Source organism: Coregonus clupeaformis, chromosome 13 (genome assembly GCF_020615455.1).
Source record: "Coregonus clupeaformis isolate EN_2021a chromosome 13, ASM2061545v1, whole genome shotgun sequence".
Classification (NCBI taxonomy): domain Eukaryota; kingdom Metazoa; phylum Chordata; class Actinopteri; order Salmoniformes; family Salmonidae; genus Coregonus; species Coregonus clupeaformis.
The window spans coordinates 5,649,074-5,717,777 of NC_059204.1; the positions used below are offsets into that span (position 1 = coordinate 5,649,074).

The 68,704-nt window shown below is 44.3% G+C and overlaps 1 protein-coding gene across 1 annotated transcript; it reads left to right on the top strand.

The window, feature by feature from the left end:
- The first annotated feature begins 30,998 nt into the window (after positions 1–30,998).
- slc8a2a (solute carrier family 8 member 2a) lies at positions 30,999–54,112 on the top strand. The gene is made up of 13 exons (XM_041893749.2): positions 30,999–31,087; positions 31,917–32,341; positions 32,638–32,775; positions 33,210–33,437; positions 33,610–33,891; positions 34,200–34,655; positions 35,427–35,791; positions 39,198–39,301; positions 47,964–47,981; positions 48,227–48,339; positions 49,739–49,841; positions 51,574–51,840; positions 52,130–54,112. The coding sequence occupies exons 2-13, from the start codon at positions 31,979–31,981 to the stop codon at positions 52,504–52,506; spliced, it is 2,814 nt and encodes a 937-aa protein (XP_041749683.1). The 5' UTR covers positions 30,999–31,087; positions 31,917–31,978; the 3' UTR covers positions 52,507–54,112.
- Positions 54,113–68,704: the final 14,592 nt, after the last annotated feature.

Genomic DNA, 68,704 nt, shown 5'->3' on the forward strand with positions numbered 1-68,704 from the left:
GGATGTAACGTCCCTCCAGGACACAGCCTCTCGTGACATCACACATCCCCCTCCTCGGGACCGACGTCCTCGTCTGGGTAAAGGCAGCGAAGAAGGCATCACGCCGGGAGAGGGCGTCCGCATTGCCGTGGTGCTTGCCAGACTGCTCTCTCTTCAACTCCTCCAACTCTAGGACCAGGGACTCAGCCTCCTGTTGTCTCTCCTTGAGTTTCTTACTGAACGCATCAGCCTTGGTTTTAGCAGAGTTTAGCTTCTGTTGAGCAGCTTTCAGTTCCTTCTCTCTCTCTGCCTCCGCATTCTTCATCTTGTTCTCCAACACCTTGTACTTCTCCTCTGCCTTCTTCTGGACCTCCTTACTACTGCGCAGGGTCTCCTCACACTCCTCGATGGTCCTGCGCAGCCTCTCCAGCTCCTCCTGTTGCTTAGGGAAGGAGCTCTGTTGGAGTTTAGCCTGGAGGATATCTAACTCTTCTGTCTTCATGTCTAACTGTTGCTTTAACAAACGATACCTCTCAGCGGTCCCCTTCAGACCAGACAGTTCTTTGTCCAGATTCTGTAGCTCCGTCTCTGTGTCGGTCTGGGCACCTGCCATCCCTATCAGAGCCCGGGCGGGAGTGAGTAACTCGGAGGATTGCACCGGAGCCTTCCCAGGATGAGTCTTGCCTCTCCGTTTCCGAGGTACTCGGGTTATCCTCTCCTGAGACTCTCTCCAGAGTGGGTAAAAGGCTGGGCAGTCTCGTCCAATTAGGACAGGGACGGGGAGGGAATCAACCACCCCCGCCGTCGTGTGTATGGTTCCCCGTGTGCTGGTCATTGTAAGTTCAGTAATGGGGTATTCTCTGGTGTCCCCATGGACACAGGAAACTGGGAGGACTTTCCCCGGGGTCAGACACGTTGGGCCCACCAAATCCTTACGCACCAGGGTGGCCCGGCTACCAGAATCCAGTAAGGCCTCCACATCATGGTGATTCACAGTTACCGGGCAGGTGGGGGGTCGATCTGGGCCGCCATCTACGACTCCCAAGAGCGAGGCAAAACGGTGTGTGGGTGCTGAGCTGGAGGACTCCGCAGTGGGCATAGGTTCATCGGCTGGTTTCCCACACTGCCAGGAGATATGTCCCATCTCCCCACACCGGTAACACTGTCGAGTTTCCCCCTCCTGGTGTACTCGTCTTGGACCCGCCTGGTTTCTGGCTCCCCTGGAGCCGGGATAAGTCCTGACGTGGCTGGGTTCGAGACCTTGGGGTCCTTTGGACGGGTTCTTCCCATTTGTGGTGGGGCCGCACTCCTGGGGTCTTTTCGGGAAGCATTCAGCATCTCCGCTGTGGCCTGGTACTTTTCCACAGCTTCCACGGTCAGATCAGCCGTGGTCAAGGCCTGTTGACTGATGAACCGTTTTGCCTCATAAGGCAGGGCGCGTAGGTAACGATCCACCACAACGGCCTCCACCACCGCCGCTGCTGGATTCCTCTGCGGATCCAGCCATTTCCTTGCGATTCGGACAAGTTCATGCATCTGCGCCCGAGGAGGTTGGTCTGGTTGGAAGGTCCAGCTGTGAAAGCGCTGGGCCATACCAAACTTTGTGAGTCCATATCTGCTGAGGATCTCAGACTTCAGGGCATCATAGTCAGTAACCTGGTCAGGGCCCAGGTCCCGGACAGCATTCAGCGATTCCCCGGTTAGAAAGGGGGCTAACAGACCAACCCACTGTTGCTTGGGCCAGGCTTCCCTAGTGGCCGTGGCCTCAAATGCATGCAGGTATGCCTCAATGTCATCGGTAGCTCCCATCTTAGATATAAAGTCACTTGCCTTTATTGGGCGGGTATTTTGGACCACCCTCTGTCTCTGCAACTGCAATTCCTCTGCCTTCAGAAGGTTGGCTTTCTTTTGCTCCTCCAAGAGAGCCACGTTTGCTTGCATCTGGGCTTGCTGGCCAGCAACAAGGGCTTTCAATATGTCCTCCATTTCAGTCGGCGGGGAGCCTACGGCCAACTTGGAAAACTGGGTGATCAAACCTTCGGTATCCTCCTCTGACATGCACTATTAACGCTTGAGCGTGCCCGTGTTCTCCACCATCTGTGACGTCACGAGAGGCTACACAGCTTTCAGCGGGATTGCTCAAGTAGTGCCAGGAGACAAGGTTCAAACAAAACAAGGATTTTATTATAGGTCTTGGGAAATTAACGAAAATATAACAAAATTCTGTTCTCTTGTGGCTCTTTAAGGGTTAACAGTTCAGGGATGTCTCTTCCACATCCAAAATCATAATTCTCACTCGCTCAGATAACTTTTCCCCAGCCTTACTGTAGTCCACGTTGCAGCTAGTGGCCAACCCAGCAAAAAGTCCTTCCAAATGTCTCTCACGTATTTCCACAGGTGCATATATCCAAAGGTGAGTATTTCCCAAAGGTAAGTATCTCCAACTCCTTATATTCCTCATGGAAGTGGATGTGCAGCACTCTTGTTCTCCAGAGAGCCCAGGTTGGAGACTGTGTCTCTTCCCTTCCCCAACCTTCAGCTCATCAGCTCCTCATTTGTTTCAGCTGCGTGGGAAGATTGGCCATAGAGGGTTGGAGTTCCCGACCATACCAGCAGATGGAGCCATAGCTGTCTGGGTTTGCAGCCACCTCAGGGGGATGTAACGTCCCTCCAGGACACAGCCTCTCGTGACATCACAATATATATATATAATTATTATTTTTTTGCTCCTGAACTACTTCTACTCTCAACCTCTCCAATCATTTTCATGATGTCCATCCGGTTTGCTTCTATATGCCATATCTTTCTAACTGTGCTCTTTCCCAAAAGCTCCCAACATACAACCTATATACTTATTATGGACACAGTATGCTTACATTATTAACTATCTTTGTTGTTATTTGTTATTAGTCCCATCCTTCAACTCTATTCAATACCTCCCATCTATCTCTTAACACCATCCATATAGGATTTCTATTTGCCATATATATTTCAACCGTGCTGTGATGTTTTACAAAAGTTCTGAACCTTTCTATTCTCATTGCTTCTAGAGATTGTGAATTAAAAATAAACATTTTTGCTAAAAGTATTATTATATTATTGATCGATTGACTATGACTTTTCAGATCACCCAGTAATGCCATCTGCAAGGTTAGCTCCAGGTAAATATTGCAATCCTTTAGCCATTCCTGGACCTGTGTCCAAAAACAAGCTACAAATGGACAGAACCAAAACAAATGATCTAATGATTCTGTCTCTTCACAGCAAAATCTGCAGAGCTGGGAAGATTGTATCCCCCATATAAATAACATTCAATTGGTTGCAAGAATTGTATATAATATTTTAAATTGAAAGATTCTAGTTTTTGAATCCGGTGTCGTTTTGCGTGTCAGTTCATAAACACTATGTCATGGGATCGGTACGTCAAAGATCTCTACCCAACTATTTTGCAGTCTATATGGGACGGCTGTCAATCCTTTGGTCCTTAAGTGAAACTGATATACTTTTTTATTTATCACAGTTTTCCTTAACCAATTATGTTCTTTAATGCAAGGCCGACAGACAAGTTCCTTACTTTCTCCCCCTTCCACTTTCCTCTTCCACTTTTGTGGTAAGGCTGCAATTATTTGGTTGTAATTTTGGGTAGAGCAGACATTTCCATATGTTTTTGTTAGCTGCATGTGTGACATAACTCCACCATTCCTACCGATGATATCATTTACGAAGATTATAACTTTTTTAAACGTTCTATCAAAAAAATAAAGGTTTTTTGTCAATTAGTATATTTGAATTTAACCACAATATTTGTTGCATTATTTGTTCTGTCGTTTCTGGAGGATTAAATTGAAATTGCAACCAACTTTCTATGGCTTGTTTTAGAAATAGTGATATTTGGGAGATGATTTCCTTTTCAAATAACTGCAAATGAGTTGTTGTAATCTGAATAAAGGGAAAAAGGCCTTTCTTGAACATTGGTTGAGACAATCTTACTAATTTGCTTGAGAACCAGTTCGGATTTAAGTATGACTGAAGCTTTTAGTGATAGGTGTAATGCTTTAATATTTAATAATTTCTGTCCTCCGAATTCATATTCATTATATAAATATGCCCTTTTAATTTTGTCTGGCTTGCCGTTCCAAATAAAATGGAATATTTTTTTGTCATATAATTTAAAAAACTGTTCGCTAGGCGTAGGCAAGACCATAAGCAAATAGGTAAACTGGGATAATACTAAAGAGTTAATCAGGGTGATTTTTTCACAAATTGACAGGTATTTTCCTTTCCATGGTAGTAAGATCTTATCTATTTTTGCTAACTTTCTATTAACATTTATTGAAGTGAGATCATGTATTTCCTTTGGGATATGTATTCCGAGTATATCCACATCACCATCAGACCGTACAATGACACCTTTGTTTTTAAGCCCTGGATTTCTAATCCTCTGATATTATTATTGGATCTGATTTTAATAGCTAACATCTTGATGGCCACAATAAATAGATATGCCGATAGTGGACAACCTTGTTTCACTCCTCTTGACAGTTTAAAACTTTCTGAGAAATAGCCATTATTTACTATTTTACATCTAGGGTTACTATACATGATTTTGACCCATTTTATAAGAGATTCTCCAAAATTGAAATGGTCCAGGCATTTATATATAAACCCCAGTCGAACTTTATCAAATGCCTTTTCGAAGTCTGCTATGAATAGCAGGCCTGGTTTCCCATATTTTCCATAGTGTTCTATTGTTTCCAATACTTGCCTTATATTATCTCCAATGTATCTTCCATGTAAAAAACCTGTCTGATTAGAATGAATAATATCCGACAATACCTTTTTAATTATATGCGCTATACATTTTGCTAGGATTTTTGCATCACAACACTGAAGTGTAAGGGGCCTCCAATTTTGTAAATGGACTGGATCTTTATATTTTCCACTTGTATCCTGTTTCAGTAATAATGAGATCAGACCTTCTTCTTGAGTGTCAGATAATCTACCATTTACATAGGAGTGGTTAAAACATGCTAATAACGGTCCGCTTAGTATATCAAAAAAGGTTTGGTATACCTCGACTGGTATGCCATCCAACCCTGGAGTTTTCCCAGACTTAAAGTCTTTAATTGCATCCAGAAGTTCCTCCTCTGTAATTTCACCTTCACATGAGTCTTTCTGTTTGGCTGTTAATTTGACAATATCAATAGAAAAAAAATCTCTACAATTAGCTTCAGTTAGAGGAGATGGAGGCGACTGAAAAGAAAACGTATGCTTAAAGTACTTTGTTTCTTCCTTCAAAATATAATTTGGTGAATTATGGGTGACTCCATCAATTGTAACCAGTTTCATTAAGTTATTTTTGGTAGCATTCCTATGTTGAAGTTTAAAAAAAGAATTTTGTGCATTTTCCCCCATATTCCATCCAGTTTGCTTTATTTTTTATAATATATTACACTTGATCTTCCTTGAATAAGTTTCTCCATTTCTTTTTGTTTTTCCTCTAATTTATTCTGAGCCTCTGTTACAGTTTTTATTGCCATCTATCTGTTCTGTTAGACTTTCTATTTCCTTTGTTAGTATAAACTCTTTTGACCTAAATTGCTTTTGTTTTCGAGATGAGTACTGAATTGCATGGCCTCTAAAGGCACATTTAAAGGTGTCCCATACAATAAGGGGATTCGCTGTACCTATGTTATGTTGGGAAAAAGTCAGTTATAAATTCCTTTGTTCTAATTATAAATAAATTATCATCCAATAGGCTTTGATAAAATTTCCAATAACCTCGCCCACGTGGAAATTCAGTAAGAGTAATGTATATGCCTATTATATGATGGTCCGACCGCATTCTGTCCCCTATCAACACTTTTTTAACTTTTGGTGCCAACGAGAATGAGATAAGAAAGAAGTCAAGAAGTCAAGACGACTAGCTTGATTCAGTCTCCGCCATGTATATCTCACTAGATCAGTATATTTAAGCCTCCATATATCTACTAGTTCTAATGTATCCATGACATTCACAATTTCCTTAAGAGCATGTGGGTGATTGTTTGTGGTGTGATTTCCTTTACGGTCCATTGAGCTATTTAAAACAGTATTATAATCCCCCACCATAATAATATTGTCTTGAATTGCTTGCAGGGTTGATAATTTATTATATTGTCAAAGAATTGTGGATCATCATTATTTGGACCGTAAAGGTTAATGAGACATATCTGTTTATGGTCCAATAACATATTAAAAATAATCCATCTACCTTGCGTATCTATTTGGACAATTTGCACATTCGGATCGAAATTACTATTAATTAATATCATCACCCCTTTTGAATTTCTTTGCCCATGGGAAAAGTATATCCCCCCCCCCACATTCTTTTTTCCACGCTACTTCATCTCGAATTGTTGAATGAGTTTCCTGTATAGAATAGATATTATATTCCTTCTCTTTGAGCCATGTAAATATTGTTCTTCTTTTGTTATTATCAGCTAAGCCATTACAATTATAACTGGCTATACTTATTTCACCATACACCATAATGAGATACAAGTTTCAAGTCTATTTATCATTATATATGTTTATAAATTTACCAATAAAAAATACCGTAATGATTGAGTGTCCATATAGCTGTACCGTGATATTTGCATTGCTACGGAGTAACCCTTCAATTGTTCTCCACTAATTCCCCCGCTAAAGCCCCTCCCCATCCCAAGTTGAGCCGTCATCCCAGTGATCAGCATCCCACCCACGTCCCTCCGGATCCCTAAGGCCCCGAGAGGCCAGGACCCATCCATCGAAAACAGCACACAGTGCCACCCACAAAACAGAAGCAGATTAACCGCAAAAAGCATTTCCAATGCTTTCACCTCTATATATATATATCTATATAACTATTTTAAAAAATGTATGCATATCCTATTTTCCATCATTATCAATTAATATGCGTAATAATGTCGGCAGTTCATGCGTAGGATTCTAACATATAACCCGGATTGCCATTGTATTACATTTAATTCATTGACAAGCAATTATTATCCAAGCAAATAATTGCCGTGGTCCATCCCATACCCCCCCTTCCCCCCAACATCCCCCCACAACAGATGCCAGACAAGCACACACGCACATACTCACATACTCCAACACACTCAACCCCCCTCCTCCACAATCCACCATAAAATCAGATACTCAACGGCTGTTATATCCCAGAGACCAACTCGAGAAATAACCTGATTTACGAGTGCACATACAGTTGATTGAGAAACCATGCAGATTGAGCAGAAATTGATAACAATGTGAAATTTGATTAATCGACTTAATCTATGTCAAGTCCTAGGTGATGGAGATTAGATTCACCCTCTTCACCTGAGACACAAACACTCTGATCCCCTGTTGTAACCATTTTCCCAAGCATCTCCGTGCGGTCAGACCTTTGATTATTTTTTGCCACCTGGGCCACAATGATAAACCCCCTCTCTGATTGTCCGAGTGTGACCCCCTCCCCATGGGTTACTGCAGCCAGTGTTGCCAGCACTGCCACTACCTGGGTGGGCGTACCCCACCGGAATCCCCACCGGCTAGGTAAAAGGTCGTCAAGGTTCTCATTAGCAGCTTTGAGAATTTCCTTGAATATTATGCTCTCCCATCAGGGGGCTCTGGCTTTGTAGGACCAACCCTGCCAGGCAGGCTCAGAATCTTGAGGGGGCGGTGCTGCTCAAGTAGGTCTCTGACCGCATTTATTTCTCTGTTTAGGCTGCATACTCACAGCAGGTACATAAAAGAGTTGGGAACTTCCTTTTGGTGTATGGGTCGCTCAGGTGGGTGTCCAGGTTATAGGGTTAGGGATCTTTCCATCATGATAGGACAATGAAAAATTAGATTAGATGTATACTATATTTAAAAATGTATATCCCTCATCTACACAAAATTGAAAGCTCTCTCTCTCACTACCCCTGCTCATAGACCCCCGTCGGCTCTGGGATATGCAACCATTTCCCCTCTCACTCACTTAATGCCGCACCTTTTCAAACACAAAAATGCACACCACATGGTTGACTGCGGAAGAAATGGGCTGAGCGTGCAAAAGCACCCGCATCCACATCTGCCACAAGGGGGAAAGGACGCCAGAGAGAACACAGGACCAACCACAACAACCATCCGCCAAAACAACAACCTCCCGCCAAAAAAGCCATGTTCTAATTATTTGTATTTAAAGATGTATTATTCTGCTTATTATGTCGTTTTATCCTTTTATATAAAATACTATACTTACTATAAATGTTATTTAATATTACAATCCCTATCATTGCTAGTATCAGGTGCTCCAATATTTGACTCCTCTATTACAACTTTTAGAATAGCCATGGAGTAGTCTTTGTGTCTCTGAACATTTGGTTGTCAATATATAGTTTATCCACCACGAGTGCAACACGTTTCCCTTTTTATCTGTTTTCCTTGAAGATTGGATACAGAACTTTGCGCCTTTCTACAATCTCCCTCGGGAACTGATCATTCATGCCTATTTTCGTGCCAGCAAGTCTTTTTCCTAGGCTATTCACCATAGCTTTATCTTAAAAAAAAGCAAATTTGGCAACGATTGGGCGCTCATATTTCTGTCCTCTTTTTCCGAAACGGTGTACACGTTCGAGTTGGATTTTATCGACAGCCTTGAGTGGGATTTGTAGCGCTGTATGCAGGAAGTCCTTCATAATATTCTCTGTTATTTCTCCCTCCTTTTCCTGAATACCCGTAAGTACTAGATTTTCCCTCAACTATCTAGTTTGGATGTCTAGTAAGGCTTCTCTCAGAAGGTTGTTCTCCTTTTTTTGCCTGAACCAGTTTTGCGTCATAACGGTCTCTTCTACCGTGTCGAAGGCTTTATTTAACTTTAATGTAAAACAAATGGTTATGTCATGTTCCATAAAATTTCTAAAACTAGTTTTAGGCTTTAGACTCAGTGATCTAAAGGATATGTTTCTGTGGGATTTCTACAAAGTATGGAGCGAAACCGCTGAAGTCCTGTTTTTGGCACTAGCATGCTACAATGTCACTCTCCCAGTCCCGGCCAGTGTGTGTACGTAAGTATAGTAAGGGGGGCACAGGCCCTGGCTTTACATTTACATTTTAGTCATTTAGCAGACGCTCTTATCCAAAGCGACTTACAGGAGCAATTAGGGTTAAGTGCCTTGCTCAAGGGCACATCGACAGATTTTTCACCTAGTCGGCTTGGGGATTAGAACCAGCGACCTTTCGGTTACTGGCACAACGCTCTTAACCACTAAGCTACCTGGCTCTGTTTTTCGCTGCCTCATTGTTTCTTGCTTATCACTGAATATTGCATAACCAGTGTTTCTCTCTGGGTCCGTGCTGAATGCTGCTCCTTCTAAGGTGACAGGACTGCAGGACGATGGCTGGGCTGGGCGGGGTGTCATGGCAGTAATAGAAACCTCAGGAGCGGAGTCGCTATCTGCTGGCTGTCACTGGTTTGTCTAGCATCCTCTTTCTGTCCACCTCTCCTCTTTTGGCATGGACCCATGGAGCCTCTTTCTTTCTCTCTTTTTTCTGATTTTTTTCTCTCTCTCTCTCTTTCTTTGGTATTACTTCATATGGATAGTTCCAAGTAGATGGTTTGTAGATGTTCAGTAAATGTTCAATAACTGTCAATAACATTTCCAATAACTATCCTTTAATCTTAACCCTTATCCTAACCCTAAACTTAACCAGTACCCTAATCCTAGCCCTAACCCGTACCTTAACCCTTAACCTAACCCTTATTCTAAACCTAACCTTTACCATAAACTTGGCAAGCAGTTGCATATTAACAGATCGTTTGACCATCTGTAGATCATCTATAGGGACTATCCAAATAAAGTGACTCATTCTTTCTGTCTCTCTCGCACTCTCTCTGTCTGTATCTCTCTCGCTTTGTGTCTCTGTCTCTCTCTTTCTCTCTCCTGTTACGTATTCCCAAGGCACATGTAAAGGAAACTTTAGTGGGTGGAGGGCAACATTTTGATACGAAGAGGAGATATCCAGAGAGTGTGTGTGAGAATGGCTTAAGAGCGATGAAACCGGTACCAAAGAGAAACCAAAGAGATGAGGACAGAAGAGGGCGATATGCTCAATTCCAAATTGACCCCCCTCTTCAGCCCTCTTCAGCACTTCAATCTAACATTGGGGCCTTTGAAAGGGGGGAATGTTGACCAATGGGGGGTATTATTTGGAATCAGGCAGTAGAAAATGAGTCTGATTGGGTCTGACTGAGTAAGGGAGGTTTTGGAGCGACGACAAGTGAAGTAGATGGCCATGCTTAAGCAGGTATCTGCCATAAAACAGTAACTGGGTGGCAGGCGGGCAAATGGAAGGCATGTGTGCTGTAAACCAAGCTGTGTGCTCAGCCAACCCTGCACAGCTCTGCTTGCTGTCCAAATTGATGGTTGTTATCCTGAACCACCGGAAACGGATGAGGAAAACTCAAGCTGTGAACAGTCTTATCTTTTCAATCCATTGCCAACATGGAGAAGAAATTAAACTTACAGTGCCTTCGGAAAGTATTCATACCCCTTGACTTATTCCACAGTTTGTTGTGTTACAGCCTGAATTCAAATAGTTGTTCTTCTCTCAACCATCTACACACAATACCCCACAATGACAAGTGAAAACATATTTTAATAATTTTTTTGCAAATGTATTGAAAATGAAATACAGAAATATCTAATTTACATAAGTATTCACACTCCTGAGTCAAAACTTTGTAGAAGCACCTTACAGCTGTGAGTCTTTCAAGTCTCTAATGGCTTTCCACACCTGGATTGTGCAACATTTGCCCATTATTCTTAAATTATTCAAGCTCTGTCAAATTGGTTGTTGATCATTGCTAGACAACCATTTTCAGTTCTTGCCATAGATTTTCAAGTAGATTTAACTGAAAACTGTAACTCGGCCACTCAGGAATATTCACTGTCTTCTTGGTAAGCAACTCCAGTGTAGATTTGGCCTTGTACAGTGGGGAAAAAAAGTATTTAGTCAGCCACCAATTGTGCAAGTTCTCCCACTTAAAAAGATGAGAGAGGCCTGTAATTTTCATCATAGGTACACGTCAACTATGACAGACAAATTGAGATTTTTTTTCTCCAGAAAATCACATTGTAGGACTTTTAATGAATTTATTTGCAAATGATGGTGGAAAATAAGTATTTGGTCACCTACAAACAAGCAAGATTTCTGGCTCTCACAGACCTGTAACTTCTTCTTTAAGAGGCTCCTCTGTCCTCCACTCGTTACCTGTATTAATGGCACCTGTTTGAACTTATCAGTATAAAAGACACCTGTCCACAACCTCAAACAGTCACACTCCAAACTCCACTATGGCCAAGACCAAAGAGCTGTCAAAGGACACCAGAAACAAAATTGTAGACCTGCACCAGGCTGGGAAGACTGAATCAGCAATAGGTAAGCAGCTTGGTTTTAAGAAATCAACTGTGGGAGCAATTATTAGGAAATGGAAGACATACAAGACCACTGATAATCTCCCTCGATCTGGGGCTCCACGCAAGATCTCACCCTGTGGGGTCAAAATGATCACAAGAACGGTGAGCAAAAATCCCAGAACCACACGGGGGGGACCTAGTGAATGACCTGCAGAGAGCTGGGACCAAAGTAACAAAGCCTACCATCAGTAACACACTACGCCGCCAGGGACTCAAATCCTGCAGTGCCAGACGTGTCCCCCTGCTTAAGCCAGTACATGTCCAGGCCCGTCTGAAGTTTGCTAGATTGCATTTGGATGATCCAGAAGAGGATTGGGAGAATGTCATATGGTCAGATGAAACCAAAATATAACTTTTTGGTAAAAACTCAACTCGTCGTGTTTGGAGGACAAAGAATGCTGAGTTGCATCCAAAGAACACCATACCTACTGTGAAGCATGGGGGTGGATTTTTTTGCAAAGGGACGAGGACAACTGATCCGTGTAAAGGAAAGAATGAATGGGGCCATGTATCGTGAGATTTTGAGTGAAAACCTCCTTCCATCAGCAAGGGCATTGAAGATTAAACGTGGCTGGGTCTTTCAGCATGACAATGATCCCAAACACACTGCCTGGGCAACGAAGGAGTGGCTTCGTAAGAAGCATTTCAAGGTCCTGGAGTGGCCTAGCCAGTCTCCAGATCTCAACCCCATAGAGAATCTTTGGAGGGAGTTGAAAGTCCGTGTTGCCCAGCGACAGCCCCAAAACATCACTGCTCTAGAGGAGATCTGCATGGAGGAATGGGCCAAAGTACCAGCAACAGTGTGTGAAAACCTTGTGAAGACTTACAGAAAACGTTTGACCTGTGTCATTGCCAACAAAGGGTATATAACAAAGTATTGAGAAACTTTTGTTATTGACCAAATACTTATTTTCCACCATAATTTGCAAATAAATTCATAAAAAATCCTACAATGTGATTTTTTGGATTTTTTTTTATAATTTTGTCTGTCATAGTTGACGTGTACCTATGATGAAAATTACAGGCCTCTCTCATCTTTTTAAGTGTGAGAACTTGCACAATTGGTGGCTGACTAAATACTTTTTTTCCCCACTGTATGTTAGGTTATTGTCCTGCTGAATTGTGAATTCATCTCCCAGTGTCTGGTGGAAAGCAGACTGAACCAGGTTTTCCTCTAGGATTGTGCCTGTGCTTAGCTCCATTCTGTTTCTGTTTATCCTTACCCATAACATGATGCAGCCACCACTATGCTTGAAAATATGGAGAGTGGTACTCCGTAATGTGTTGTACTGGATTTGCCCCAAAAGTAACACTTTGTATTCAGGACAAAAAGTTAATTGCTTTGCCACATTTGTTTGCAGTATTACTTTAGTGCTTTGTTGCAAACAGGATGCACTCTTTGGAATTTTTGAATTCCTTCTTTTCCCTGTTGTTGATCCATCCTCAGATTTCTCCTATCACAGCCATTAAACTCTGTAACTGTTTTAAAATCACCATTGGGCTCATGGTGAAATCCCTGAGCGGTTTCCTTCCTCTCCGGGCAACTGAGTTAGGAAGGACGCCTGCATCTTTGTACACCACCCAACGTATAATTAATAACTTCACCATGCTTAAAGGGATATTCAATGTCTGCTTTTTTTTTACCCATCTATCAATAGGTGCCCTTCTTTGCGAGGCGTTGGAAAACCTCCTTGGTCTTTGTGGTTAAATCTGTGTTAGAAATTCACTGCTCGCCTGAGGGACCTTACAGATAATTGTATGTGTGGGGTACAGAGATGAGAAACAATCATGTTAAACACTCTTATTGCAGTGTGAGTGAGTCCATCCAACTTATTATGTGACTTGTTAAGCACATTTTTACTCCTGAACTTATTTAGGCTTGCCATAACAAAGGGGTTGAATACTTATTGTCTCAAGACATTTCAGCTTTTCATTTCTGATTAATTTGTAAAAAATTCTAAAAACATAATTCTACTGACATTATGGGGTATTGTGTGTAGGCCAGTGACAAACATCTCAATTTAATACATTTTAAATTCAGGCTGTAACACAATAAAATGTGGAAAAAGTCAAGGAGTGTGAATACTTTCTGAAGGGATCGTATGTCAGTGTGATACTGATTTGGTAGTGGTGATACATTTACAGCACTGACTGACCCAGTTCACAGGTTCACGTTATACTCTCAGAAAAAGGGTACGGTTAGGTTACAGTATTGTTCCCTGGAGTACAAAAAATTAAATAAATACACAATGTACCTTCAGAGGTAGACATATGTTCTAACATGGTACTCTTCGGTACCTTTTAGGGTACATGTGCGGATAATCTAGTATAACAGTACATTTTTGTACCCAATATTTTGTAGGTACAATCATCACACACTCTCAAAAAAAGGGGTACAGAGAAGGTACATTTCTGTTTCCAAGTGGGAGGCATGGATTAGTGGGTGCCTGGCTTTCAGTTTGTTATTTTTGGCCATCCGTGAGTGGAAGCGTTGTACCAGTTTAAGTGGTCTATGGTTATGTTAATTAAAGTTTGAGCATGTCTGCTGACAGTTCTAAAGTCTTTATGAAGGCTTCCGTTCAGTGAGGGGAAAAAAGTATTTGATCCCCTGCTGATTTTGTACGTTTGCCCACTGACAAAGCCATGATCAGTCTATAATTTTAATGGTAGGTTTATTTGAACAGTGAGAGACAGAATAACAACAAAAAAATCCAGAAAAACGCATGTCAAAAATGTTATAAATTGATCTGCATTTTAATGAGGGAAATAAGTATTTGACCCCTCTGCAAAACATGACTTAGTACTTGGTGGCAAAACCCTTGTTGGCAATCACAGAGGTCAGACGTTTCTTGTAGTTGGCCACCAGGTTTGCACACATCTCAGGAGGGATTTTGTCTCACTCCTCTTTGCAGATCTTCTCCAAGTCATTAAGGTTTCGAGGCTGACGTTTGGCAACTCGAATCTTCAGCTCCCCACAGATTTTCTATGGGATTAAGGTCTGGAGACTGGCTAGGCCACTCCAGGACCTTAATGTGCTTCTTCTTGAGCCACTCCTTTGTTGCCTTGGCCGTGTGTTTTGGGTCATTGTCATGCTGGAATACCTATCCACGACCCATTTTCAATGCCCTGGCTGAGGGAAGGAGGTTCTCACCCAAGCTTTGACGGTATATGGCCCCGTCCATCGTCCCTTTGATGCGGTGAAGTTGTCCTGTCCCCGTAGCAGAAAAACACCCCCAAAGCATAATGTTTCCACCTCCATGTTTGACGGTGGGGATGGTGTTCTTGGGGTCATAGGCAGCATTCCTCCTCCTCCAAACACGGCGAGTTGAGTTGATGCCAAAGAGCTCCATTTTGGTCTCATCTGACCACAACACTTTCACCCAGTTCTCCTCTGAATCATTCAGATGTTCATTGGCAAACTTCAGACGGGCATGTATATGTGCTTTCTTGAGCAGGGGGACCTTGCGGGCGCTGCAGGATTTCAGTCCTTCACGGCGTAGTGTGTTACCAATTGTTTTCTTGGTGACTATGGTCCCAGCTGCCTTGAGATCATTGACAAGATCCTCCCGTGTAGTTCTGGGCTGATTCCTCACCGTTCTCATGATCATTGCAACTCCACGAGGTGAGATCTTGCATGGAGCCCCAGGCCGAGCGATATTGACAGTTATTTTGTGTTTCTTCCATTTGTGAATAATCACACCAACTGTTGTCACCTTCTCACCAAGCTTCTTGGCGATGGTCTTGTAGCCCATTCCAGCCTTGTGTAGGTCTACAATCTTGTCCCTGACATCCTTGGAGAGCTCTTTGGTCTTGGCCATGTTGGAGAGTTTGGAATCTGATTGATTGATTGCTTCTGTGGACAGGTGTCTTTTATACAGGTAACAAGCTGAGATTAGGAGCACTCCCTTTAAGAGTGTGCTCCTAATCTCAGCTCGTTACCTGTATAAAAGACACCTGGGAGCCAGAAATCTTTCTGATTGAGGGGGTCAAATACTTATTTCTCTCTTTAAAATGCAAATCAATTTATAACATTTTTGACATGCATTTTTCTGGATTTTTTTGTTGTTATTCTGTCTCTCACTGTTCAAATAAACCTACCATTAAAATTATAGACTGATAATTTCTTTGTCAGTGGGCAAACGTACAAAATCAGCAGAGGATCAAATACTTTTTTCCCTCACTGTAACTGCCCAAATAAAGGAAACACTTGAGTAAATGAGTGATGCAAAGTATATTGAAAGCAGGTGCTTCCACACAGGTGTGGTTCCTGAGTTAATTAAGCAATTAACGTCCCATCATGTTTAGGATTATATATAAAAATGCCCAGTTGTCCATTATCTTGCCTACCATGGCTAGAAGAAGAGACGTGAGTGACTTTGAAAGATGGTTCTCAAAGGAGCACATGGGGTTTAAAGGGTGTGTTTGTGTGTTTGTCTCAGTCACCAGATCTCAACCCAATTGAACACTTATGGGAGATTCTGGAGCAGCACCTGACACAGCGTTTTCCACCATCATCAAAACACCAAATTATGACATTTTGCGTGGAATAATTGTGTTGCATCCCTCCAATAGATTTCCAGACACTTGTAGAATCTATGCCAAGGTGCATTGAAGCTGTTCTGGCGGCTCGTGGTGGCCCAACGCACTATTAAGACTATGTTGCTGTTTCCTTTATTTTGGAACTTACCTGTATGTCTAGTATGTACACTCTTAGAATAATAGGTGCTATCTAGAACCTAAAAGCGTTCTTCGGCTGTCCTCATAGGAGAACCCTTTGAAGAACCCTTTTTGGTTCCAGATATAACCTTTTTGGAGTTCCATGTAGAACCCTTTACGCAGAGGGTTCTAAATGGATACCCAAAAGAGTTCTATCTGGAACCAAAAAGGGTTCTCCTATGGGTACAGCCGAAAAACCCTTTTGGAACCCTTTTTTCTAAGAGTGTAATAAGACATTTGTAATTTGGCTCAATTCTAGTACTTCAACATTTTAACATCCTGCATTAACATTTCCACAGAGATACGTTTTAACTGGTTTCATAGTTACATACCTAGTTATATAGGTCAGCATAGGTACATTTCAACACAGTAATAACTACCTGGTTCCAAATGGTACATAGCCACACTTGTTTCAATGAATCTCACTCGCACAGAGACCAATATGTATTTTTCATGTAATAACAGTAACATGCTATTACCATTTTACCTTTTAATAGTGTAGGATAAAGTTTAACTGGAATTCAATTGTTGTTAAAGGGACATTACACCACCACCCCCCACCCCCAAATAAAAAAATAAATGGTCAGATGTTCAGACCTCCAAAGTAGTCTAATGTCAATACAAGTCCACATTTTTATATCATCGGTTGTGTAGATCCAGCTACATGCCTCAACCCCAAATGAATGAAAAAGATAAGCGCCGCAAATATGGATTTTTCTTCCATTAATTTTAGATGAATTTGTGTAGTTGTGATTATGTCGTATTTTCTTGTATGTTGTTTTTATGTATTTGCACTCCTACCTACATAATTGCCCCTTGTTGGATAAATAAAGTATTTTGAATTGAAAATAAAAAGATAAAATATTGCCAAATCACCTTTAAAGACATGCTCCAGAACTTTGGTGACTATGAAGTGTTTTAACCCTCCCGCTTTGGGCTGGATGTGTCAATGTGTAGTCCGTACATGCATAATGTACGGACATGCATAATCTATTTCTGTCACGGAATCAGCCGAGGCGGCTGCTCCTCCTCCTTGCTCGGGCAGGCTTCGATGTTCGTCGTCCCCGGAGTACTAGCTGCCACCGATCTATGTTTCGGTGTTTGACTTGTTTTGTCCTGATTGTGTACACCTGTTCCCCATTATGATGTATTGTATTCCCTATTTAACCCTCTGTCGTTCATTGTGTGTTGTGTGTTATTGTATTTCGTCATCGGCAGTGTTCATGTGCGGGTTGTTTATCCTCCTTATGTGGAGATTGTTTTTTCTACTCTGGTTACTTTCGAGTAAAGTACGTTTCCAGTAAGCTCTGTGTCCTGCGTTTGACTTCGCCTACCGCATTTCACCGTCGCATTCTGACAGAATAACACACCTTCATGGAGTCAGCAGGATCGGCAGTGCCAAGTGGATCACTGGAGGAGCGCGTAGTCCACCAAGAGGCCATGATCCAGCACCTGGGCACCACCATGCAAGGGTTGATGGACACCTTGAGGCGATGGGAGAGTGGAGGTTTGCCCACACCTCCTCCTACGATACCACCACCATCAGCCATACGCATCGTTCCATCTCCGGAGTCCAGTGGGATTCGGCTCTCGCTCCAGAGGGCTTATGATGGCACCGCGGCCGGGTGTCAGGGTTTCCTACTCCAGGTTGAACTCTACCTAGCAACCATTCACCCGGCGCCCTCGGGATACGAGAGCGTGTCCGCCCTCATCTCCTGTCTGTCCGGCAAGGCGCTGGAGTGGGCCAACACCGAATGGGGTGGGATAGACGCCGCTACGGTCAGCTATGCGGAGTTCACCCGCCGCTTCCGGGCAGTATTCGATCATCCCCCAGAGGGTAAAGCGGCGGGTGAGCGTCTATTCCACCTTAGACAGGGGAGGAGGAGCGCGCAGGAGTTCGCGCTGGACTTCCGGACGCTAGTTACCAACACGGGATGGAATGAGAGGGCCCTCATCGACCACTACAGATGCAGCCTGAGGGAGGACGTGCGTCGGGAATTGGCCTGCAGGGACACCAACCTCAGCTTTGATCAACTGGTGGACATGTCGATTCGCCTGGATACCCTGTTGGCTACCCGCGGACGTCCGGATTCGGGGCCGTCCATTCCATCCCCCAGCACATCCGAGCCGACCCCTATGGAGCTCGGGGGTGCTGGTGCTAGGGAGACCAGGAGAGAGACCAGGAGGGAGGCCGTCCCCTGCACCAACTGTGGCCGCAGAGGACACACTGCTGGTCGGTGCTGGGGAGGGTCTCCTAGGAATCGAGGCAGTGGGCGACGCACTGATGAGTCATTCCAGGTGAGTAGGCACCCAACTCACCCAGAGCTATATTTCCTGAGGTTTCTCCTCACTCCCAGCATAAGGCGCTAGTAGATTCAGGCGCAGCTGGGAATTTTATCGATCGCCAGTTCACCTATAAGTTAGGGATTCCTATCGTACGTGTTGATGTACCCTTCCCCATTCATGCCCTAGATAGCCGCCCGTTGGGGTCAGGATTGATTAGGGAGGTCACGGCGCCTCTCCGGATGAAAACGCAGGAGGGTCATGAGGAGATAGTACATTTGTATTTGATTGATTCTCCTGCGTTTCCCGTGGTGTTGGGCCTTCCCTGGTTAACAGCTCATGACCCCAACATTTCATGGCAGCAGAGAACTCTCCAGGGATGGTCTGATCAGTGTACTGGGCGGTGTGTAGGCGTTTCCGTAGGGGCAACGACGGTGGAAAGCCCGAACCAAGTTCCCACCTTGCACATTCTAACTGAGTATGCCGATTTGGCTCTCGCCTTCAGTAAGAAGAAGGCGACTCAATTACCACCTCATCAACAGGGGGATTGTGCGATAGACCTCCAGGTAGGCGCTGCGCTTCCACGTAGTCACGTGTATCCTCTGTCTCAGGAGGAGACGGCCGCTATGGAGACCTACGTCACCGAATCTTTGAGACAGGGGTACATACGGCCGTTTACTTCCCCTGCGTCCTCAAGTTTCTTTTTTGTGAAGAAGAAGGATGGGGATTTACGCCCGTGTATTGATTACCGTGGTCTAAATCAGATCACCATCAAATACAGCTATCCTCTCCCTCTGATTGCTAGTATGACGGAGTCATGACACGGGGCGCGATTCTTCACAAAATTGGATCTCAGGAGCGTGTACAACCTGGTGCGCATTAGGGAGGGAGATGAGTGGAAGACAGCATTCAGTACCACCTCGGGTCACTATGAGTACCTCGTCATGCCATACAGGTTAATGAATGCTCCTTCAGTCTTCCAATCATTTGTGGACAAGATTTTCCGGGACTTGCATGGACTGGGTGTTGTGGTATATATTGATGACATTATAATATACTCCGCTACACGAGCCGAGCATGTGTCCCTGGTGCGTCGAGTGCTTGGTAGACTGTTGGAGCATGACCTGTATGCGAAGGCGGAGAAATGTCTGTTCTTTCAGGAGTCCATCTCCTTCCTGGGACATCGGTTGTCCGCGTCAGGGGTAGAGATGGAGATTGACCGCGTTTCTGCCGTGCGTAATTGGCAGACTCCCACCACGGTAAAGGAGGTGCAGCGCTTCTTGGGTTTTGCCAATTACTACCGGAGGTTTATCCGGGGCTTTGGACAGGTAGCGGCTCCCATTACCTCTCTGCTAAAGGGGGGTCCGGTGCGCCTGCAGTGATCAGCTGAGGCGGACAGGGCGTTTAAACGTCTGAAGGACTTGTTTACCTCGGCTCCGGTGCTGGCGCATCCGGATCCCTCTTTGGCATTTCAGGTGGAGGTGGACGCTTCCGAGGCTGGGATCGGCGCTGTGCTGTCTCAGCGCTCGGGTACGCCACCTAAACTCCGCCCCTGTGCTTTCTATTCTAAGAAGCTCAGTCCGGCGGAGCGCAATTATGACGTGGGTGATAGGGAGCTGCTGGCTGTGGTTCAAGCCCTGAAGGTGTGGAGACATTGGCTTGAGGGGGCTAAACACCCTTTTCTCATTCTGACTGACCATCGTAACCTGGAGTACATCCGGGCAGCGAGGAGGCTGAATCCTCACCAGGCAAGGTGGTCAATGTTTCTTTCCCGCTTTGTATTTAAGCTCACCTATAGACCAGGGTCCCAGAACGCTAAGGCAGACGCCCTGTCCCGACTATATGACACAGAGGAGAGGTCCATTGAGCCCACTCCTATACTCCCAGAGTCTTGCTTAGTGGCACCAGTGGTGTGGGAGGTGGATGCGGAAATCGAGCGGGCTTTACGTTCCGACCCTACTCCTCCACAGTGTCCGGAGGGTCGGAGGTATGTGCCGCTCGAGGTTCGCGACCGTTTGATATACTGGGCTCACACGTCACCCTCCTCTGGTCATCCGGGTATTGGTCGGACAGTGCACTGCCTTAGTGAGAAATACTGGTGGCCAACCTTAGCTAAGAACGTGAGGGTTTATGTTTCCTCCTGCTCGGTGTGCGCCCAATGTAAGGCACCTAGACACCTGCCCAGGGGAAGTTACAACCCCTACCCGTTCCACAATGGCCGTGGTCTCACCTATCGGTGGATTTTGTCACGGACCTTCCTCCCTCCCAGGGGAACACTACGATCTTGGTCGTTGTGGATCGGTTTTCTAAAGCCTGCCGTCTCATTCCCCTGCCAGGTCTCCCTACTGCCCTACAAACTACTGAGGCCCTGTTTACACACGTCTTCCGGCACTATGGGGTGCCTGAGGATATAGTGTCTGATCGGGGTCCCCAGTTCACCTCTAGAGTCTGGAGGGCATTTATGGAACGTCTGGGGGTCTCGATTAGCCTTACCTCAGGTTTTCACCCCGAGAGTAATGGGCTGGTGGATAGAGTTAACCAGGATGTGGGTAGGTTTCTGAGGTCATATTGCCAGGACCGGCAAGAGGAGTGGTCGGGATATATTCCCTGGGCAGAGATAGCCCAAAACTCCCTCCGCCATTCGTCCACTAACCTTACGCCTTTCCAGTGTGTGTTAGGTTATCAGCCGGTTCTGGCACCTTGGCATCAGAGCCAGACTGAAGCCCCTGCGGTGGACGAGTGGTTTCGGCACTCTGAAAAACTAGGAACGCTGCGCATGTCCATCTGCAGCGGGCCATCAGGCGGCAAAAGGCGAGCGCCGATCGCCACCGCAGTGAGGCTCCGGTGTATGCACCGGGAGACCGGGTCTGGCTCTCGACCCGAAACCTGCTCCTTCGCCTGCCCTGCCGGAAGCTGGGTCTGCAGTTTGTGGGGCCCTTTAAAGTCCTGAGGAGATTGAACGAGGTATATTATAGGTTACAACTGCCCATTAATTACCGCATTAACCCCTCGTTCCATGTGTCTCTCCTCAGGCCGGTGGTGGCTGGTCCACTCCAGGAGAGTGAGGTACGAGAGGCTCCTCCGCCCCCGTTGGACATCGAGGGGGCTCCGGCGTACTCAGTCCGTTCCATCTTGGATTCGAGGCGTCGGACGGGGGGCCTGCAGTATCTCATGGAGTGGGAGGGGTACGGTCCGGAGGAACGGTGCTGGGTCCCCAGGAGGGACATTCTAGATCCCTCCATGTTGAGGGACTTCCACCGGAGTCATCCGACTCGCCCTGCTCCGCGTCCTCCTGGCCGTCCCCGAGGCCGGGGTCAGCGCACGGCTGGAGCTGCGCGTCAAAGGGGGGGTACTGTCACGGAATCAGCCGAGGCTGCTGCTCCTCCTTGCTCGGGCAGGCTTCGGCGTTCGTCGTCCCCGGAGTACTAGCTGCCACCGATCTATGTTTCGGTGTTTGACTTGTTTTGTCCTGATTGTGTACACCTGTTCCCCATTATGTTGTATTGTATTCCCTATTTAACCCTCTGTCGTTCATTGTGTGTTGTGTGTTATTGTATTTCGTCATCGGCAGTGTTCGTGTGCGGGTTGTTTATCCTCCTTATGTGGAGATAGTTTTTTCTACTCTGGTTACTTTCGAGTAAAGTACGTTTCCAGTAAGCTCTGTGTTCTGCGTTTGACTTCGCCTACCGCATTTCACCGTCGCATTCTGACAATTTCTTACATTTTCTACCACATGGGCCAGTCCCCTAGCAATTTGAGTTCAACCAATGAGCTTCAGCCCCTTGCCATATGAGTGACAGCTAGCAAGAGGCACATCATGCACACACAGCAGAGCGAGAGAGCAATGCATGGTGCACATATCTGCACATATGTGACGTTGTATGCATGTTTCGTGGACCACTTTTGGCTCCTGAGTTCTACTTTCAGAACTACTACCTAAAAAGTATACAAAAGTACCAGAGAATCTCTTTTAAGTAATGTCAAACAAAATAATTAAGTTAATTTCAGTTGATTTGGCCATGACATTTTGTAAATTGCACGGTTGAGGTTGCCCCTATTACTACCATTGACTTTTAGCTAGCGGTGGCGAAAGTTCGCTGAAGTTTGTAGTGGCTGTTTGAAGAAATCTGAACCTTGGATTACAGTTTATCCTGGCCCATAGACTACTTTCAGGCTGAGTAACCATCTAACATTAAGTTGTGAAGTACTGAACTTCCCTTTAAGTCAGACATTTGCATCCCTATTATCATCCCTTTTTTAATGGAAAGTTTCAAAACTGAAAAGGTTCACATATTTCTGGACAGTCATTATGTGTGGAAAAAATTAATAAGGAAAACAACCTAACCGGGAGATTGTTTAACAAATCCTAGGTTAGGCCTAACTTTGAACCAAAGGTCCAGGATCCAATTCATTTTCAAGTGGTAATTATTACCTCTGTCTCAACAGATGCAATGTTTTGGCCAGAAATTACTCTTAAAAAATTCGTTTTTCAGTGAAGTCACAAGTGTAACATTATGGAAGTTGCTTTGGATAAAGCGTCTGCGAAATACCGGTAACCATAAATGACTGTGTGTCTGCCAATCCTATTCTTAATAATCTTGAACATCTACATGCACATATCCCTCCCTTATATCAAAATTGTAACAGTTTTATGATAGTAGGCCTAATGATAATAGGTCTAATTGTAACAGTGCTATGATAGTCTGTCTGTGTGGCCCGGGGCCAGAGGTAGATTAGTTTACACTCTGACTCATCTGGTTCTTACAGGTTCCATGGACAGCCCTCGCTTTACTTATTAAAGGGATGGATCACTTTCCTTTCTTTCGTTTAACGGCAAACAGGGTGACTGTCTAACTGCCATGATTTGGGGTAACTCGAACTAGCATTACCATTACGGCATAATGGATCGTTTGCTTTATTGCGAATAGCTACATTTTGCTATCACATTTGTGGTTTTGCTGTGGCAAATGTTCAAGGGCATTGAAATAATTAAGTGTGTTCCGTGAAAAGACCAAAAGGGTTATTTCTAAGCCGTCCTTGTGAGGATTAATGCTGTCTACAGGCCTCTGAGTGCTCACAGAACCCAGGCAGACTTTGGCATGCTAACCCTCCTGAAACACGGTCACTTTAGGAACAAAAACACAGTGAAAGACTTGAAACTGGGTTGTCTTTGAGCCAGAACAGAGCCACTGTAGAGAGTCCAGTGTTTTGTGTTTGAGCCAGAATGGAGCCTGCATGCTCTCATTGACAGAATCAATGCAAATGGAGTATACAGCCACCTGCACCATGATGGTTACAGTTCACTTGAGTGAAGGTTTGTGGTCTTCTTTACTCCTGTTAAATGCTATAAAATGGCAACACAGGCATTTTATTAAAGGAATAGTTCAGAGAAATTACATTTATTACAAGGAACAGTTCAGATAAATGGCATATTTAGACATTTATTTCCTTACCTTGAAAGAGCTTTATGTACAAGAAGTGACTGCAATCCACACTTTGGTATTTTTTAACTAGCCATTGTCAACATAAGCATTGGTAATATAATATTTTTTTTAACCAAATATCAATGTAGCATGTTTAGGCTAATACTGTATATTGTTTTATTATGAAATGAAACAACAAAAACATTTTGATAGGAACTTTGTTTCTCTATATAATTTTAAAAACCATTCTTGGTCCATTTGAGTGTATTCTCTTGTATTATTCCTTCAGCAGCGGGGTCCATTTACATAGAAAGACCTCACTTTGCTTAAGTGTAAAACACTCAACTCTGTGTCTCTGTCTCTTCCTCTCTCACTTTCTCTCTCTTTCACTCTCTCCCTCACCTGAACCTAGAGAGACAGTATCCCTTACCTTACCTGACGCTTCCCCTCCGTCACCATGTGGGGAGAGAAAATATGAAACGGTAAAAGGTGCTAACTCCCATTTTGCTGACGCTGCTATCTGTGTAAATTAATCCCAGGCAATCACTTATCGGTGTCGCTGACAGACAGCGGACGTGTCGCTGGGGTTAACGGGAGAAAAGCTGTCACACAGCTCAGTGTCCTGTACAGGAACAGAACAGGCGATGGAGGAGACGGTTTACGGTACTGACACCTCGGAGAGGAGAGGGGAAACGGGCTTACTTGGAAGGCACGTGGAATGCTTAAATCTCATTATTCATCATTGTTAGAGAGTTAGAAAGTAGTTAAATAATTTCAAAGATTAAATTATTAAAATATTTAAGTCCATTAACATTTACATTTTAGTCATTTAGCAGACGCTCTTATCCAGAGCGACTTACAGTTAGTGAGTGCATACATTTTCATACTAGCCCCCTGTGGGAATCGAACCCACAACCCTGGCGTTGCAAACGCCATGCTCTACCAACTGAGCTAATTTCTACATACTCTCTGGTTTTAGTCAACAAGCACACAAAAACACTGTGACAAATGCAAGAATTGGCCAGCAGGTATGGAGTGATTTCATTGCAAACAGAAATTGTATTTGAATTTTATAATGTTTAATTTGTATTAGGATATTGAATTTGAATGTAATATTTGTTTATGTTTAATGCACAAATTGAATCATTGAATTAATACATTGAACTTCTATTTCATAATTTGAAACTGAATTGATTTAATATTGCATTCCATTTAGAAAGTTTATTTCAATTAAATGTTATATTCAAATTCAATATTTATATATTCAGTTTCAATATTGTAGATATTGCATTCATTGTCTGTGTATCAAGTTTATAAACCATCATTTCAAGTTAATCAAAGTTTCATATATTCAACTTATCAGATGCATTCAGATTACATTCAGATGCATTACAAATGCAATAATATTAAATTAAAATACAAAATCCTAATACAAATTCAAAATTATGGAATTCAAATACAATTTCTGTTAGCACTGAAATCGCTCCATAAGTGGGCTGCATTTGGCCACATAAGACAAACAGCTAAGCAGCAGCAGCCACAATCCCAACAGTTTGCCCCCTGCAGATCGGAGGCCACATCTGCTGAGCAGAGAGACTGAAACACAACGGAAGTCATAAGCCCATAAAAGCTCACACCCATTGTGATCTTAAAACACACTCTAGCCAGGGAACTACAGTGCATTCGGAAAGTATTCAGACTCCTTGACGTTTTCCACATTTTGTTTCATTACAGCCTTATTCTACAATGGATTAAATTGTTTTTTCCCCCCTCATCAATCTACACACAATATCCCATAATGACAAAGCAAAAACAGGTTTTTAGGATTTTTAGCAAATTTATACAAAATAAAAACTGATATCACATTTACGTAAGTATTTAGACCCTTTACTCAGTACTTTGTTGAAGCATCTTTGGCAGCGATTACGGCCTCGAGTCATCTTGGATATGACGCTACAAGCTTGGCACACCTGTATTTGGGGAGTTTCTCCCATTCTCTCTGTACTTAGCTCCGTTCATATTTCCCTCGATCCTGACTAGTCTCCCAGTCCCTGCCACTGAAAAACATCCCCACAGCATGATGCTGCCACCACCATGCTTCACCGTAGGGATGGTGGCAGATTTCCTCCAGACTTGACACTTGGTATTCAGGCCAAAGAGTTCGATCTTGGTTTCATCAGACCAGAGGATCTTGTTCCTCATGGTCTGAGAGTCCTTTAGGTGCCTTTTGACAAACTCCAAGAGGGCTGTCATGTGCCTTTTACTGAGGAGTGGCTTCCATCTGGGCCTGATTGGTGGAGTGCTGCAGAGATGGTTGTCCTTCTGGAAGTGGAAGGTTCTCCCATCTCCACAGAGGAACTCTGGAGCTCTGTCAAAGTGACCATCAGGTTCTTGGTCACCTCCCTGACCAAGGCCCTTCTCCCCCAAAATCTCAGTTTGGCCGGGTGGCCAGCTCTAGGAAGAGTATTGGTGGTTCCAAACTTCTTCCATTTAAGAACGATGGAGGCCACTGTGTTCTTGGGGACTTTCAATGCTGCATAAATGTTTTGGTACCCTTCTCCAGATCTCTGCCTCGACACAATCCTGTCTCGGAGCTCTACGGACAATTCCTTCGACATCATGGCTTGGTTTTTGCTCTGACATGTACTATCAACTGTGGGACTTTATATAGACCGGTGTGTGCCTTTCCAAATCATGTCCAATCAATTGAATGTACCACAGGTGGACTCCAATCAAGTTGTAGAAACATCTCAAAGATAAAGATGATCAATGGAAACAGGATGCACCTGAGCTCAATTTCGAGTCTCATAGCAAAGGGTCTGAATACTTATGTAAGGTGTTTGTTTTTAATACATTTGCAAAAAATTCAAAAAACCTGTTTTCCCTTGTCATTATGGGGTATTGTGTGTAGATTGATGAGGAAAAACATTGATTTAATCAATTTTAGAATAAGGCTGTAACGTAACAAAATGTGGAAATAGTCAAGGGGTCAGAATACTTTCCGAATGCACTGTAAGTCTATTATAGGACTTATAGGAGTGATAAATAATCTCTGCACTTCTCTTACCTTAATGACTATCGATCGACTATTCTCACAAATGGGTTTCATCGGCAGTGTTGCCTGATGGTGGTCCAGAGGGAGAACCTACAGGCCATTGATCCCAACATGCACTGTAAACCCAGAGTGAGTGCACCACCCAATCAGAAACACAATGCAAACACATTTGGACTGCCACAGAATGGGTCTAGGTCCCGAGCAGAAAAGGCCTCAATAACGGACAATACAGCACCCGTAATCACTTGTGGAGATCTGAAATAATTTGACAGATAGAAGCAAAATGGTGAAAGTCCTACCAAGCCTATCAGAGGACAAGGTGAAGCTATTAATACACTGAGTATACAAAACATTAAGAACACCTGCTCTTTCCATGACTGACTGAGCAGGTAAATCCAGGTGAAAGATATGATCCCTTATTGATGTCACTTGTTAAATACACTGCAATCAGTGTAGATGAAAGGGAGGAGACAGGTTAAAGAATGATTTTTAAGCCTTGAAACAATTGAGACATGGATTGTGTATGTGTGCCATTCAGAGGGTGAATGGGCAAGAAAAAATATTTAAGTGCCTTTGAACGGGGTATGGTAGTATGTGCCAGGCACACCGGTTTGTGTCAAGAACTGCAACACTGCTGGGTTTTTCACGCTCAACAGTTTCCCTTGTGTATCAAGAATGGTCCACCAACCAAAGGACATCCAGCCAACTTGACACAACTGTGGGAAACATTGGAGTCAACATGGACCAGCATCCCTGTGGAACGCTTTCGACACCTTGTAGAGTCCATGCCCCGACGAATTGAGGCTGTCCTGAGGGCAAAAGGGGGGGGCGGGGGTGCAACTCAATATTAGGACGGTGTTCCAAATGTTTGGTTTACTCAGTGTATATTGCTTATATCTATTCAATCCTCTCAGATCTACATGAAGTGTATAGGTTTACGGGCGAGGGGTTGTTTCTGGACCGGGCCTCAGAGTTTGAGTTCACAGGCAGCTAGCTGTCTGTCGATGAGGTTTGTTTTCTGGTAGGGTGTCATAGCGGTGTCCTCTATTTGTGTGTATGGTGTCCATATTAGGACAGCCGAAGAGTCACAAGGAGTATTAAACTCCCTGTGTGTTTTTGTATTTTGTGAGTCTGTTGATTAGTATTACTACAACATCTCTCTTTGCTGTGCTCTGTCACCTGTGCATTATTCCTGTCCAGGTGTGAACAGTCGGTGGGATATATTTGGTTCGGGCCCCTTGGCCTCACTGTCTGGTGTAAGGTGGCCCTCAGTCTGAGGCCATGGTAACCATAGCAGGCCTTGGAAAGTGAAATGCGATGCGGTGCATGGTGCTCGGGGCCACATTTCTCAATCACAACCTAATAATGAGCTTGCCAAGGCACAGGCAGCATCAATGATGCAGCACTGCGGTGTCTGTTACCGTGGGCAACGCACACCTGCCAGCACGCTTCCATTTCCGTCACTCACACTCACTCACTCATTCACTCACTCTCACTCACTCACCCTCCCCCCCACAAACACACAAGCTCATACTCTACACATTCTTTAAAGTCCATAGATGACCCATCCACATTTTCTTCACACATACATGCATATATGATCCATGATACATACATGCATGCATGCATGCACAACCTCGCATGCACTGACTTACACAAACATACACTCAAGCATGCATGCACATTTTGAATACAGTTAGTGTGTAGAAAGAGGAGGAAGGGAAGCGCTACTAAGGTACACAATAGTAAATGTTGGTAGACAGAAGGTGCTCTTTGGTCAAAGGGGTGAATTGGTCATCAAAAAGAAAGGAGGACCAAGGCACTCTTCATATAATTAATTAAAATGCCTTTATTACTATGGCATGTTCAATAGAAACAAGATTTTCTTTTTATCTGACGCGTTTCGGCTGTATGGCCTTCGTCAGGGAGTACAAAGAAATAATACAATGTCCTCTTTTGAACAGCTTTTCCAATTAGAATCTTTTTTGAAGAGGGAGTGGTTACAAAGTTGATTGGACACACCTAGTAAGCAATACTATACACATTAAAAAGTGAAATACTGTAACTATGTCATCATACAAATACAACTCCAAGTTAGAAGTATCAGAACACTTAGAAAGGTAGTTCTAACCTTAAATATGACTGGGAAAAGTGTCAAAAATAAGAAAGCAATATATTCCATAGTACACTAGAAACCAGCAAAACATGAACAACAACAGTCTAAACATAGCTGAGGGCAATTGAGCACTATGTCCACTAGATGACAGCAAATGGACCTATCACAACCCTACAGGAAGGGTGAGAAATCCATATCTTCATTTAAACCAGGGTATTTAGTGGCCTGTAGTTTGTAAATCCAAAAACGTTCCCTTTGGTTTAACTGTTTCAGACGGTCCCCTTTTCTAATAGAGGCCGGAATATGATCAGTACCCATAGCTTGTAGGGAGGCAGGGTTACCATGGTGTAAGGACTTGTAGTGCCTTGCCATGGGGTAGTCTTCATTGCCTACCCGTATGGCGTACTTGTGTTCCGCTAAGCGGTCTTGAAGGCGTCTCTTTGTCCGTCCAATGTAGAACACCTTGCACTGTGGACATTCCAATCTATAGATGACATGAGTGATTTTGCAGTTAATGAAATGCTTGACGTCATACTCCATTTTGGAATCTTTGTCAACAAAATACTTTTTCTGTGCAATATTTCTGCAATGGTTGCACTGGTTACATTTAAAAGAGCCCTTGGGTTTGTGGTCAAGCCAAGTTTTCTTTTTCAAGCATGCATGCACATTTTGAATACAGTAAGTGTGTGTGTGTTCCCTAGATCCGGTGTTCCCATACTTTCTGCGTACTGACACACCAATTTAGGTGTCTTGAGTTGCAACCCACCATAAGGGTCGAGTGGTGAAAAAACATACCCAGACCAGACAATAAGTAAAAAGTAATTATACAATCATCCTCTTTAAAATATTGAACTGTATGTAGATTTGACTATGCGCTCTTGTGACCAATTTTAATGAATTGACTTGTAACAATGCACAAAAAAAAGTCATCCTGCGACTCATCTGTACCCCTGCCGCAACCCACAAGTGGTTCCTGACCCACAGTGTGGGGACCACTGCCTAGGTGACATACATGGGTATTAAAGTTCTTACTTATTAACAGTTAAAATTAGCATTAGCCTAAAGCATAGGTCTTGTTTGTTCTAGCCCTGAAAATGTACCCCGTATTTAGTAGTGTAGATAAATATACATGTATTTGTAGCTAGTTACAGAAAAGTATCATCAATAACCATTAAGAAGTCTGCCTCCATTTTGTTTTTCAAAGTGATTGTGGCAGCATGCTTGACCTGCCAATAGCCAGATTCTTTCCATTGTAAGGACCCTTTTTTCATAATGCATGCTTATTGGGGACCAGTCACAGCCAGGCTTGGGCCTGGCATAACTAATTGAACAAGTAATGACCTTAAGTTCTCAATGAATAACACATGGTGCCACACACACCACCCTAGGGTTACCTATGCAGAGGTAGGTGGGGGGGTTGGTGACAGGTGACCCTATAGGTGGCCTCACACTGTGACATAGACCCCCATGGCCAGTGGGCAGCTCCACTCTGGGGTAAGGATGGGTTGAAGTCAGATTAGTTTAGTGTTACCCCACCTCCATCTGACCTCCACCTTCAAAGGTACTCTGGCAAGACTTTACATTAAGATACTGTTTGAGGGGGGTGGTAAAGGGTTTTCCCTTTTAAAAGAAGTTTAGATATTTAGTTATTAGTTCATGATTTATAAACATATTAAAGCTATAATTAACAGTCTATAACCTAGATGTAAAACCTTCCTTTAAATGGTACGTAAATGAAGTGTTACCACTGCACCACCTTTAGCACTATACAGGCCTCATATCTTTCTGTGTTTGAATGTTCTTTCATGTTTTAGTTTATGTCATTGTTACTGTTTGCGTCCTGCAGTGGTCTTATATCAGTGTCTTTATACCTTCTCTCTCAGTTTGTGTTTGTTTGTGCCCCTACTCTCTCTCCCCCTCCTCACTCTCTCTCCCCCTCTCTCTTGTTTCTGTCTCCTCTCCCCTCTATTAGATCGCTGCTGACTGATAACACTCTGCGTTTGTCTAGACTGGCATTTGATACAGCCAGAGTGAGGTAACATGCATATTCACTGACACACTCATTAGTCCTTGTTCTTTTCATTTTGACGTCTATATTTCCTTACCTTGAGAGTGGTCTGTGGGCCAGAAGAGACTGCAATCCATGCTTTGGGTTTTGTTTACTAAGCTCCAGTGCCCAACCACTAGCATTGGCATTGATGACTGTAAAACAATGGTACATTTCTGGAGACCTCGGGTTTGAAGTTACTGTAAGGTAATGTTGGACAATGTAGAGCATGCTAACTCAGGTCCCTTTACTTCCATTGTGTATTAGTCCTAGCTGCTAATATTAACCGTTGGTGACTGTAGCTAAGTAAACAAATATGAAACAAACTACTTGTTTAAACTTTATTTGTAGATTTTCAAGTTGAACATAGAGACATCGACAACAGTACAACATCCCCAGTCCTTAATCCACCCCACCAAGGCATCATACAAAAAATAGCACAAGAAACAGAAACAGTTCAAAACAAACAAAAAATAGCAATAAATATTATACTAATAATAATACAATTGTAATTACAGCAGCATTGCTGACATTCAGAATGTTAAAATAAACTACTTTAAAGTAGGTAGGTCAGGAAACATTTATTTTTATTTTTGGGTGAACTATCCCTTTAATTAATCTCAGAAGTACCGCTATGGCATTCATGTATGTGGAGAGTGGCACAGTTGAATGTATTGTAGACCTTATTAACATACCCTATTGAAAATTTTAGAGAGCCACATCCTCAACCCCTTTTGTTATTTTGGACTCTCTCGCTCTCTCTTTCTCTTTCTTTCTCTCTCTCTCTCGCTCTCTTTCTCTCTCAATGTTCTCTCAGGAGAGTGTTGCTACCCAGCTGTTCCTCCGGTGACCACAGGCACCACCTAACTCAGGGATAGCATGGGAGCCCACCCTGTGTATCCCCCACTCCCATCCTTCCTCCTCCTCCTCTCCATCCTCCTCCTCCTGCCCCACCCGGCCACCTCTTCCTCCCACTCCAAGCCTCAGGTGGTGGAGCGGGCATCTGTATCAGGCACCCCATCTCCCCCCTCTGGTAACAGCACAGGGGGCAAGCGGGCGTGCACGGACAAGGTGATGTGTAGACCTGGCATCGTGCTACCTGTGTGGCTGCCACTCAGCCCTCCACTGGCGGAGCAGACGGGGAGGGCGATAGTCTACTTCGCCTGCCTCATGTACATGTTCCTGGGCGTGTCCATCATCGCCGATCGCTTCATGGCCTCCATCGAGGTCATCACCTCCCAGGTGACCAGTGACCACTTCTCTCTTTGTTTTGTCCTTCTTCAGTCATTCCCATCCTGTGGTGATTCTGAAAACTTTCCCCAAAGTTCCCAGGTTTTTCAGAAGTTTTTCAGAAATGGTTCTGGGAATTCTCCGACCGGGATTTCTGAAAAACCTGGGAACTTTGGTGAAGTATCTGGAACTTTTGGAATAGTGTCCTTTAGCATCAGAGCATAGGCAATATCACTGCATTGCTGGTAAAACACTAGCTACATGTTCCCCTAACTTTGATGTGTGTCTTTCAATCGTTGTCTTTGTAGGAGAAAGAGGTGACTATCACCAAACCCAACGGGGAGACGTCAGTGACCACTGTGCGGATCTGGAACGAGACTGTGTCCAACCTCACGCTCATGGCCTTGGGCTCCTCTGCACCAGAGATCCTTCTCTCTGTCATCGAGGTACGCCGGTGACCCAACAAACCCTTCAAATACTCACAGACTCAGAGCACCATGAGCAGAGTGCAGAGCGAGCTGTACGCAGGAAGCGAGTGACAGACAGAGAGGAGCAGCTAATGCATTTACTAATAGAGGAAGTTATTTCTGATTTTGGGTTTCGGGCAGGGCAAGGCCTTCAATTTGGCAGAAGCAATCGGCCTGGTAGGGCCTGAATGGCATGGGTAGGGCTCAGGCTTAAAATTCATGCCAGTGCAGGGCTCTACACACTACCCATGAGTGTCCCCACAAACCCTTTGTACTACATGCTACACCTGAGGGACCTTTGATTTGCTTAAATTCGACTGGGTTCCCCATTGACAGATACCGTAATGGAAGTAGCATAACCCGAGCTTATTTTGTTATTCAACTTGATTTATTTTCTGTCTTGTTGACGGCAGGTGTGTGGGCACAACTTTGACGCGGGGGAGCTTGGACCAGGCACCATCGTGGGTAGCGCTGCCTTCAACATGTTTGTGATCATCGGAGTGTGTGTGTGGGTCATCCCCGACGGGGAGTCGCGAAAGATCAAACATCTGCGAGTGTTCTTCATCACAGCCTTCTGGAGCATCTTCGCCTACATCTGGCTCTACCTTATCCTAGCCGTTATCTCCCCTGGAGTAGTGGAGGTCTGTGTGTGTTTGTGTGCATTGTTGGTTTGTGTGGGAGGGGGGGTGAGTTGTGGGTGTTTGTATTATTTGCATGTGTGTGTATTTGTGTGTCAGCGGGGGTTTCTAGACAGATTTTGTATGCATTTGTGTGTGTTGTTTTTTATACAAATGTTGTGTGTTGATTCTGCAGGTATGGGAGGCTCTGGTCACTCTGCTTTATTTCCCTGTGTGTGTCATCTTGGCTTGGATCGCCGACCGCCGCCTGCTCTTCTACAAGTACATGCATAAGCGTTACCGTGCCGACAAGCGGCATGGCATCGTTGTGGAAACGGAAGGTGACCTGGCGCCCAAGGGGATCGATGTAATCATGGACGCTAAGTTCTCGGATGGCAATTCCACAGCTGGAAACTCCTCCAGTGTCTGCACAGTCTCTGTTCAGACTGGCAAGGAGCTGGACCAGAACAGAGATGAGGTAGGCTGAACAAGGGGATCAGGGAGAGAGAATGGTCAGGACGAGTCAGAAGAGTTTAGCAATATGGGAGAGTGGAGTGGGCAGGGAGATGATTGTGGTCCTTTACGTGTCTTTGCCCTGGTGCTGTTCCTTTCCGTGTCTTTAAAAAAAAAAATATCTTCCTGTCTGTGTTTCAACCATTGTGTTAACGTTGTATTTCAAACATTGTGTTAACATTGTGTTTACATTGCAGTATTATTTTGTTAGCCTTGTATAAGCCTGGTATTAGCATTTAGTTAATATTGTGTTAATGTTGTGACCTAACCTAGGTGGTACGCATCCTGAAGGACCTGAAACAGAAGCACCCGGACAAAGACCTGGAGCAGCTGATCGAGATGGCCAACTACTCAGCCCTGGTGCAGCAGAGGAAGAGCCGCGCCTTCTACCGCATCCAAGCCACACGCATGATGATCGGTGCCGGCAACGTGCTCAAGAAGCATGCCGCCGAGCACACGCGACGCAAAGCCGCCGCTATGGAGGGCGGAGCCCCGGAGAAAGACGACAGGGCCACGTGCGCCCACCTGTCCTTTGAGCGTGCCCAGTACCAGTGCACGGAGAACTGTGGCACCCTGAGCCTAGCGGTGATCTGTGAGGGTGGCATGGGGCAGCACACCTTCTATGTGGACTACCACACAGAGAATGGCTCGGCAAACGCCGGGGCGGACTATGAGTTTAGCGAGGGGACGCTGGTGTTCAAACCAGGGGAGAGCCGGAAGGAGATTAAGGTTAGATGGCGAGGAGAGAGAAGGAAGGAGAGGGGAAAAGAGAGAGGGAAACGATGAGAGGAGGAGGGAGATGAATAGGAGCTGTTTACTGTAGTTTTGAGTAATACTTCAGTCAACCAAATAATCAATCAATTAACTAATTAACTTGTATTTGTTTACAGTACTTTTTACAAATAAAAGTACAGTACTTGTTAGCAACTTGTCAGGGCCTGCACCTCCAAAGAGTGAAAAGAGGCGACAGTGGCAAGGCACAATTTGCTCTTGGATGGATTAGAGATTAGTTTAAATAATTTCAGATGAGATTAGATTAAAGGCCTAATGCAGCTGTTTTTACTTCAATATCAAATCATTTCTGGGTAACAATGAAGTACCTTACTGTGATTGTTTTCCATCAAAATGCTAAAAAAGAAACAAAAATAGCTTCTTAGCAAGAGCAATTTCTCAAGCAAGAATTTTGCTAGGACTGTCTGGGAGTGGTCTGAGTGGGGAGGGGAAAACTGAAAACTAGCTGTTATTGGCAGAGAGGTTTAGAACTCTCTTTCTTATTGGAGTATGTCAACAGTCAGGCTAAAACTCCATCCCACCAAAACAGGGTGACAAACAGCTCTTACACTAAAAGGGCATTATCATCATTTTCACAATTTCTCCCTGGAAATATATATAGAACACAGGAAAATCACATTTTTGACTGCACTGGGCCTTTAAATAAGATTGTCTCAATACATACAGTAATCCCCATCACAACTTTTGTGTGTCCCCTGTCCTTTTCAGGTGGGCATCTTGGACGACGACGTCTTTGAGGAAGACGAGCATTTCTTTGTGCGGCTGCAGAACCTCCGTCTGGATGAGGGCGGCAACGAAGTCTCACCGGGAACGCCGCCCAAGGGCCGGCTGGTGGAGCCGTTAGTCGCCATGGTTACCATTCTGGACGACGACCACGCTGGCATCTTCACGTTCGGCGAGCGCGTGCTGCGAGTGAGCGAGAGCTCGGGTACGATGGTGGTGACCGTGGTGCGGAACTCGGGCTCGCGGGGCACCGTGATGCTGCCCTACCGCACTGAGGACGGCAGCGCCCGTGCCGGCGTGGACTACGAGGAGACCAAGGGCGAGCTTGAGTTCTCCAACGAACAGACCAGGTGAGGCCTGCTCTATGCCAACTCTAAAGTAGGGGGACGGTACCCAGCGGGAAAAACTGTTTGAAATGGCATCATTACAACCAAATAACAACCTGTTGGTTGTAAACCGGTTGTAATGATGTAATTTCAACTTAATAACGTGATTTCAACCAAATTACAACCAATTGTTAGTAAACTAGTTATAATCTGGTTGTAATTACATATTTTCAACCAGATGTCTACGCTAGGTAGTCTCTTTTAACAGTCAAGAGCCTATAGCCTGGTACATGAGGTTTGACCAGGGAAGGGTTACTCTGGATTTTGCTAGCCACAGTATCTACTGATTGCTGCTCTTTCCTTTTAAATGGTGTCTTATTACACCTGGAAAACCAGTTGTGTGCACTTAGTTACACAAACAAATCAATGATGTGCAGACAGGGAGCTGAGAAATCCAGTAGACACTGTAGCTCCAAAACAAGGTTGCCTAATGCCTACTCTCTCTGCTAAAGCACCAGATGGAAGGTTTGTTAGCAGCAGTGCTGTAATTGACCAGAGTACAGATGAGGGTTGAGGTCTAGAGGGAACGGTCATACAGTTCAGTGTAAATGCATCGTTGTATGTCTGTAAATGTGTTTTTCCATCAGTATGTGTCCACATTTGTCTATGTATGTGTCCACATGTACTGAATGTTATACGAATCACTCCCATTAAGCGAATGGGATCATGTTATATTTATGTACAGTATGTGTGTGTGTCTGTGTAGGTGTCCACATGTACTCTCTGTAGACTGTTATATTGATGGAAATGTGTCCTAAGGCTACAGTAACTGTGGTGATGGGGATTATTATGGGTTGTCACTGTGTCAGTCAGTGATTCCCATGTGGAGCAGCGTCCATTAGTTGATTATTGACAGCGAATGATAATCATGCCCGGGTTCAGGGGCTTCATGCCTCTTGCTAATGTTAGCGGACAGATCATTTTCCCATTAAACTTTCAGACAATATAAGCTGTGTTTGCATGTTGTACTAATTGTGCACTTAGCGGTAGTACTCATATTGTACAGTGATGTCATTTCAGGTCATATACTGTAGGTATTACAGTAATGGTGCACTAACGCCTCGATCACACCTACAGCATCAATGTGCAAAATGGTACGCAGTATCATCTGGATATGTGTGCAACAAAAGTTAAACATTCACTGTCTGCTACCATTTCTGTCAAGCCATCTACGCATACATTTTGATGCATACGTTCGATAAATCCAACAAATGCACCACACAGAACGCACTGCCACTGCATTTACTACGCAATGCTGCAAGGCAAACGCAGTGTTCCATTGGAAATGAATATACTTCTGGTGTACCAAAACGCAAGGATGCTGTCGGTGTGATCGAGGCGTAAGTGGTAGTAGTTATACTGTACAGTGATGTAATTCTGAGTCATATACTGTAGGTATTATGGTAATAATAAGATGGAGAACAGCTATGGAGAGTCAGTGGCAAAGTGTGAGTGAGTGAGTCTGAGTGAGGGGAAATTGCTCTGTTGTGATCTGGAGTTAGCATACTTTGTCTAATTTATCGTCCATACTTACTATCACACTTAGTAGTCAACATTTAGGCTAAATACATTGTATTTTACATAGTGTTACTTATGTAAGTTGGCCAACGGTACATGTAGCCTATGTTCTCATGCCAATATGAGTGTTTAAGGTACTGTTTATCTGTTGTTTAGTTCATGTGTGTATTTGTGTGTGTGTTGTGTATGTGATGCACTGTGAATTATTTAGCCTCCACTATGTGTACAATTATTTATTCCACCTCAGCTACTGATGTGATTTAAATGGCAGGGTGTTTGTTAATGTTTCAGAGGGTAGGAAATTATTGTTTGCTTGCTTCACGGGACTGTCGCGAGGCCTCTCCATCACGGTTGACAACTCCAGGTGTTCACCTCCCAGAGTGCAAAGAACCTTGGCGTGATCCTGGACAACACCCTGTCGTTCTCCGAAAACATCAAAGCAGTGACTCGCTCCTGCAGGTTCATGCTCTACAACATCCATATAGTACGACCCTACCTCACACAGGAAGTGGCACAGGTTCTAATCCATGTCATCTCCCGTCTGGACTACTGCAACTCTCTGTTGGCTGGGTTCCCCGCTTGTGCAATCAAACCCCTGCAACTTATCCAGAACGCGGCAGCCCGCCTGGTGTTCAACATGCCCATGTTCTCCCATGTCACCCCGCTCCTCTGCACATTCCACTGTTTCCAGTCGAAGTCTGTGTCCACTACATGGTGCTTGCCTATGGAGCAGCAGAAATTAAACCCTTGCATTTTGTGAACTAACACTCGCACTTATTGAGGAACAATTGAAGAGTTTCATTCCAAAACGCTATATATCCATTTTCAGAAATGTTTGTAAATTAGCTTTTATTGTTTAAAGAAATTATGAAAGAGATTGGTGTGTTTTTTCACTGTCTAATCATGGCATAGGGTTGTTCAATGTCAGACATGTATTTGTTTAAAATCTGTTACTTGATCGTTTCATTTCAGAGAGACAAATAATCATGTATTTTTTTTTTTATGCTATATATCCACGTCACTCTCAGAGAAATAAGTAGTACTGCTAGGTTTTACACAGTCAACTGTAACAAATAACTACATTTTTAATAAAGAACTGTACAAATTACACATTTGTGACAGAAATAAATAAATAATAATTCAATACAGTTATGAGATCTGCATATAAAACATTTTCATTTGACATTTTTGTCATTTAGCAGATGCTCTTATCCAAAGTGACTTACAGTAAGTGCATTCATCTTAAGATAGAGAGGCGAGACAACCACATGTCACAGTCAAATATACAGGATACGAACATTCCATTCCAGCTAAACAATGGATATACTGTATAGTGTTTTGCAAAAGAACACATCTAAAATCTATGAATAAGAAAATCTGAGAACATTAATATTTTACACGCATATGAAGGTACCCATAAGCAATCATTTCTGATGAAAAAACACGTGAAAAATGTGTGGATATAGCGTTTTGGAAATACTCTTAATTTGTACTTACTATTACTGAGATATGTGGTTGTCTCGCCTAGCTATCTTAAGATGAATGCACTAACTAAGTCGCTCTGGATAAGTGTCTGCTAAATGTGTGTGTGTGTGCGTGCATGCGCCCGTGTGTGTGTTTGTAGTTGTATTATTCAACAAAATATTTATCGTTGGTGTCCTGTGATTGTTGTGATCATAACATGTTTTCCTTTTATCCTCATCAAAAGTGTTTAAAAAGTCTGCAAATATAACAATGTGTATTGATGACAACCCTCTTCTCTATCTCTCTGTGTGTGTGGGTGCATGCGTGTGTGTGTGTGTGTGTGTGTGTGTACACATGTGTGGGTGCATGCTTGCATGTCTCTCCACAGTCAGACTCTACAGGTACGCATTGTAAATGTGGAGGAATATGAGAAGCAGGAAAACTTCTTCATTGTGCTGGAAGAGCCCAAATGGCTAAAGCGAGGAATCTCAGGTCAGTGGGGTATGTTGTGTGTGAGGGTTAGTGTTAGTGAATAAAATGGCCATCTCAAAAGGTTTGTTCAACCTACTATCCACTGTTACACACAGCGAAAATAGACGTTTGGCACATATTGTTAGAACCCTTTTACCACTACACTTGCAATCTCTCTGGAAGAGTTTTATAAGATAAGATAAGATAAGATTAAAGGGATACTTCGGGATTTACAGTATCTACTTTCCCAGAATCAGATGAATTCATGGATACCATTTTTATGTCTCTGCAGCCAATATTAAGGAAGTTAGAGGTCGTTTCGCCAGCCAATGCTAACTAGCATGCAAACACTTACCCTAGACTTCCAGTCATTGCGCTAATACTAGGTGCGTTAGCAACTTCCATCAAACTGCACGCAGAGACATACAAATGGTATCCACGAGTTCATCGGACTCTGGGGATGTAGATAAAGGGCTTCATTGCCAAAATCCTGAAGTATCCCTTTAATTTTATTGTCCCTAGGGGAAAATCATCCTGGACACACAGCGTATACACTGCTGTATAAAAAGAACGACACTGGGCATTTTCTTGCAATGCGTAAAGATCTACGTCGGCTCTGCCAAACATTTCCCATATTAGGGAGACCACCCAGGGGTGTAGCCTCCACTCCACCTGGATAAAAGATCTACACCGGAGTTGAGTCAACTGGGGACATGATTCACCCGAAGCGAGAGCATGTGCTCACTGCTCCCCAGCAATAGGGAGTGAGCCATAGGGAGTGAGCCAAGATTAGAGTCTCTCCCTGTCTGTTTCTTTTACGGCTGTGCCCTGTGTAAACATGTTGACATGTACAGTTTTAGACATACAGACAAGAACATTTCAAACATACAAAACAAAAACACAATTCAACAGAAACAATCACAGACAACATCATATTGATCCTCCATAACATTTTTTAAATGGGCAAGGGACACCAGAGTGTCTAACTTAAGTTGGATCTGCAGTTTGTTCCATAAATAAGGTGCAAAGGAACTGAAGGCAGTCCTACCCAACTCTGTGGAGACCACAGAAGTCTAATGTAATCCACATCTGTGATCTGGTTTTAAAATTAGTATATCTAGTGGAAATTAATGATGATATATATGGAGGTAGTTTTAAAAGAAGTGCTTTATAAATAAACAAGAGAGCATGTTGCTCTCACCTCACAGATAGAGAGGCCCAACCCACATGTTGATATAGGAAACAGTGATGAGTTTCGTAACTATCACCCGTGATAAACCTGAGTGCACAATGGTAAATAGCATCCAGTGGTTTTAATGTGTTTGCCGATGCATGCATATAGATAATATCACCATAATCTAAAACGGACATAAAAGTAGCCTGCACAATTTGTTTTCTATTTACGGAGGACAGACAAGCCCTGTTTCTGTAAAGGAACCCTATCTTGAATTTGAGCTTTTTTCCCAATTCAGTAACATGTTTTTAAAAGAAAGCCTATCATCTAACCATACCCCTAAGTATTTATATGCAGAGACCTGTTTAATTTGAGTACCATCCAAGCTAGTGATTACAAAAGTGTTTCTAATTGAGTTTAGACCTAGAAAAAAACATGACATTTGTTTTCTTAGCGTTTAAAACAAGTTTAGGCTGTAAAAGAGACCCCTGTAGTATCAATCAGACTCCAACTGCATTAAAGCTTGGTCCGCTGTTGGAGCAATAGAGTACATCACTGTGTCATCTGCATATAAATGGAATTTACAATATCTGACATCATCACCAATGTTGTTTATATAAAGTGAGAACAATAGTGGGCCAATTATTGAACCCTGAGGGACCCCTTTAAGTAACTGTAAGGGGTCAGACTTGACCCCGTCGACCATGACGGCCTGAGTTCTATCTTTAAGATAGTCATAAAACCATCGACAGGCATCAGTGCCCAGTCCTATAGATGACAGCTTACTCAAAAGGATAGCATGGTCTACAGTGTCAAAAGCTTTTGACAAATCTACAAACAACGCAGCACAGTGCTTTCTATCATCTAAGGCATTTGCAATATCATTTACAACAAGCATAGTGGCCGATGTGGTACTGTGTTTAGATCTAAAACCAGATTGATTGGGGCTAAAAATACTGTTAACAGAAAGAAAAGATTGTAACTGTTTGTTGACTATAGATTCTAGGATCTTTGCCAGACAAGGGAGCCTAGAGATGGGTCGATAGTTTTCCAAATCACTACCGTCACCTCCCTTATGTAATGGCAGAACAAAAGCTGCTTTCCACACCTTAGGGATATTTCCTGTGCTTAATGTTAGATTCAAAATGTGTGTCACTGAATCAGCAATGATAGGTGCAGCACACATAAGTAAGTACGGGTCTAAATTGTCAGCGCCTAAGGATTTCTTAGTATCAATGGCACACAGGGCAGCTAGAACCTCTGCTTCAGTTATTTTCTGGAAACTAAAAACATGGTTACCATTTTTCAGAGTAACGGTTGAAAAGCAAGACGAAAAATCAACTAACTGGCCAGTACCACACTTTTATTTTCAAATAAAAAACCAGCAGAGATGAAATGCTTATTAAAAGCATCACAAATATCATTTTTTTCACTTAGAATACAGGAGTCTGAGATAATTTGCTTAGGAAGAGAAACAGCAGAATTCCCCCGTTTCAGTGAATTAACGGTTTTCCAGAATTTTGCAGGATCTCCTGCAGAATTTGTCATAGCATTAAGGAAGTAATTTGATTTTGCCTTTTTGACAGCTTCAGTACATGTGGTTCTCTGTAGCTCAGCTGGTAGAGCACGGCGCTTTTAACGCCAAGGTAGTGGGTTCAATCCCCGGGACCACCCATACACAAAAAAAATGTATGCACGCATGACTGTAAGTCGCTTTGGATAAAAGCGTCTGCTAAATGGCATATTATTATTATTTATTTCTCAATTGCCTAAAAAACAGCCAATCAGCTGGAGTACCTGTTTTCCTCGCCAAGGCCCAGGCCCGATTATTTTGCAGAAAAAGATCTGACAATTCAGGAGAGAACCAAGAACTGGTTTGGTTTCTTACTCTGTGATTCTTAAGCGGGGCATGTTTATCAGACATAGAGGTAACAATAGTAGAGAAAAAAGCAAGGGCTAAAACCGGGTCCAGAAAGCAGCAAGTGGATAAAAGCTCAGAGTGATATAAATCAAAGATAAAAGCTTGCTGTGAGAAATGTTTATAATTTATCTTAGAGATTATACAGGGATCAGAGTGTTTCAGCCTGGTATCTCTAATACAAGCAATAGAGCAGTGGTCACTGATATCATTTGAAAAAACCCCACTGGCTGTGTATTTATGGGGGGTATTTGTTAGAATAATGTCTAGTAGAGTAGATTTTACTGGATTCTTAAAGTTGGGACGGGTTGGTTTAGTTATCAGCGGAGTTAGATTTAGCTCAGTACAAATATCTTTTAATTTATCGGATACTGGTGAAAGCCAATCCAGGTTAAAATCTCCCAAAATCAGTAATTCAGAGTTTGCATAATTAGACAGTATATCAGATAATTTGCATAGAGTACAAGGAGGAGCTGAGGGGGGGGCGATATACCCCTGCTAGAGTTAAATGAACATTATTACCAAGTACCACATTTAAAACTAGACATTCATATTGCTTTAATGCACGCCACCACTGACATATTGTCGGTTCTGACCAGCACAAGCCGGCTAGAGAAAAGCAGGGGGAAGCGCCTGAGTGCCAGGTACACCGTTAAGAGCTCTGGGTAATTGATATGCAGTGCGTTTCGTACCAGTGTCCATAACCCCCAACCTTCGTACAGGCTCAACCTACAGTACAGCTGCATGCTATCCAATCGTAGCAGTAGAAACAAACCTATAGCCCGCCCTTTTTTTCATTGACACCAATTGAGGCATTCGCACACAGCGTCTCTGGACTAGTTTGATTGACATAACATGAGACAAAGAACGAGAGATACATTGTCGCCAATGTTATGTTGAAAGAACAAGACTTGTTCGTCATAAACAGCTTGGGTTTTTTCCAACTCAAACATCCTCACATTATTTAGCTAACGTTAGCATCACAAACACACCTGTCATCAAAGATACTACTCTTCTTCTTCTATGGTATAATGACGTTTGCAACAATTGGATGTGCATTCCGCCACCTACTGTGCGGATGGATATTAAGGATCCCAAAAAAGAAAATTTAATTGGGTAAAAATAAGTAAAATAATATACAAACTACCAACAACAAACAAATAATTACTAAACAAAATCAACCTGCTTTTCTGTAAAAACAACAATTATAATCAGGTCCCTACACAGGCTCAGAAGATTCCTGTGAGGGCGAGACATTTCCCAGCGACAATAGTCCTTAGCAATGCTTCTGCCGTAAAGTCTTTGAGCCCCAAAAATGTCTCGGCTGCAGATATAATGATATCCAGCTTCTTGGTCTTCTTAGACACTTGTGCTGTACAATTAATCACCGTGGCTATAAATGCCACAAAATCCACCTTCTTCAGATCACTCGATTGACTTAAAACACTAGCAACTGGTTGCAATGCATCCACCGCCATATCTTCAACACTGTTGCCTCTTGCCCCTTCGACTCTCTTCACCACCTCCACATAGGAGATCCGCTGCACAGCCCTGATCCTTGACACCTCAACCTCCTTCACCCTAACAGGGCACTCAAGGAAGTCCCGAGTATGATCCCCACCACAGTTGCAACATTTTCCATTCACAGATTCTTCAAGACCATACTTCTCCCATCTACAAACATGTGACACGTGACCATATAATACCTACATGTTTCAAGCAGACCACCATAGTCCCTGTGCCCAAGAATGCGAAGGTAACCTGCCTAAATGACTACCGTCCCATAGCACTCACGTCGGTAGCCATGAAGTGCTTTGAAAGGCTGGTCATGGCTCACATCAACAACACCATCCCGGAAACCCTAGACCCACTCCAATTCGCATACCACCCAAACAGATCCACAGATGACACAATCTCAATGCACTCCACACTGCCCTTTCCCACCTGGACAAAAGGAACACCTATGTGAGAATGCTGTTCATTGACTACAGCTCAGCGTTCAACACCATAGTTTCCACAAAGCTCATCACTAAGCTAAGGACCCTGGGACTAAACACCTCCCTCTGCAACTGGATCCTGCACTTCCTGACGGGCCGCCCCCAGGTGGTAAGGATACGCTACAACACATAGGCCACACTGATCCTCAACACGGGGGCCCCTCAGGGGTGTGTGCTTAGTCCCCTCCTGTACTCCCTGTTCACCCACAACTATGTGGCCAAGCACGACTCCAACACCATCATTAAGTTTGCTGACAACACAACGGTGGTAGGCCTGATCACCGACAATGATGAGACAGCCTATAGGGAGGAGGTCAGAGACAACAACCTCTCCCTGAATGTGAGCAAGACAAAGGAGATTATCGTGGACTACAGGAAAAGGAGGGCCGAACACGCCCCAATTCACGTCGACAGGGCTGTAGTGGAGCGGGTATGAGAGTTTAAAGTTCCTTGGTGTCCATATGACCAACAAACTATCATGGTCCAAACACACCAAGAAAGTTGTGAAGAGGGCACGACAATGCCTTTTCCCCCTCAGGAGACTGAAAAGATTTGGCATGGGTCCCCAGATCCTCAAAAAGTTATACAGTTGCACCATCGAGAGCATCCTGACCGGTTGCATCACCGCCTGGTATGGCAACTGCTCGGCATCCGACCGTAAGGCGCTACATAGGGTAGTGTGTACGGCCCAGTACATCACTGCCATCCAGGAACTGTATACTAGGCGGTGCCAGAGGAAGGCCCAAAAATGGTCAAATACTCCAGTCACCGAAGTCATAGACTGTTCTCTCTGCTACTTCACGGCAAGCGGTACCGGAGCGCCAAGTCTAGATCAAAAAGGCTCTAACAGCTTCTACTCCCAAGCCATAAGACTGCTGAACAATTAATCAAATGTCCACCCGGACTATTTGCATTGACCCTCCCCCCTTTGTTTTTACACTGCTGCTACTCGCTGTATATTATCGATGCATAGTCACTTTACCCCTACCGACACTTTACCCCTACCTACATGTACAAATTACCTCAACTAACCTGTACCCCCGCACATTGACTTGGTACCGGTACCCCCTGTATATAGCCTCATTATTGTTATTTTATTGTGTTACTTTTTTTCAATATATATTTCTTTACTGTAGTTTATTTAGTAAATATTTGGTTAACTCTATTTTCTTAAAACTGCATTGTTGGTTAAGGGCATTTAAGTAAGCATTTCACGGTTGTATTCGGTGCATGTGACAAATAACATTTGATTTGATATCCTTTACAATTCCCACACTATAATGGTTTGGACACAGATGCTCTCACCGCATACCTCACATATCCTAGTTTCATATATTCAGGTAGAGTCTCCTCAAACAACAATAATATCAATAGGCTTTTCTCCTTCCTTCCATTTACCATACGGGTCAGGCGACGTGCACTCCTAGGATCTTCTGACGAAGGTACTCATCTATATCCAACGAAACTCCAGCTATAACTCCTTTGGCAGGTGCCCTGCTCCAAATATCAATAGATGTTACTTCTGATGTGGACAATTTTGCTAGATCCAGTGCACACTTCTTCTGTTCTTCATCAACACAATAAACCAAAACAAGGCCGCTTCTAGTCACCTTGATTGAATCCACCTTTCCCACTGCTTTCTTCAGTCTTCGATATTACAAATGGATTTCCCAAATGAATCTCCTTGTCCAAAAAACGAAATCCAATAAGAAATGCATTATTGGACCAGTCCTTGTCTTCTATTAAAGCTTTTGCTCGGTTTGTTCCATTCTTTGATTTCACTATTTTCGATTTATTGTCACACAGTTCACTTGCCGCACTTTCAGATTCAAGCACAGTCAAAGATACTACTCTAGAGAAGAGGAAATTCATAACACTCTGAGCTTGGGATTCTTGACCAATCACGTTCACGGTGTCATGCTGCGTCACGCAGTTGGTACGGTGGCTGTTTGGGATATCACACCCACATCAAACCACACCCCCAAAACAGCTCTCGCTCATGGCTTCTTGCATTTTTAATCAGCAGGCTAAAATACTAGGCCAAATCAATGAGTTCAGCCCATAAGAACAGTGGTTAACAATAAGTGACAAGAGTTGTGGAACAGGGAGAGTAAGGGAAGATACCTGTATAAGATCCAGGAAAAGGTGGGAGCAGGTAGGAAATAGTAGTCACAAGGCTGAGACTGGGACATACAAGGCTAAATAGTACATTGAAAGTGGTGGGGAAACATCCGACTGGGAGGTGTGATCATTGTCAGGAGGAGATGGAGACAGTGGAACATGTTCTATTTGTGCCAGAAATATGTGAGAGAAAGGGAGCGATTGTTAATAGATTTGAGGAGTAATGGGGTTGAAGAGCCAGGATTAAGTGAACTGCTGGGGAAATGTTCAGGGGATGTAGTATTTAATTATGTATTTCCTTTCCTTAGGGAGACAAGATTATTGGGTAGGATTTAGACCTTCACTGTCTCTGGTCCACACTCCAGTCCAGTTGGTGGCAGTAATGCACCTTAAAGTTGGTTGCCAACCACCATATAAAATCCACAGAAAAAGAAGAAGAATGAGTTCAGCCCATCTTTAAAGGGAGAATGTAGTGAGGCTGGGAGATGTGCCAAAGATTTTAAACTATACTGACAAGATAAGGGACTTGCCATGGGAATCGTTGTCCATGAAGTCAGAGGAAAGGCTGGAACTCTTAGCCAATAAGATGCCAGAGAGGTTTGTCACTAGGCAGAACAAGACTGTGTATGTGCACAGTAGGCACGTCTCTGATATAAAGTTGTTTTTCTCAAATTCGGCATGATTGTTACATCTAGCTTTGCTGTAGAAGAATGCACGTCTGCACGGTTTCACATTGTAAATCACTCTGACGTTTAATGACATGTGCCACTCATTCTGACAACCATTCATATATAAAGCAGCACACTGTCGTAAACCATAACAAATGCACAATACGACGGACAGTACATAACAGTGATGTCAAGCTCGTTCACTCATACCAGTACCAAAGTAACAACGTAAGCATTATGCACCTCTTAGTCAATCAAACAGGCCTCACATAGTGAATGAGCTTTTTTTTTATGTTGACCGAGCTCCAGCCTCTCCCATGGCCTCCCATTGAAAAAAGCACCACCACATTTGTTTTCACATTGATGGAAGTCAAGCCTATTCCTCTTTGGATGTACTCACTGGACTATTGCATTTAGTAGCCGAGGGAGAAGCAGGAATATATATGTATTTTTTATTTGTTGTCGGTTAATTTGTACTGATTCTGTCCTCACTGCATGGTTGCTTTCAGAATGCTCATTGTGATCTGATAAATCTGTCATTCATTTATTGTTTGTACATTGTGCAAAGTGTATGTCTCTCAGTTGATCAAATCATTGCATGTGTACTGTGTATTAAGGTGGGTCACTTCTGTCTTTTGTCGACTGCTGCTATTTTGACAAGGCCTCTCTTGCAAAATACATTTGATTTCAATGAGACTAACCTGAATGAATAAAGGTTCAATACAAAAATCACTTTAGCTTGATTAGCATGATAAGTAATCACATCTCAAAATCACAAATTAATTGTTTTCTCTTCCTATTGCAGCTCTGCTGCTCAACCAGGGTAAGATCTCATATGTTTTGCAAACAATTGAAAGGCCCACTGTGATTTTTACAAACGTTTTTGAACATTAAAATTATATATACCCATTTGATTCTTTAACAATATCGCTTATAAAAGCATAATGAGCTTAGTTCAACTGTCTAACCCCATCATAACTACAAAATATGTATTTGTTTAACTCCATTTATAATAGTCCCATCATGTATTGTAGTAAGATAACTTTCCCCTTTCCTCTCCCCTTTTAGGGAACCCTACTCCAGAAGAGGAGGACGCCAGGCGTATCTCAGAGATGGGGAAGCCCATTCTAGGGGAGCACAGCAGGCTAGAGGTCATCATAGAGGAGTCCTACGAGTTTAAGGTGTGTGTGTTTGTCTGTGTCATATACAGTGTGTGCGTGCGTGTCTGTATGTGTGTTGTGTTATATTTGATTAACCCCTCCCACTCTGGCATCCTCTCACCCAACAGATCCGACAGGGAATGACTCCAAATGGGATACTAGACCCGGTATTGTAGCCACTAGCATGTAGTGTGCTCTGGGATTGATTAGACAGGATTGAGGTGTCTCTTAACTGAGAGTCTCTCGAACTGGATGATCTCTACTTCCTACTACACTTTCTCATCTTTCAGAATAGAGCAGTGCTGGGCCTCCCGAGTGGCGCAGCGGTCTAAGGCACTGCAGTGCTTGAGGCGTCACTACAGATCCGGGTTCGATCCCGGGCTGTGTTGCAGCCGGCCGCGACCGGGAGAGCCATGAGGCGACGCACAATTGGCCCAGCGTCGTCCGGGTTAGGGGAGGGTTTGGCCTGCCGGGATTTCCTTGTCCCATCGCGCTCTAGCGACTCCTGTGGCGGGGCGGGCGCATGCACGCTGACACGGTCGCCAGTTGTACGGTGTTTCCTCTGACAGATTGGTGCACCTGGCTTCCGGGTTAAGCGAGCAGTGTGTCAAGAAGCAGTGCGGCTTGGCAGGGTCGTGTTTTGGAAGACGCATGGCTCTCGACCTTCGCCTCTCCCAAGTCCGTATGGGAGTTGCAGCGATGTGACAAGACTGGAACTGTCAATTGGATATCACAAAAATTGGGGAGAAAAAGGGGTAAAAAATGTAAATATAAAATTAAATAGAGCAGTGCTGTTGCTCAACCTAGTTTTGCCCCCTCCCAGCCATTACATATTTGGTCTATTCCACCACCAGAACACCTTATCAAGGGCTTGGTGATTAGATGACTAGTTTAATCAAGTGAGCTAGTTCTAAAAACGTGTGGAATCGCTGGGGTATTTTCTCGGGGGGGCTGTCCGAGGACCAGGTCGGGAAACACTGGACTAGATACTGTAGCTCAGTTGGTAGAGCATGGCGCTTGCAACGCCAGGGTTGTGGGTTCGTTTCCCACGGGGGGCCAGTATGAAAATGTATGCACTCACTAACTGTAAGTCGCTCTGGATAAGAGCGTCTGCTAAATGGCTAAAATGTAAAATGTAAATGTAGATAGAATGTACAGTATATCAAAGCCAAGAAACATTTTCACACAAACTGTCATGTAAGTGACGAGACAGGACATTTATGTAATGTAATGATGCTACCCTTCTACCCTCATGTCTATCCTAACTTCAGTTTTGATAAGAACAGAAGTCATGAAACGGAATGTGTGTGACATTTTATGAGTTTGTGCTTCAGAGCATGCCATGTCAGCTTTTTTCAGCTGCTTTTGTAGTTGAATACTTGCCCACTCTCATTGCTAATCTTTTTTTGTGTTTTGATAGAGCACCGTGGACAAACTCTTGAAGGACACCAATCTGGCCGTGGTGATTGGAACTCATTCCTGGAGAGAACAGTTCATTGAGGCGGTCACAGTCAGTTCAGGAGGTCAGACATAACCTGTGTTATGTCATGTACAGTACCAGTCAAAAGTTTGGACACACCTACTCATTCCAGGGTTTTTCTTTCTTTTTACTATTTTCTACATTGTAGAATAATAGTGAAGACATCAAAACTATGAAATAACACATATGGAATCATGTAGTAACCAAAAAAGTGTTAAACAAATCAATATATATTTTATATTTGAGATTCTTCAAAGTAGACACCCCTTTGCCTTGATGACAGCTTTGCACACTCTTGGCATTCTTTCAACCAGCTTCAAAAGGAATGCTTTTCCAACAGTCTTGAAGGAGTTCCCACATATGCTGAGCACTTGTTGGCTGCTTTTCCTTCACTCTGCGGTCCAACTCATCCCAAACCATCTCAATTGGGATAAGGTTGGGTGGTTGTGGAGGCCAGGTCATCTGATGCAGCACTCCATTACTCTCCTTGGTCAAATAGCCCTTACACAGCCTGGAGGTGTGTTTTGGGTCATTGTCCTGTTGAAAAACAAATGATAGTCCCACTAAGCACAAACCAGATGGGAGGGCGTATCGCTGCAGAATGCTGTGGTAGCCATGCTGGTTAAGTGTGCCTTGAATTCTAAATAAATCACAGACAGTGTCACCAGCAAAGCACCCCCACACCATTACACCTCCTTCTCCATGCTTCACGGTGAGAACCACACATGTGGAGATCATCCGTTCACCTACTCTGCTTCTCACAAAGACACGGCGGTTGGAACCAAAAATCTCATATTTGGACTCATCAGACCAAAGGACAGATTTCCACCGGTCTAATGTCCATTGCTCGTGTTTCTTGGCCCAAGCAATTCTCTTCTTCTTATTGGTGTCCTTTAGTAGTGGTTTCTTTGCAGCAATTCGATCATGAAGGCCTGATTTCACGCAGTCTCCTCTGAACAGTAACTCTGGGTCTTCCTTTCCTGTGGCGGTCCTCATGAGAGCGAGTTTCATCATAGCACTTGATGGTTTTTGCGACTGCACTTGAAGAAACTTTCAAAGTTCTTGAAATGTTCCGTATTGACTGACCTTCATGTCTTAAAGTAGTGATGGACTGTCGTTTCTCTTTGCTTATTTGAGCTGTTCTTGCCATAATATGGACTTGGTCTTTTACCAAATAGGGCTATCTTCTTTATACCACCCCTACCTTGTCACAACACAACTGATTGGCTTAAACGCATTAAAAAGGAAATAAATTCCACAATTTAACTTTTAACAAGGCACACCTGTTAATTGAAATGCATTCCAGGTTACTACCTCATGAAGCTGGTTGAGAGAATGCCAAGAGTGTGCAAAGCTGTCATCAAGGCAAAGGTTGGCTACTTTGAAGAATCTCAAATATAAAATATATTTTGATTTGTTTAACACTTTTTTGGTTACTACATGATTCCATATATGTTATTTCATAGTTTTGATGTCTTCACTATTATTCTACAATGTAGAAAATAGTAAAAAATAAAGAAAAACCCTTGAATGAGTACGTGTTTCCAAACTTTTGACTGGTACTCTGTATAATTCACATATGTACTGATACGTATATATAATGTGTATATAATACAGTATATCGTGTGTGTGTGCTTGCGTGTTTGTTTGTCTGTACGGTTTGTTTGTATCATGGTTTGGTCTTTTCTCCGGCAAATGTATGCTAATCGATAAATACTAAATGCTCATCGATAAACGCTGTCTGTCACTGTCCTCTACCTGCCTTGTTTTGCCAGGTGACGAGGAAGATGGAGTAGAGCGGCGACTGCCCAACTGCTTTGACTACTTCATGCACATTGTGACGGTATTCTGGAAGATTCTATTTGCCTGCGTGCCGCCTACCGAGTACTGGAACGGCTGGGCCTGCTTTGTGGTGTCCATCATTGTCATCGGCTTACTAACCACCGTCATCGGGGACCTGGCCTCCCACTTCGGCTGCACCGTGGGCCTCAAAGACAGTGTCACTGCTGTGGTGTTTGTGGCTCTGGGCACCTCCATCCCTGGTGAGTGTGTGTGTGTGTGTGTGTTGGGGGGGTTGGAGGTGTGTGTGTGTGTGTGTGTGTGTGATTGAGTGTCTGCTTTAAGTTACTTTATCTTCAATCCAAGCTAGCTATTTACCCTAAACCTAACTCTTGCACTAACTCTCACTTATTTGATTTGATTTGAACTATAACCCCAAACCATACCTCCCTACCTCTATTTAAACCTCTCCCAGCCTTAGTCATCCTAGTCCTAACCTTATTTTCAACCCATCCCCATATTCTAAACTCTAACCCCAACCTCTTTCCATAGACACCTTTGCCAGTAAAGTCGCTGCCACCCAGGACCAGTATGCCGACGCGTCGGTGGGCAACGTGACAGGTAGCAATGCGGTCAACGTTTTCCTGGGCATCGGGGTGGCGTGGTCCATCGCTGCCATCTACTGGGAGACCAAAGGTCAAGCTTTCCGCGTGGACCCCGGCTCCCTGGCCTTCTCGGTCACGCTCTTCACCATCTTCGCCTTCATCAACATGGGGGTGCTGATGCTCCGCCGCCGGCCGTCTGTAGGGGGTGAGCTGGGGGGCCCCAAGGTCACCAAGGTGCTCACCACCCTGTTCTTCTTTGGCCTCTGGTTCATCTACATCCTCTTTTCCAGCCTGGAGGCCTACTGCCATGTAAAGGGCTTCTGAGGGAGCACAGGGCTAGATGGGTAGATTGAGAAACTCACACATGCACACACACACACACATGTGCATACATGCTTTCACGCACACATGCACACACACGTGTGAGCACACCACACACACACACACATACATCATCATCATCATCATTGCCACTGCAGCGACACATCTTCGACATCTAGCAGAAGTTCCGCTACCAGGAGTAATGATGCAAATGTCTATCTTCTATACTCACTGCCACTGCTCACAGAGAGAATGTCACACACTCTCTCTCTCTCACACACACACAATTTAGGGTGTCGAAGGAAATGTAGAAGGAAAAGCTGGTTATTAGTAGAGGAATGTGGTGGTGATGGACTATGTGATGATCACAATCACAGGATGTTATATGCCTGGTATAAATAGTGGAGGGGACACAGTGCAAAGACACTCTTTAAAATAGGCTGATCAGGTTAAAAGAAAAGACATGGATAGAGTCTGGACGGAGTGTGAAGTCTGGATCTTGACACCACTGGAGACCACATCGACATGATTCTGGTCTGGGACTGTCTAGGCCTCAGCTCCTGAGGTCTGGGTATATTTTTACAGTTTTGGACCAGGCCATGATCTTTGGTAGTCTCTCAACTCATGTGGTCAAGATCTTTCACTGAATACCATCTCTTGTCAGAGTTATTTGGCCAAGTAGCTCTGGTCCATCGTGCAACGACAACGAGTTACCTCTGCAGAGGCAACTCGTTGTTGTCATCACGCGATGGACCAGAGCTAGTGGCCAAGTAGGACTAACACAACACTGAGGGGGCACCTTGTTCTGCTTGCCTTGCCGGCGGCAAAGTATCAGCACCCCAATGTTAATTCCCTAATGTGGGAGCCGGGTAGGAATGCAATGGCTAACACTTAGGAGGACCCATTGGGCAAACTGTTTGAAATTATGTAATTTCAACCAGTGTTGCCCACTGGGGAAGATGCCTTATTTGACTGTAAGGTCAAATAAGAGTCTTGGTCTGAGTCTAGGTCTTCATCTTGCTGCTTATGGCCTACCTACCTTAGTTGAACGAGGGCATCTACGGAGGCTGACCCAGATAAACTTGATGAACAGAACAATGTAAACTACACTTGGCAGAAAAGCATCTCCCTTTCTCCCGTATTGTCCTGTATGGCTCAATGGATACAGCTGCCTCCAACACCCACAACAACCTCTTCCCCAGCTTTTGTATTATACATTTCTCTTGGAAACAGTTGTATCTCTATTCTCTATTATGTCATCATGTGGCAAGAGGCAAAATGCTAATATAATGCACCTATCCTCTTTAATTTGGGCTCACCCCAGTCTTCATAGCAACAACAACCAAAGACTATGAGCTCAATGCTGTTTAGTAGCATGCTCTTGCATGCTGTTGAAAAATGCTGAGAAGCTGCTGTGACATTAAATACTGTAAATTATAGAGAAATAACTGAGTACCTGCCATTTAGTGACAATGTGACAGAGATAATTTATCCAACTCAAAACGAGTAGTCTTATCAACCATTTATTCATGAATTCTGTCAATAAATGTATGTATATGACATTGTAATTTATTTCAAGTTGTAACAATTACATTGAAAATGTATCACAGTTCTCAGTCTCTGTTTGATCAATCTCATATTTTATTGTAGTATTGTAATGAAGGCCTAAGGAAGTATCTGCTGGAGCTAGCTCAATATTGGACTAAAGGAGCGTAACATCACTCCTTAGTCCAAGGACCTTACATATTCTGTTTAAAGGGTGAATTGGCTCTGGAAGCCAAAACAGCCAAATACTCCATCTAAACGTGAATTGATTCTCAATTGCGGTACAGTTCTAGAAACATAAATCCCTCTACTTTCATATCACATCAAAATAATTTCACAAATACAAAATACACACTGTTTTAATCCGTTTTTAATCAATTTTTAACACAGTTGCAGCTGACAGTATTTTTCAGTGACAACATGTTTGTGGTGTCTGTCTTCCGTTTACATACAGGTGTTCGGAGAATCAGATACAGTGCCTTCGGAAATTATTCAGACCCCTTTACTTTTTCCACATTTTGTTATGTTATAGCCTTATTCTAAAATGGATTAAATATGTATTTTTTCTCAACATTCTACACACAATAAATACCCCATAATGACGAAGCGAAATCAGGTTTTTAGAAATTCAGAAAATTCAGGTGCATCCTGTTTCCATTGATCATCCTTGAGATGTTTCTACAACTTTATTGGAGTCCACCTGTGGTAAATTCAATTGATTGGACATGATTTGGAAAGGCACACACCTGTCTATATAAGGTCCCGCAGTTGACAGATCTGGGGAAGGGTACCAAAACATTTCTGCAGCATTGAAGGTCCCCAATAACACAGTGGCCTCCATCATTCTTAAATGGAAGAAGTTTGGAACAACCAAGACTCTTCCTAGAGCTGGCCGCCCGGCCAAACTGAACAATCGGGGACTAAGGGCCTGGGTCAGGGAGGTGACCAAGAACCCGATGGTCACTCTGACAGAGCTCCAGAGTTCCTCGGTGGAGATGGGAGAACCCTCCAGAAGGACAACAATCTCTGCAGCACTCCACCAATCAGGCCTTTATGGTAGAGTGGCCAGACGGAAGCCACTCCTCAGTAAAAGGCACATGACAGCCCGCTTGGAGTTTGCCAAAAGGCACCTAAAGAATCTCAGACCATGAGAAACAAGATTCTCTGGTCTGATGAAAACAAGATTGAACTCTATGTCCGGAGGAAACCTGGCACCATCCCTACGGTGAAGCATGGTTGTGGCAGCATCATGCTGTAGGGATGTTTTTCAGCGGCAGGGACTGGGAGACTAGTCAGGATCGAGTCAAAGATGAACGGAGCAAAGTACAGAGAGATCCTTGATGAAAACCTGCTCCAGAGCACTCAGGACTTACATTTACATTTACATTTTAGTCATTTAGCAGACGCTCTTATCCAGAGCGACTTACAGTTAGTGAATACATTTTTATTTTATTTTTTTTCATACTGGCCCCCCGTGGGAATCTAACCCACAACCCTGGCATTGCAAATGCCATGCTCTACCAACTGAGCTACATCCCTGCCGGCCATTCCCTCCCCTACCCTGGACGACGCTGGGCCAATTTTTGCGCCGCCCCATGGGTCTCCCAGTCGCGGCCGGCTACGACAGAGCCTGGATTCGAACCAGGATCTCTAGTGGCACAGCTAGCACTGCGATGCAGTGCCTTAGACCACTGCGCCACTCGGGAGACCAGACTGGGGTGAAGGTTCACCTTCCAACAGGACAACGACCCTAAGCACACAGTCAAGACAACGCAGGAGTGGCTTCGGGACAAGTCTCTGAATGTCCTTTAGTGGCCCAGCCAGAGCCCGGACTTGAACCCAATCTAACATCTCTGGAGAGACCTGAAAATAGCTGTGAAGTAACGCTCCCCATCCAACCTGACAGAGCTTGAGAGGATCTGCAGAGAAGAATGGTTAGAAAGGCTGTAACGTAACAAAATGTGGGAAAAGTCAAGGGGTCTGAATACTTTCCGAAGGCACTGTAGCTATTTAGCACAGGTAGTCCACACCAATGTTCCCTCTAAACTGCGTGCATGCGCGGGACTGCCACGTATAAGAAATATCAGCCCGCACCGAGAAGCACGAGATTGAACTTCACTCAACTTTCTTGAGTTTTCCCCCTTAGTCAATGTTTCCCTTTACTGTGGGAATTGTGATCGAATAAACGCAATATTAACCATCAATGCAACATACCGAAACAAAACCAACTATGCAAGAATTAGTATGTAAAACAAATAATGCAAGAGATTTTGTTGGAGGCAGAATGCATCGGAGTAAGATTCTATTGCATTGACATGCACGACTCTGTACTCTACACAGACATGTGTGGCATAACAAATCACAATTGCAGTAAGTATATATGCAAATATACCATTGCCATATATGGATCTGTGCCATTCACTTTAAACTGGACTGTGTTTACAGCATGAGGGTCGTGAGTAGATGCGCTTGTTTTGAGATCAAAGCGAGAGCTGCATGTAGCCACGTGTGCACATTTGTTCATATCCTTTGCTAGTTAATGAGTTATTATCCCAGTTATAGATCATTTGTAGTCAACAATGGGGGAGTGATTGCTTCCTACAAGAGCACAAAACATGTACATTTCTAGAGATCTTTGAAAAGCTAGTCGGGTAAGTGTTGTATTTTGAGACAGAATAAGCTAAGTAGCCAATAGGCAGAGGGTAGCATAATTTGTCTGATTCTCTGTAATAATGGTATTGGAATAATAATTCATTTTATTTTGTAAAGTGGTTTCTTGCATCAAATAACACAACATTTTCAGTCACCTCCTTGTCTGAAGGACAAGTGGATAAACATGTTAATGTCAAGCCCTGCATGTTTTTTTTCAAAAGTCTCATGGAATGTAGGCTTACATTGAACACCACACATTGGCTGCTTCTGTAAGTTGAATGATAGAACAGCTATTTTCATGTTAAAATGTTATGGGATGCATTTTCTCCATTGTTTTTGATGGTAGGCCTACATTATGATCAAATAACCACAGTAGCCTATTTGACCACTGTCTGAAACTGTAACTTAAAGTGTGTACAGCCTCAGTGTTCACAGTAACGTTAAACGCACGTGGAAGTTGCACCGAATGTTCACAAAGTTCAAGTTTGCGCTCAGCAGACCTGAAATTTGCTACGTGGCCAAGTGCTGTAACATGGAAATATGGCTGTGGGAACCCTAACCCTATAAAGGTTTGTGTCAATTTAACTTTTAGTTAAAAAAACAAAAATTTCACCGATATGCAAGATAAGGTCCTTATGCTTCCAAAACTACCGCAAGCGATTCGTGTTCATGTTCAGACCAAGTGTCTTGGATCTTAACAAAACACCCCCACCCCTACAGAAGACGCATTCGTCCAATGACTTATGTGTAATGTAATAGAACTCATGATCAAGGGCTAGGCTGGAGCCAGACCATATTGTGTAAAAATGGTTCATTCATTTACATTTTACATTTTAGTCATTTAGCAGACGCTCTTATCCAGAGCGACTTACAGGAGCAATTAGGGTTAAGTGCCTTGCTCAAGGGCACATCGACATATTTTTCACCTAGTCGGCTTGGGGATTAGAACCAGCGACCTTTCGGTTACTGGCACTACGCTATTAACCACTAAACTACCTGCCGCCCGAAATTCATCCATCCACCTGTTTATTTGAATAGTCCATTCAAAGTCGATGTATGATTGGCGTGTGCACGCGCCCGTGGTATTTACCATGACTAGTGGTCGTCACTGGTTCCAAATATCAAATGTTTGTTTTCATTTTTACGTCAATGTTGAGTTTGTGTCTGTGCGCTCCAGTGAAAACCGTGCATCGTATTTGTAGGAACCAATTGGATGTTACTATTCAGGAAATCCCTCCTCCCTGAAACCGAAAGAAGACGCGCTCTCCGGTTGGCCTGGAAGGCTGGCGGTATTTCCTACCCTGGGTTATCTGTAAAACGTGCTGCTACTCTGTGTGAAGAGCTAACGTTAGCTAGGTCAATACGGGAAAGGGTGGACCGTGGAAAAGGTGAGTGCCCGGCATGGATTGTAACTATGCTAAGGAAATGAAGACAACATAAATTAAATGTATAAACTCGTAAAAAGAATCACGCTTTCTTACTCGTGTGTGCAGCTGATGTCTGACTGAGGCCAACCGGGAAACGGTGTTCATTCACTCGCTGAATTGAGGCGGCTAGCGTTAGCATAGCTATCTGCATCAAGTGAGTATGGCAGCCGTTGTATATTGTGGTCCAAGCTGTGTTTTCTGTGAATTGTGTGAAATCAAATTTAGGCAAGAATCAAACATACTTGGGGTAAGTTTAACGCAGTCTGTGTTGACATCGTGATATTTCTCCTACTTGTATAGCCTTATTTGGTGAACAAAGCCGTATGAAACCAATGTGCGGCCTAGCCTTTCTAGCAAGCGCAGTACGCGCACTTTTTTGTACTTCTCACACTGTTGCTAACTAGTTAGCTAGTTGGTCTCGGCTTAATTACACATTTACCGGTAGCTATATAGCTAGCATGGAACCCCGTATAATCAGCATATTCAACAGCGTTTAAGAAATATATTACCTTCAACGGTGTTATCTTGTGATCAAGCCATCAACATTTTGTGATTATTGGTGTCCTATAAATGTTAGCTAACGGGTTAGCAATTAGCATGTTTGACATTTCAGTGGAAATACTACTATTATCAGCTTTTTGATAAGCGGTTTAGCAAAAAAAATATGTCCCGTATTATCGGCATACAGTCCCCAGTTATTGGCCACCTTACTATTTTGTTCAATTACACGATATATCCGTTTAATTTTGTTGAAAAAAGAGACACCAACCTCCGAAATGTTTACTAGATAGTTGACTTGCCTGTCAACTTTTCATTGCGTAGCCTGGTGCGCCCTCCTGTGGACTCTTAAGAAATGGTTCTTCACCAACATATTCAGTGTTGTAACCAAATAATGTCTAATAGTTTGTTTTACAGATTAATCTTATGTTTCGAGAAAGTAGATAACAGTTGAATACTAAAATATGAGTATTAATAATTTACATCAAATAAAACTTTAATTTCAGTTATGTGTATTGACATAAACAATGAAAACACTGTTGGAGTTTGTGTTGCAGAGATGCACTTGGAAAGTAAAGGAAGAAATACACAAGATGGGTTGAATAAATATATATATATATATATATTCTATTTTAGACATTTATTTTTTTGTACAAATAAATAATTTCATATGAACACAAACAAAACAAACAATTAAATCTCGACCTCCATCCTTATATTGTGACAAAAATCACAATAAAAATCCAGCTCCACCTCTACCTCTGGATCCCACTGCACACACCTGCAGTGGAACCAGTGCTGGCAGAAGTCACAGCACACCCATGGCACCTCGGATCTACACTCCTGAGGGGAGCTTGCAGGCGGATCATGCTCCCCGCAGCGAGCACAGCAGGTGGTGTCTTCTTTTATAAAAACATTATAAAAATTGATTAATATGGTTTTGCAAAATGTAGAAGTTCTTCAACAACAATAGTAATTGATACAACTGAGAGAGAGAGAAAAACTGATTATGAAGTACCTGAGAGTGGTGCCATGGGTGGCGTGACCGGTGGAGCTTTTCTCTTCCTTTTCTGTGCTGCAGTTTGAGAAAAAGTAGTGCTAGACAGAGCATGTTGCATGAAAACCCTTTTCAACTTTTTTACATCAATACCTCTGGAGGAAGCTGCAGAAGTTTTGGAGGAGGTGGAGGTGACTTGAGGGCTGGTGTTATGGACTGTAGATATGTTTTTTTTTACATTGCTGTTTTATAAAACATAACAGTCATTTTTTTGTAATTTAACATGTGTTTACCTGTGGAGGTGGCGGTATTCAAATTTCAGGGGGCAGGGACACCAGACGAGGCTGCTATGGTGGTGTGACCAGGGGAGACGGAGGAGGCAGTTGGTCCAGAGGAGGCCATGTTGGTGGTGACAGACAGGGGGGTGGTGTGCATCGTGGTGGTGGACAAAACCGCCGCCAATGGCTTGGAGGAGCTGGTGTTTGTAATGGTGGGGTTGAGGGGCCGACGATGGTGTGGCCGGGAGAGTAGGCACGTGGCCGCCTTCTGCAGCTGGGGACTCCGGCGGCTCCTACAGGTGTTGCACACTGGGAGGCACTGGTATTGGTGATGCAGCTGTCAGGAGTGGTTCCAGCAGGTAGTCCAGCAGAGGTGATGGCGTCAATGGTCTCATCCATGGCAGCCCTCTCCTGTGCCCTCTGTGTTTTGAGGGCTGCCCGACGCTCTTTCTCCTCTGCCTCTGCCCTCTCCTTCTCACCCCTCTCCTGCCACTGGCGCGTGTATTCCTCCCCGGTGAGGCATGTGGCGACCACAGGGAGTCTTCTGTATCGGTCCAGCCGATACTTCAGAACAGTAAGGATGTGCCCCAGGTCCTTCGCTATCAGCCCCCCCTCTATTAGGGGGTACTCTTCTAGAGCTGGGACTGGAACTGGGGCTGGGACTGGAGCAGGTGCTGAGGGTCCTCCTGTGGTCACTGGGGAGGAGGTGCTGATGGACGGCACAGTGCTGCTGGTTCCAGGAGAGGCGGTGGTGGGACCCGGTAGGGACCGAGACGGCATTAAACGGGACCCTTCAATGGCTGAAGGGTCAAAAGGGAAGAGGCCACACTTCTTAAACCCTTCCACCACATAGCACATGTCCTTGCATCGCTGGTACAGGTAGCGGAATACTTGGGCAAATTCTGATTTGTTTACCATGTAGGAGCTACCTTGGAGAACTCAGCCTTTAAAGGTCCAAAGTATGCCACGTCCAGCGGCTGCAGGACATGGGTGTAGTGTGGTGGAAGACAAAGAAGTATAACCCCTTCCCTTAGTGCCGCCGCAAGCACCTCCTGGTCCATGTGGCTCTTGTGCCCATCGAAGAGGAGAAGGAGAGGGCGCTCCTTCACTGCATGATTAATGAAGTGCTGAAACCACTTCCTGAACAGGTCCCCGTCAATGTAGCCACTGTTTGACCGTCCATACAAGGCTTGGGGGGGGGGGCCTCCCAGTGTGTAGTGGCCACCGGGGAAACACTTGGGGTAGATGATAAATGGGGGGATGTCCTCCCCAGCTGCGTTGAAGCATGCCAGCACTGTGATGTGCACCTTGGTCCCCGGAGCCTGCTGGTACATGTGTTTTGCGCCCCGGGGAGCCAGCACTTTGTGCCTGCTCTGGTCGCTACGAAACCCAGACTCATCGCAGTTATAGATTTGTCTGGGTTTCTCCATCAACCCACTCTCCTCCAAGTGCTTTTCATAAGAAGTGAGGAAGGTGTCCATCGTCGGATGTGTGGCACTCTCAGCTCTCCCCCTGTCCAGGGTGTCCGGCCTCCTCATGCTCAGGTTCTTGTGCCTCCTCCTGAACATTTCCCACCACCTCTTCCCCAGTGGTGGGATTGTTTCCCCTGGGTGCTGAAACCTACAATAGAATAGAATATATAATTGTCCATCCAGGATGAAAATGTTTGTTTTGGCGTCACCATACACATCCACATTTACATCACACACATTGAGAACAGTCAGTCCACCAATCTACATAAACACTGTGATGTCACGAGAGGCTGTGTCCTGGAGGGACGTTACATCCCCCTGAGGTGGCTGCAAACCCAGACAGCTATGGCTCCATCTGCTGGTATGGTCGGGAACTCCACCCCTCTATGGCCAATCTTCCCACGCAGCTGAAACAAATGAGGAGCTGATGAGCTGAAGGTTTGGGAAGGGAAGAGACACACTGAGGGGGTGTGTGGGGGGTGAAGAAACAGTCTCCAACCTGGGCTCTCTGGAGGACAAGAGTGCTGCACGTCCACTTCCATGAGGAATATAAGGATTTGGAGATACTTACCTTTGGGAAATACTCACCTTTGGATATAGGCACCTGTGGAAATACGTGAGAGACATTTGGAAGGACTTTTTGCTGGGTTGGCCACTAGCTGCAATGTGGACTACAGTAAGGCTGGGGAAAAGTTATCTGAGCGAGTGAGAATTATGATTTTGGATGTGGAAGAGACATCCCTGAACTGTTAACCCTTAAAGAGCCACAAGAGAACAGAATTTTGTTATATTTTCGTTAATTTCCCAAGACCTATAATAAAATCCTTGTTTTGTTTGAACCTTGTCTCCTTGCACTACTTGAGCAATCCCGCTGAAAGCTGTGTAGCCTCTCGTGACGTCACAGGTGGTGGAGAATACAGGCAAGCTCAAGCGTTAATAGTGCATGTCAGAGGAGGATACCGAAGGTTTGATCACCCAGTTTTCCAAGTTGGCCGTAGGCTCCCCGCCCGACTGAAATGGAGGACATATTGAAAGCCCTTGTTGCTGGCCAGCAAGCCCAGATGCAAGCAAACGTGGCTCTCTTGGAGGAGCAAAAGAAAGCCAACCTTCTGAAGGCAGAGGAATTGCAGTTGCAGAGACAGAGGGTGGTCCAAAATACCCGCCCAATAAAGGCAAGTGACTTTATATCTAAGATGGGAGCTACCGATGACATTGAGGCATACCTGCATGCATTTGAGGCCACGGCCACTAGGGGAAGCCTGGCCCAAGCAACAGTGGGTTGGTCTGTTAGCCCCCTTTCTAACCGGGGAATCGCTGAATGCTGTCCGGGACCTGGGCCCTGACCAGGTTACTGACTATGATGCCCTGAAGTCTGAGATCCTCAGCAGATATGGACTCACAAAGTTTGGTATGGCCCAGCGCTTTCACAGCTGGACCTTCCAACCAGACCAACCTCCTCGGGCGCAGATGCATGAACTTGTCCGAATCGCAAGGAAATGGCTGGATCCGCAGAGGAATACAGCAGCGGCGGTGGTGGAGGCCGTTGTGGTGGATCGTTACCTACGCGCCCCTGCCTTATGAGGCAAAACGGTTCATCAGTCAACAGGCCTTGACCACGGCTGATCTGACCGTGGAAGCTGTGGAAAAGTACCAGGCCACAGCGGAGATGCTGAATGCTTCCCGAAAAGACCCCAGGAGGGCGGCCCCACCACAAATGGGGAAGAACCCGTCCAAAGGACCCCCAAGGTCTCGAACCCAGCCACGTCAGGACTTATCCCGGCTCCAGGGGGAGCCAGAAACCAGGCGGGTCCAAGAAGAGTACACCAGGAGGGGGGAAACTCGACAGTGTTACCGGTGTGGGGGAGATGGGACATATCTCCTGGCAGTGTGGGAAACCAGCCGATGAACCTATGCCCACTGCGGAGTCCTCCAGCTCAGCACCCACACACCGTTTTGCCTCGCTCTTGGGAGTCGTAGATGGCGGCCCAGATCGACCCCCCACCTGCCCGGTAACTGTGAATCACCATGATGTGGAGGCCTTACTGGATTCTGGTAGCCGGGCCACCCTGGTGCGTAAGGATTTGTGGGCCCAACGTGTCTGACCCCGGGGAAAGTCCTCCCAGTTTCCTGTGTCCATGGAGACACCAGAGAATACCCCATTACTGAACTTACAATGACCAGCACACGGGGAACCATACACACGACGGCGGGGTGGTTGATTCCCTCCCCGTCCCTGTCCTAATTGGACGAGACTGCCCAGCCTTTTACCCACTCTGGAGAGAGTCTCAGGAGAGGATAACCCGAGTACCTCGGAAACGGAGAGGCAAGACTCATCCTGGGAAGGCTCCGGTGCAATCCTCCGAATTACTCACTCCCGCCCGGGCTCTGATAGGGATGGCAGGTGCCCAGACCGACACAGAGACGGAGCTACAGAATCTGGACAAAGAATTGTCTGGTCTGAAGGGGACCGCTGAGAGGTATCGTTTGTTAAAGCAACAGTTAGACATGAAGACAGAAGAGTTAGATATCCTCCAGGCTAAACTCCAACAGAGCTCCTTCCATAAGCAACAGGAGGAGCTGGAGAGGCTGCGCAGGACCATCGAGGAGTGTGAGGAGACCCTGCGCAGTAGTAAGGAGGTCCAGAAGAAGGCAGAGGAGAAGTACAAGGTGTTGGAGAACAAGATGAAGAATGCGGGAGGCAGAGAGAGAGAAGGAACTGAAAGCTGCTCAACAGAAGCTAAACTCTGCTAAAACCAAGGCTGATGCGTTCAGTAAGAAACTCAAGGAGAGACAACAGGAGGCTGAGTCCCTGGTCCTAGAGTTGGAGGAGTTGAAGAGAGAGCAGTCTGGCAAGCACCACGGCAATGCGGACGCCCTCTCCCGGCGTGATGCCTTCTTCGCTGCCTTTACCCCGACGAGGACGTCGGTCCCGAGGAGGGGGATGTGTGATGTCACGAGAGGCTGTGTCCTGGAGGGACGTTACATCCCCCTGAGGTGGCTGCAAACCCAGACAGCTATGGCTCCATCTGCTGGTATGGTCGGGAACTCCACCCCTCTATGGCCAATCTTCCCACGCAGCTGAAACAAATGAGGAGCTGATGAGCTGAAGGTTTGGGAAGGGAAGAGACACACTGAGGGAGTGTGTGGGGGGGTGAAGAAACAGTCTCCAACCTGGGCTCTCTGGAGGACAAGAGTGCTGCACGTCCACTTCCATGAGGAATATAAGGATTTGGAGATACTTACCTTTGGGAAATACTCACCTTTGGATATATGCACTTGTGGAAATACGTGAGAGACATTTGGAAGGACTTTTTGCTGGGTTGGCCACTAGCTGCAACGTGGACTACAGTAAGGCTGGGGAAAAGTTATCTGAGCGAGTGAGAATTATGACTTTGGATGTGGAAGAGACATCCCTGAACTGTTAACCCTTAAAGAGCCACAAGAGAACAGAATTTTGTTATATTTTCGTTAATTTCCCAAGACCTATAATAAAATCCTTGTTTTGTTTGAACCTTGTCTCCTTGCACTACTTGAGCAATCCCGCTGAAAGCTGTGTAGCCTCTCGTGACGTCACAACACATAAAACACCAAATACCTGCGCATTTTGTCTGCATATTTCATCAGCCTCTGTCTGGTGAAGGGGAACCCATGGCTGGCGCAGTAGATACAGTACTGCACCAGAGAATGTTCATCCTCTGGTGCAAGCAATGTGGGTGGTCCACTGCAACAACCATGGGTCACCCGGCCGCTCAGCCTGTCTGCCAGGGTCTGCCGAGGTACACCATGCACCTTGGTAGATAAGAAAATAAAACTGTTACTAGCAGATAAAATTGACATGCACGCGGTCATCTCCTAAAATCAAAAGATGCCTAACCTTGGCAGCCTGGCGGATAGCTATCCCTGCCCCGCAGTCCTCCATGGCATGGAACATGTCCACCTCACTCCACTGCTTCCTCTTGACTTTCTCCATGCTGTGGTGTTAATACATGTAGCTAAATAACTTTGCATACTATACACATTTTAGAAAGATAACTCAATCTGAATATTTATAAACATTTACATTTCAAAGCTAAGGCATTGAAAGGTGATACAAGTTTTCACAATAACTGAAAGTGTACCCATGTTTTTTGTTTGATGTTATCTGTAATGAAAATTAGTGTCCCAATGAGTTTAATATTGATGCATACATTGTAACATTTGACTAAACCCATGCCCCTAAGGAGACTTGAACCCCACAACAAAAGTCCAGTTAGGAGGGAGGAACAGGAGGACTCAGAGCTGAGCTCAGGAGGGAGTCAGCATGAGTCAGGAGATGAGGAAGTAGGAGGGGGCCAGTACCCAATTATAGCCTTACCCAATTCATTGGCAGGGGCTGAGGGAGCCCCGGCAACCCAACCTTAGATGTATACAGGGCATGGACCCAGAGAGATGTGGTCCGAGCCGTAGAAGGGGTGGTACACCCAAAAACAGGAATAGAGGGATTCAGGAGAGATATGGAAGGGCTCACTGCAAGTTTTAAGTTATACACGGGGGAATTGAAAAGTGCAGTGAGACAGATAGTGGTAGGAAAGGATTGGGCAGCTATGAAGGGAGACTGGACCCCAGGAAGGGGGGACAGAGTTATTTTACAGTGGGCCGTAGACGGAGAGTATCGAGAAACTTAATCAACTATGTAACAATCTTAGAGATCACTACCATAGACATGCTGATTGAGAATGGTGGCGTAATGTCAATCACTACATTGAATATTAATACTATGGATATAAATTCAATATATGCTGGTCAACTACAGCATGTGTTCGGTGTTACTTGTAGCCTACTTAGAAAGGACAGTTGCCTAGATCTGCTGTATTCTAAATAATGACGGATTGGGGGTTTCATAAGAGGTGGCTATAATTTTAGTTGATAACAGAGGTAATAGGATGTAGTTTACAACGCCTAGAGAAACGAATGTCTTATATTCATGGAAAGTGAAGTAAGGGAACTCAGAGAATAATATAATTATTAAACAAACACTAAGAATAATGAAACAGTGTTGGAAGGAAGCAGAGTATGTAAGATAACATTTTATAACAACAAGATAACAACTGCTGTTTTCAACTCTAAATGATCGGCTATGAAAAGCCAACTGAGAGACCTGAGCCCTAGGACCATACGTCGGGACTACCGGCCGTGGTGACTCCTTGCTGTCCCCAGTCCGCCTGGCCTTGCTGCTATTCCAGTTTAAACTGTTCTGCCTGCGGTTATGGAACCCCTACCTGTCCCAGACCTGCTGTTTTAAACTCTAATGATCGGCTATGAAAAGCCAACTGAGATTTATTCCTGATTATTATTTGACCATGCTTGTCACTTATGAACATTTTTGAACATCTTGGCATGGTTCTGTTATAATCTCCACCCGGCACAGCCAGAAGAGGACTGGCCACCCCTCATAGCCTGGTTCCTCTCTAGGTTTCTTCCTAGGTTTTGCCTTTCTAGGGAGTTTTTCCTAGCCACCGTGCTTCTACACCTGCATTACTAGCTGTTTGGGGTTTTAGGCTGGGTTTCTGTACAGCACTTCGAGATATTAGCTGATGTAAGAAGGGCTATATAAAATAAAATTGATTGAAAATTGATTGATAACATTGACTGACTGGTTTAATTGATACGTTTATACGAAAGAGATTGTCCTAGCAACACACAGCGGATAGTATAACAGAGTAGTTTAAGTTGCATCTCTGGGAACAGATGTTTTGTTTGTTTTGACTATAACCAATTATTTTTAAGTTATCTGTTAAAGAAACATTAGATGGAAAGACAGTGGTAGAGGATAGAGATTGTAGAGGGTTTCCTGTGTGAAAAAAGTAATAGAAATTGGGTGATGAGAAATGTTGAATTGCATTATTTAAGCAAGAATGGTATTTAATTCATGCTTTCTAGTTATGTGTATGCAAATATGTTATTTGTTTTTGGTGTGTGGATAGAATTTACTAATGCCAGAATTTAGTAAACGAAGCAGAGGGTAATGTGAAGCGGATGTCTGAATAGTTTGTTTATACAACAGTGAGTTATGCATTTTATGGAACAGTCTGCCTACCCATGTGAGAGACGCAGACTCGGTCTCAACCTTTAAGTCTTTACTGAAGACTTATCTCTTCAGTAGGTCATATGATTGAGTGTAGTCTCGCCCAGGAGAGTGTGAAGGTGAACGGAAAGGCTGGAGCAACGAACAGCCCTTGCTGTCTCTGCCGGGCCGGGTTCCCCTCTCCACTGGGGTTCTCTGCCCCTAACCCTGTTGCAGGGGCTGAGTCACTGGCTTGCTGGTGCTCTTTCATGCCGCCCCTGGGAGGGGGTGCGTCACTTGAGTGGGCCGGAGTTACTGACGTGATCTTCCCTGTCTGGGGGCGCCTGGTTTGTGCTGTGGTGGAGACCTGTGGGCTGGAAATGTTCGGATTGAAGGGGGTGGGGATATCCTCTAGTGGTGCGTGGGGCGGAGCATTGGGAGTGGGTGGGGTTGGCATCCTTTTCCTGTTTGGCCCTGTCCGGGGGTCTCTTCGGATGGGGCCACAGTGCCTCCTGGACCGCTCCTGTCTCAGCCTCCAGTGATTTATGCTGCAGATTATGTGTGGGGGCTGGGGATGGTTATATGGAGTATTCTCTGGGGTCTTATCCAGGTGTGGGAATTTAATATGTGAGAACCTGAGCCCTAGGACCATACGTCAGGACCCACCGGCATGATGACACCTTGCTGTCCCCAGTCCGCCTGGCCTTGCATGCTATTCCAGTTTCAACTGTCTCAGCCCATGCGGTAGAAACCCCTACCTGTCCTGCAGACCTGCTGTTTTAACTCTAAATGATCGAAGCTAGAAAGCAACTGAGAGACCGACTAGGACCATATGTGGACTACCGGCCGTGGTGACTCCTTGCTGTCCCCAGTCCGCCTGGCCTTGCTGCTATTCAGTTTAAACTGTTCTGCCTGCGGTTATGGAACCCCTACCTGTCCCTAGACCTGCTTGTTTTAAACTCTAATGATCGGCCATGAAAAGTCAACTGGAGATTTATTTGATTATTATTTGACCATGCTTGTCACTTATGAACATATTTGAACATCCTTTGGCATGGTTCTGTTGTGATCTCCACCGGCACAGCCAGAAGAGAGGACTGGCCACCCTCATAGCCCGGTTCCCTAGGTTTCTTCCTAGGTTTTGCCTTTGTAGGATTTTCTAGCCATCGTGCTTCTACACCTGCATTACTAGCTGTTTGGGGTTTTAGGCTGGGTTTTGTAAGCACTTTGGAGATATTAGCTGATGTAAGTAAAGGGCTATATAAAATAAAAATTGATTGATTGATTGA

Coding starts and splice junctions, on each gene's coding strand:
- slc8a2a (XM_041893749.2), top strand. CDS start 31,979: ATGGGAGCCCACCCTGTGTATCCCCCACTCCCATCCTTCCTCCTCCTC. Junction 33,892..34,199: donor TGGACCAGAACAGAGATGAG/GTAGGCTGAACA, acceptor GACCTAACCTAG/GTGGTACGCATCCTGAAGGA. Junction 48,340..49,738: donor AGGAGTCCTACGAGTTTAAG/GTGTGTGTGTTT, acceptor GTGTTTTGATAG/AGCACCGTGGACAAACTCTT.